General features: G+C 37.7%; 2 protein-coding genes and 2 long non-coding RNA genes across 11 annotated transcripts; all 4 read right to left on the bottom strand.

Moving 5' to 3' along the window:
* Window positions 1–18,228: 18,228 nt before the first annotated feature.
* Window positions 18,229–18,939, bottom strand: LOC140874214 (uncharacterized). Its single transcript, XM_073277498.1, has 2 exons — window positions 18,858–18,939; window positions 18,229–18,701 (listed from the first exon to the last, which is right to left on the bottom strand). Exons 1-2 carry the CDS (start codon window positions 18,937–18,939, stop codon window positions 18,229–18,231), a joined length of 555 nt encoding a protein of 184 aa, XP_073133599.1.
* A 10,586-nt stretch (window positions 18,940–29,525) lies between these two features.
* Window positions 29,526–29,993, bottom strand: LOC140874212 (uncharacterized). The gene has a single exon (XM_073277496.1). The coding sequence runs from the start codon at window positions 29,991–29,993 to the stop codon at window positions 29,526–29,528; it is 468 nt and encodes a 155-aa protein (XP_073133597.1).
* A 12,318-nt stretch (window positions 29,994–42,311) lies between these two features.
* Window positions 42,312–44,097, bottom strand: LOC140876060 (uncharacterized). 2 transcript variants are annotated; one of them, XR_012148654.1, is made up of 5 exons: window positions 43,780–44,097; window positions 43,247–43,321; window positions 43,025–43,140; window positions 42,892–42,926; window positions 42,312–42,555 (listed from the first exon to the last, which is right to left on the bottom strand). It is a non-coding gene; the product is annotated as an uncharacterized lncRNA (long non-coding RNA). The 2 variants fall into 2 exon arrangements; XR_012148653.1 differs by lacking the exon at window positions 43,247–43,321.
* Window positions 44,098–44,146: 49 nt separating this feature from the next.
* Window positions 44,147–46,809, bottom strand: LOC140875494 (uncharacterized). 7 transcript variants are annotated; one of them, XR_012148483.1, is made up of 7 exons: window positions 46,538–46,803; window positions 46,336–46,400; window positions 45,574–45,709; window positions 45,416–45,466; window positions 45,284–45,327; window positions 45,142–45,213; window positions 44,147–44,617 (listed from the first exon to the last, which is right to left on the bottom strand). It is a non-coding gene; the product is annotated as an uncharacterized lncRNA (long non-coding RNA). The 7 variants fall into 7 exon arrangements; XR_012148481.1 differs by lacking the exon at window positions 45,284–45,327 and having other exon boundaries at window positions 44,147–45,213; window positions 46,538–46,627; window positions 46,754–46,809; XR_012148480.1 differs by having other exon boundaries at window positions 45,142–45,327.
* Between the last annotated feature and the right edge of the window lie 25,280 nt (window positions 46,810–72,089).

Here is a 72,089-nt window from a genome sequence, read left to right as displayed (position 1 = left end):
TCATGAGTCTCCGTCAGGGGGACAGGTCTGTTGTGGAGTACGTGAGCCAGTTTGAGAGGGGTTGTCGTTTTGTGCCCATGATTGCTGATAGTCCGCAGGAGAAGCTGCGTCAGTTTGTTGAGGGCCTGAAGGCTGAGATCAGGCATGACGTGCGTATGGCAGACGTCTTTACCTATGAGTCTGCAGTCAGCAGGGCTTTGCGTTCCGAGGAGGGACGGAGAGCGATACAGAGAGAGCAGCAGGGTAAGAGGCAGTTTGTGCAGACAGGGTATCAGCGACCATCTTCGCAGCCACCTGCGAAGAAGCAGTCTACAGGGCCATCTAAGGGCCCGAATCAGCAGAGGCCTCAGGGGAAGCCACAGCAGCAGTCTAGGGGCGGGGCCCCTACTCCAGGGAGATATCCAGTATGTCCGAAGTGCCAGAAGATGCATTCCGGGCAGTGTCTATTGGGAGCAGGAGTCTGCTATCGCTGCAAGGAGCCAGGGCATCAGATTGCCAACTGCCCGCAGAGGCAGAATGTCAGTGGGCGAGTTTATGTGATGCAGGCAGAGGAGGCAGACCCAGATACCTCCTTGATCACCGGTATACCTAACCCCTAGAACTTTTTCAATTCTTTGCTTTTGTTTATTTCGATTTTATCTGAATGCCTGTTACTTGAGTTTAACTATCAGCATGCTAGAATAAGAATTTTGTTTCTTTGTGATTAGAATTAAGGATGTTAGTGTTTTAACCTTGGGAGCATAGTGGTATGAATTGTTGGGAATATTCTGCGTGCAGGGAGAATTCTAGTTGGAGGCAACTCCACGTTTGCGTTGCTAGATTCAGGAGCCACGCATTCGTTTATCTCCCGGGATTTTATCAGACGGATAGGCATTTCACCGGAGGTTGTAGACAGTGGTTACGATGTTACCATGCCATCCGGACAGATTATCACTACTACTAGTGTCATCAGGGATCTGGAATTGGAGCTGCAGGGACACTCCATCCGAGCAGATCTAGTGGTTCTTCCATTGACTGGGTTTGACTTGATTTTGGGTATGGACTGGCTATCAGTTAATGGAGCTTCGATTGATTTCCGACGTAGGACAGTGTCAGTGAAGCCAGCAGGAGGTGAGATGTTTACTTTCTTTGCATCTCAGTCTAGCAGTATTCCTCAGATGATATCACTTGTTCGTGCGAGGAAACTGTTGCGCCATGGATGTCAGGGTTTTCTTGCTAGTGTGGTCAGTACCTCAGATGTTTCTAGCAGATCTTTATCAGACATAGAGGTGGTACGTGACTATCCCGATGTTTTTCCTGACGATGTTGCAGGAGTTCCACCAGTGAGAGAGGTGGAGTTCAGTATTGAGTTGTTGCCGGATACTGTGCCTATCTCTAAGGCACCGTATCGACTTGCTCCTACAGAGATGAGAGAGTTGAAGGAGCAGATTCAGGAGCTGTTGGAGAAGGGTTTTGTTCGTCCTAGCTTTTCTCCATGGGGAGCTCCAGTGTTGTTTGTGAAGAAGAAGGACGGCAGCATGAGATTGTGCATTGACTACCGAGAGCTCAACAGAGTCACAGTGAAGAATAAGTATCCACTACCGAGGATAGAGGATTTATTCGATCAGTTGCAGGGAGCTTCGGTATTCTCCAAGATCGATCTGCGATCTGGTTACCATCAGCTGAGAGTCAGAGATTCAGACGTGTCTAAGACTGCCTTTAGGACACGATATGGGCACTATGAGTTCTTGGTGATGCCCTTTGGGTTGACCAATGCTCCAGCAGTTTTTATGGATCTCATGCATCGTGTTTTCCAGCCGTATCTAGATCAGTTTGTCATTGTATTCATTGATGACATATTGATCTACTCGAGGAGCATTGAGGAGCATACACAGCATTTGCATACAGCCTTGCAGACTTTGAGGGAGCATCGACTGTTTGCAAAGTTCAGTAAGTGTGAGTTTTGGTTGGAGCAGGTGGCGTTTCTAGGCCACATTATTTTTAGGGATGGGATTGCAGTGGATCAGTCCAAGGTGCAGGCAGTGAGGGATTGGGGGATTCCAAAGAATGCTTCGGAGATTCATAGCTTCTTGGGTTTAGCAGGATACTATAGGAAGTTCATCAAGGGTTTTTCCTCTATTGCAGTACCCTTGACTTCCTTAACCAAGAAGAACGCGAAGTATAGTTGGAGTCCAGATTGTCAGAGGAGCTTTGATCAGCTGAAGGATGCACTTACTTCAGCACCTGTGTTAGCTATGACAGTGCCACATGAGGAGTTAGTGGTGTATACCGACGCGTCCAAGCTTGGGTTGGGCGCAGTACTTATGCAGAGTGGCAGAGTTATCGCATATGCGTCGCGACAGTTGAAGATTCATGAGCAGAACTATCCGACGCATGATTTGGAGCTTGCAGCAGTGGTTTTTGCGTTGAAAATCTGGAGGCACTATCTTTACGGCGAGAAGTGCAAGATTTTCACCGATCACAAGAGCCTCAAGTACTTATTCACCCAGAAGGAGTTGAACATGAGGTAGCGCAGATGGCTTGAGCTTGTTAAGGACTATGACTGTGACATTAGCTACCATCCGGGTAAGGCTAATGTAGTGGCAGATGCTTTGAGTCGGAAGTCGTCAGTGGTATCATGTTTGACTGTACAGTTACCACTACAGACCGAGATTCAGAGGTTTGGGTTGGAGTGCTATCCGAGCGGCCATGCACCGAGCTTGTCAGTGTTGACGGTGCAGCCAGTTTTGAGAGATCGGATTAGAGAGGGACAGTCCACTGATGAGGAGCTACAGCGATGGAGACAGAGAGATGAGGCCAGAGGTAGTCTCTTGTATACAGTGGAGGATGGCATCGTTCAGTACCGTGGGAGGATGTGGGTACCGAACGTTGATCAGTTGAGAGCCGAGATTCTAGCAGAGGCTCATGCATCTCCGTACTCCATTCACCCCGGAAGTACGAAGATGTACCGAGACTTACAGTTATCGTATTGGTGGCCCGGGATGAAGAGTGACATCGGGAGAGTGGTGTCAGAGTGCTTGACTTGTCAGCAAGTCAAAGCAGAGCATCAGCGTCCAGCGGGACTTCTTAGACCTCTCCCTATTCCGGAATGGAAGTGGGAGAATATTACGATGGACTTTGTAGTTGGCTTACCGAGGAGTACCAGAGGGTGTACAACGATTTGGGTGATTGTGGATAGACTCACCAAGTCAGCTCATTTCTTGCCGGTAAGGACTACCTACACTTTGACACAGTATGCAGAGCTTTACATCAGAGAGATTGTTAGACTGCATGGCATACCAGTGTCTATCGTGTCAGACAGAGATCCGCGGTTCACCTCAGCATTTTGGAAGAGTCTGCACACAGCTTTGGGGACTAGAATCTTGTTCAGTACAGCTTTTCATCCCCAGACCGATGGTCAGTCCGAGAGAGTGATCCAGGTTCTCGAGGATCTTCTGAGAGCTTGTGTCATCGATTTTCGAGGATCTTGGGAGACTAGACTGCCATTAGTGGAGTTTACCTATAACAACAGCTTTCAGTCGTCTATAGGTATGGCTCCATATGCAGCACTGTATGGGAGGAGATGCAGATCTCCGGTGCATTGGGATGAGGTTGGTGAGCGGATTTTGTTGGGTCCGGAGATTGTGCAGCAGACAGCTGACATAGTGACGCAGATTCGAGACAGGATGAGGACAGCGCAGAGTCGGCAGAAGAGTTATGTAGATGTCAGACGACGCAATTTGGAGTTCGCGGTAGGTGATCACGTATTCTTGAAGGTGTCACCTATGAAGGGAGTAGCGCGGTTTTGGCGGAGAGGCAAGCTTAATCCGAGATATATAGGGCCATTCGAGATCTTGGAGCGAGTTGGCACGTTGGCCTATCGTTTAGCTCTACCTCCAGGGTTAGCGGCAGTGCACAACGTTTTCCATGTATCCATGCTTCGGAGATATGTCTCCAACCCGTCGCATGTGTTGGATTTTGAGCCCTTACAGTTGCCACCAGATCTTGTATACGAGGAGAGACCAGTGCGGATCTTGGCTAGAGAGGAGCGGAGGCTTAGGACACGGGTCATACCGATGGTCAGAGTCCAGTGGCTGAATCACTCGGAGGAGGAAGCTACTTGGGAGACCAAGGAGGATATGAGGACTCGCTACCCGGAGTTGTTCGGGTAAGTACTTTAATTTCGAGGACGAAATTCAATTTAAGGGGGGGAGAATTGTAACACCCGGTATTTTTAATTACATAAATCCGCCTGCATAATTAGGATATTAATTTTTTAAATTTATGATTTATGAGTTAAATAATTATGTGAATTATTTATGCATGATTTAATTAATTTTTAAGCATTTAACCCATAATTAGTGATTTTTATGATTTTTAGTATTTTTATTATTTAATCGCGTAGACGGGACCGTGGACGGACGAGATGACAACTTTCTAGCCAAATTATTTTATGAGCCTTTTTGGAGCCTTAAAATATTATTTTGAGTTTTATTATCTCAAAATTTTAAGTATTTAATTTTATTTAATTTTAGGAGTCATTTTTATCCAAAATTAGTCAAAATATTGACTTTTTAGTATTTTTAAAATTCCCCTAAATTAATAATTCGAGATTTTATTTATGTTATCAGATTTTTAAATGTTCAATTAAGAGTTTAAGTTATATATTAATTATTTAAAACCTTTTTACTTAATTAATTAACCTATATTCTATTTAACACAAAAAAATAAATCAACCCTAATCTACCAAACCCTTCTAGCCGATTGTTTCTTCCTCATCAGCCTTCACCTTCATTCCACCTTCTCCTTCATCGATCTTCAACCCTAGGAACTCCATAGAAGGTCGGTTTCAAGGTTCCAAGCAACCCAAGGTCGTCCCGTCGTCCCGGAGTCCTTCCTACGCGTGTTAAATCCATATTTACGGTGAAAGGCATGATTCTTCATTCTCTTTTCTTCTCCATATTAGTATATGCATGTGTGGTCGTGTATACATCAGATTTTCCAAGAATATTTTTCAGAAAGTTTCAGTTTTGAATGTTGCACCTTGTTCTTGCATTGTTTTGGGTTTCATACTCACGTTTTCTTGCATGGATGGATCATGGCTGCTGCTCCTTAGTTGGAAACATGTATCAAGGTCCCTTGGGTCGAGTCAGGTCGGGGCTGGAGGCTAAGGAAGAAAAAAAACAAAGCCTTTCCTTTCTGAAGCTTCTGTCGCGCAGGTTTAGGGTTCTGGGGAAGAAGGCTGAGATCTTTTTCCTCAGGCCACTATTTAGGGTAAGGTCGGTTGGGTTAGAACCCCCTTTGGGTTTTCTAAGTTTTTGCAGAAGGTTTCATGGGCTTTCGTGGTCGGAGCTTCGAGGACGAACGGTTTTCCCGCAGCTGCTCGGGTCTGCGCGACAGTGCAGAAGGGCCGGGTGGCAGGGCTTCGTTCTCACTCCATAGTCGACGGTTTGGGCTGGTTCTTGGCTTGTTGGAAAGGTCTGGATGTGATCTAAGTCCTAGGGGTGGCCCTTTGGCTGGTGGGTGGTCGGAGCAAGGCGGCCGCCGGGATTTTCGGTGGCTGCTCACTGTGGCCGAACAGTTTTGGGAAGGGGGGATCGGGCTAGGGTTTTTGGGCATGGTCCGGGTCGGGTCAGGGGCTCGGGTCGGGTCAGTAAGTTAGTGGGTCGGGTTAAGTGGGTCCGGGTCTGGGTTTGGTGGGCCGGGCTCGAGTCTTTTTATTTTTAAAATATTTTATGAATTAATGGATTTTTGAGGCAATTTAATTGAAATAAAATTATTTGGACTCCAAAATAATTTTATTTGGACTTTTAAAATTTTAATTAAGTTAGTCCATTAATTTTATGGGCTTTTGGGCCCATAAAAGTTATTGGGCCAGTCTTTGGGTTTTTGGGCCCAATGGGCCAGTTTCAGTGTTATTGGGCTTAGTGTAAATTTAATGGGCTTAATTAATTAAATTGGGCTTAGATTAATTAATTGAGTTTAAAGTTTAAGATATTGGGCTTAAGTATGTTAATGGGCCAGATTTAAGTTAATGGGCTTGAGTGTAGGGCCAGCAGTCCAGAACCATCCATGAAAAAATTGCATGTGTCCTGATTATATATTTAATTATTTTTATGCATTTAAGTTATTTTAATATTTATATGTTAGTAAGAAAAATTAAATTAAATATATATGAAGGACGCACAATTTATTTAAATACATGCATTCATGAAATCAATTTTTATGCTATGATTTAATTTCTATGGTTGAGCAAATAAAATATTTTAGGTGGAAATTGAAGTAGTGTGGCCATTTATGTATGGGCAGTTTCTGTCATTTATGTATGGGCAGTTTTCTGCCATTTATGTATGGGTGGTTCGCCACCAGCCTCGTACGATGGTTTCTTAGACTGATCAGTCGCACTATGGGTCACACTTACGGATAGGACCATTCGATGTTAAGAAAATAAATGCTCAACAACTCAAGTATGTATGTTATGTATTATGTTATTTATGTTTATTTAAGTAAGTTATGGTAAGTAATTTTTAAGCATGCTCATTCATGTATATGTATGTATTAGTATTAAATTGTTTTAAATTATTTTGAACCCTTGTTAGTATGCATGTTGGGCCTCTAGGCTCACTACACTGATATGGTGCAGGTGAGTACGTAGAGGAGCAGGTTACTCCTACCGGTGGTGAGGACGTATGAGCAGCGCTGCAGTAGCCCCGTGACCGTGACAGCTTCTGAGTCACCATGTTTGAGTGTCATGATACATTTTAATATTTTTATTGGTTGAGGTTTATTGGAATATTTTATTAAATATTTTTAGTGCATGCACACATTTTATTATTTTATTTATGCAGTATATTTTTAATTCTAGGGTTGACTCAGATGTTTAATTATTTTAAGGATTGCATTTTTCTTAAGTATTTAATTATTTATTTATTTAGTCATGTATTTATTTTAAATATTTTATTCTGTGCATATATGTATGGGCATATATGTACATATTTTATTTAGTAGTATAAAAAAAAAAAAAAAATTTCCGCATATTTATTTATTATAGAGTTAGGGTCGTTTCAGATACAGCTAGCCGTGGGCTCACAACTCCTTGTGACTCGGAACAACAATTTTTGACTTGCCCATCGAATCATGGTAAGAGCGCCTAGCAAAATCGCCCCATGATTCCCTAGGTATCACTGATAGTGCCTGCAAGAACCAATAGATTTTGGTTAGCGTACAGTACGGTCCCTTCATCCATATATCCCGATCGAATCAACAACCATTGGTAAATCGAGAGTCGTTCGAGATTCGATAACTATGCAATGCATCTTGAAGATCAAATAGTGACATCGCATGTGCTACTAAGAAACCATTTCTTAAAACGCATCATGTACTCTGGCCAGAGATTCGTCACACTAATATCTCCTCAGATTGCATAGGATATCCATACTCGCAAGTATGTGGTGAATCCTTGACAACAAAGCATCGACTCCTATATGTGTCGTAACTGTACCCAATCCCGACACCTGATGACCCCAATAGAGTCGGTAAACGAGTCAAAATACAGTACTAGCATATAGAGTCTCAATGATGTTTCAAGTAGTAAGGACTAATGGTGTACAACCAAAACCGCGAACTTTATCCACTCGATAAGTGATAACCACTTGGAAAGTCCGGATAGGGTAGTTCGATCATTCATCGTATGAATATCCATTTGCATGCTTTGAACATCTCTATGTTCCATACCAATGAAATGTGGTACTCGGCATCGCAAATGCTAGTATCAATCTCGAGCGATCCTTATCCTTATTAACGGACGGCTCAATCGACTAGGAACTATTTAGAATATACAGTGACTATAAGATGTGTTTCATGATAGCCATCCCCATGTGCCACCACATCTTACATACACTATAGTATATTCAAGGTCTTCATCTAAACATCTTATAGTATGTCACAACATAATAATATGATAAAAGATAAAGTAAATGCCATTATAAAAGTGTAAATTATATTAAACAAAAGATTGTTTATACATAGAGTCATAAAAGCCCTTAGCCACAAGTTGGCTCACCGGGCACCCACTTTCAGTTTATATTGAACAACCTGATGGCTTTATTGACCCTTTATTGCCTGATCATGTTTATAGACTAAATAAAGCTTTGTATGGTTTGAAACAAGCTCCTCGAGCTTAGTATGATAAATTGTCTATTTTTCTTGTTTCAAATGTTTGTTCGAGAGGAAAGATTGAAATTATTTTATTTACCAAAAATATTAAAGATGATCTCTTGATTGTGCAAATCTATGTCAATGATATAATTTTTGGTTCTATTAACGAAAATCTTTGCCAAGAATTCTTCGTGCTCATGCAGGATCACTTTGAGATGAGCATGATGGGGGAACTTAATTATTTCCTCGGATTGCAAATCAAACAGTGTAAAGATGGTTTCTTCATAAACCAAGGAAAATATATTAAGGAGATTCTAAATAAGTTTGGGATGGAGAACACAAAATCATCATCCATACCAATGAGCATGTCAATCAGACTCGACAAGGATGAAAATGGTAAAAAAGTAGATCAATCTTATTTTCGTAGTATGATTGACTCCTTACTTTATGCTACTGCTAGTAGACCTGACATTATGTTTAGTGTTTTCTTGTGTGCACGATTTCAATCATGTCCAAAAGAAATCACATTTATTTGCCTTAAAATGCATTTTCAAATATTCTAAATCTCGGCTTGTGGCATACCAAAAATTCTTTCTTTTATTTAAAAGCTTACTGTGATGCCAACTTTGGTGGATATAAGGTAGATAGAAAGAGTACTAGTGGAACATGTTTCTTTTTAGAAAACTGTTTGGTTTCTTGGTTTTCAAAGAAGCAAAATTGTGTTGCGTTGTCAACGACCGAAGCTGAATATATGGCTTCCGGTAGTTGCTGTGCGCAAATTCTTTGGATGAAGCATCAATTGCTCGACTATGTCGTCTCTTGTTCAAAAATTTCTATTTTCTGTGATAACACTAGCGCCATATGTCTTACAAAGAATCCGATTCAACATTCGCGCACCAAACATATTGGCATTCATCTTCATTTTGTTCGTGACCACATCGAACGAAATGAAGTTGAACTTCAATATGTTGACACAAAAAATCAAATTGCTGACATTTTTACAAAACCACTAGATGAAAATACTGTTATTCGTTTGCGTGGTGAACTTGGAATAATTAAGTTGTAATCGCATTTAGACATAAATTAAATTTAATGTCAAATTTAGGGGGAGCTTAATATTAAATTTGAGCAATCTATTTTTTGGATAATGCAAATTAATTGTATTTTTTCAAATTTATAAAGCTCACATTTTATGTGTATTACTTGTTAAGAGTCTTACTATTCATAAAACTAAGAGGAAAAAGCCGAATTTTTTTTCTGTCCGAACGTTGCATCTGGTCCTATAACGTTGCATCCGTTCTCTGCTCAGAACATTGCGTACGTTCATAGAATGTTGCATCCATTCGAAATTTTCCCCGCCTAATTTTAAAATTTTTCATCAAAATTTATCGCAAATATTTCCCGCCAGCCGAGAATGTTGCATACGTTTGGTCAACGTTGCGTACTTTCTCATTCAATCCCGCCTTATTTCAAAATTTCAATTCAAAATTGCCGCAATTTTCTCCCGCCTAGGCAGAACGTTTCATCCGATGGAGCAACGTTGCGTCCGTTCGGGATGCTTCCTATATATATAGGCCGATCCCTTCAGAATTTTCACACCAAAATTTCTCCTTCTTTCTCCCTTTAGTTCAAAAATTTTCTCCCAAATGCCTCCTAGACGTGAAGGCGATCCCGTCAATCCGAGGCGACGTACTCGTGCTCGTACCCAACCCCATATCCATAATCCTAACCTACCTATATCTCGACTTATACCCGCCGACTACCATGATAGGAAAATTCTTCCGGGTCGTATTCTTGATCGCACATATTTAGCACAATCCCATCTTCGTGTGTTGGATTTTATTTATTTCCAACATTGGGGAGAATTTTTCCAGCCTTCTGATCGTGATTTTATTCATACCTCACTTATTCATGAGTTGTATGCCAATTTTGAACTTGAATTGGGCAGCAATGATATTTATGCTGTTACAATTGTTCAAAATCAGTATATTCATTTTTCTTCAGCCGATCTTTCTGCTTGGTTCTCTCCTCCTAAAGATGGACCCAGTCAAGTCTTCTCGCTGAAATGGCCTGAAGACAGTCCTGATTTTAGTCGAGCAGAAGCTCTTTTTGTTTTTCTTGGTCGACCAGCCCATGCTAGTGATGATCGACCAACTCTCAAAATGCTCTGTCCAGATTTTCAAATTATTCAAGAACTTATCACTTCATCTATCGTCCCTCGCGCTAGAGACCACTCCAAGTGCAAATTCCTAGACCTTTATGTTCTTTTTCATATTGTCTCTCAGCTATATTTTAACCTTTCTTGTTTTGTCATCTTTGTTATGCACTGCATTGCAAAGAATTCAAAGAAAGTTAGCCTTCCTTTTTCTTAGTTTATTAACCGAATTTTGACTCGTTTTGACAGTTTTTGATGACTTGGACAGAACACCTATCACCGAGACACATACTCTTGATCATTGACCGGCTAAATCGGTATGATTAAAAATCAAATGGCAAGCGTACCAGGTCAAATTATAGATAGTGAATAAAGCTCGAATGTCGAACCCACAGGGACTGTATAATTATGACTACCAGAATATATTTATTTCTACTTAATCTAGACTAATCAAAAATAGCGATTTCAGATTTTAAACTAATAATTAAAAATCAAAATTAAAATTAAATTAAATAAAACACAGCTGGAAAATTTGGATTAATTCAAATATGGGAAAAATTCGATCAAGGACTCACGTAGGTATCAGAAAATTCATGTAACAAGCAGTCGATCTAAGAGATCAGACTTAATCTTAATTCACGGGAATTTTTCTAATTTGTTCGAAGGACTATTTCTAGAACAATCAAACCTATTCAAATATTGATGAACTAATCATTTGTAATTCTAATCAAATTTGAATGCATGACAAACTGTGAAAATTCAGTAAACACCTCAACTGCATAATGAAACCGAATTCTATTTCTAGTCAGTTTTACATTATGTTGATTATCGAAGCGATCAAAATCGAAACCTCCTCTATCGAATTGGAATCAATTAACATGCAAGCAAATAACTGGCCAGAAAATTCACAAGACAAATATAAATTCGATAAACAATAAAATCAAATCAAGTCTGAAAATCTCAAATTAACAAACGAGTTTCATACATCAATTGTCTGGCCCAATCACGTGGCCTTGATCGAATAAAAACTACTACTCACTAATAAACATAATTAATCAAAACAAAGTCTAAAACCATAAACTAAAGAAATACAAAGAAAAACTGAAGAAATTGTTCAGCAGCCGCCGTAAGCTTCGCGCGTACTCAAAAAGACAAAAATTCTTCAAAAAGATCATAAAATTTTTATTTATAGGTTCCGCGCCAATTAGAATCCTCGTTGACCTATAATTCTTGAACAGTGCAGAGTCCCCAACACGCACGCACGCGCATAGCATAGCTCGCGTGAACGCATCTTAATAAAACAGCTGCTCGTAAACGCCTCGCGTGTGCGCGAGAAAGAAGCTCACGCGCGCGGGGCTTCCCTTAAACTTTCTGTCCATTCCTTCTGCGCCCGCACGGTGTAGGAGCTCTCCCGCGCGAGAGGCGTTTACGAGCCGCTGTTTTATTAAGGTGTGCGCGCGCGAGCTATGCCATGCACGCGCGCTCGTGTTCGGGACTGTGCACTGTTCAAGAATTATAGGTCAACGAGGATTCTAATTGGCGCGGACCCTATAAATAGAAATTTTATTATCTTTCTGAAGACTTTTTGTCTTTTTGAGTACGCGTGAAGCTTACGGTGACTGCTAAACAATTTCTCCAGTTTTTTCTTCTATTCTCGTATTTCTTTAGTTTATGGTTTAGACTTTGTTTTGATTAATTATGTTTATTAGTGAGTAGTAGTTTTTATTCGATCAAGGCCACGTGATTGGGCCAGACAATTGATGTATAAAACTCGTTTATTTATTTGAGATTTTCAGACTTGATTTGATTTTATTATTTATCGAATTTATATTTTTCTTGTGAATTTTTGGTGTTATTTTATATTTATTTCACATGCATTTATTTTATTTTCGTGAGTTTTGTTAGTATTTTATTTTATTTGCATGCATTATACTCTCTTCGTTGGATTTTGTAGATAATGAAGATTTTTGGTGCCAAATATGCGAGGTCTACTCCTCGCGCGTGCGCAGAAGCATTATCCATAATCATTCGAGCCAAGGCGCGCGCGGGCGAGCTTTTACCCCACGCGTGCAGAAGGAATGGACAGAAAGTTAAAGGGAAGCCGCGCGCGTGCGAGCTTCTTCCTCGCGCGCGCGCGAGGTGTTTACGAGCCGCTGTTTAATTAAGGTGCGCGCGCGCATGGCGGCTAAATCGGTATGATTAAAAATCAACTGGCAAGCGTACCAGGTCAAATTATAGATAGTGAATAAAATTTGAATGTCGAACCCACAGGGACTGTATAATTATGACTACAAGAATATATTTATTTCTACTTAGAGGGTGTTTGGCAGAACTTAAAAGCTCTTTCAAACAGCTTATATGCTGTTTTAGTGCTTTTAAGCTCTAAAAATATGTTTGGTAAACTTTTTAAAAACAGCTTATAAGCTTTCCAAATAAGCTGTTTGACAGCTTAAAATCTGTTTTTAAAAAAGTAAGGGGAGAGGTACTTTTTGAAAAAATATCTTATTTTAATATTTTATCTCTCTAAAATATCCTTAAATATTTTAATAAATCTCCATCTTATTTTCCACTCATTATATATTAAATATTATTTTAAAAAAAATTACAAATCACATAAATTTTTTTAAAAGTAAAATATTAAAAAAATTATACTTTTTAATATAGGTTTATTTTAAAACTACTTTCGTATATATATTAACATTTTTGATAATTTTAACAATAAAAAGATCTTATAATACATACCAAACATATCAACATCTTTAAGTTGTTTAAAATAAATTTACCCAAACACTTTAACAGCTTATTTTTAAAATAATTTCTAACAGCTTATAAGCTCGTAAAAGAGCTTTTAAGCTCTAAGAGCTTATAAGCTCTTTTTAATAAGTTTAGTCAAACACCCTCTTAATCTAGACTAATCAAATATAGCGATTTCAGATTTTAAACTAATAATTAAAAATCGTAATTAATATTAAATTAAATAAAACGCAGCTAAAAAATTTGGATTAATTCAAATATGGAAATAACTCGATCAAGGACTCACGTAAGTACCAGACAATTCATGTAACAAGCAGTCGATCTAAAACATCAGACTTAAATTTAATTCATGGGAATTTTCCTAATTTGTTCGAAGGACTATTTCTAGAACAATCAAACCTATTCAAATATTGATGAACTAATCTTTTGTAATTCTAATCAAATTTGAATGCATGACTAACTGTGAAAATTCAGTAAACACCTAAACCGCATAATGAAACCAAATTTTATTTCTAGTCAGTTTTACACTATGTTGATTATCGAAGCGATCAAAATCAAAACCTCCTCTGTCGAATTGGAATCAATTAACATGCAAGTAAATAACTGGCCAGGAAATTCATAAGACAAATATAAATTCGATAAACAATAAAATCAAATCAAGTCTGAAAATCTCAAATAAACAAACTAGTTTTATACATCAATTGTCTGGCCCAATCACGTGGCCTTGATCGAATAAAAACTACTACTCACTAATAAACATAATTAATCAAAAAAAATTCTAAAACCATAAACAAAAGAAATACGAGAATAGAAGAAAAAACTGGAGAAATTGTTCAGCAGCCGCCGTAAGCTTCGCGCGTACTCAAAACGACAAAAATTCTTCAAAAAGATCATAAAATTTCTATTTATAGGGTCCGAGCAAATTAGAATCCTCGTTGACCTATAGTTCTTGAACAGTGCATAGTCCCGAACACGCGCGCGTGCGCATGGCATAACTCGCGCACCTTAATAAAACAGCGGCTCGTAAACGCCTCGCGCGCATGCGGGGTAGGAGCTCGCCCACGCGCCTTGGCTCGAATGATTCTGGAGAATGCTTCTGCGCATGCGCGAGGAGTAGGCCTCGCATATTTGGTTCCAAAAATCTTCATTATCTACAAAATCCAACCAAGAGAGTATAATGCATGCAAATAAAATAAAATACTAATAAAACTCATGAAAATAAAATAAATGCATGCCAAATAAATATAAAATAACACCAAAAATAATGCATACTAAACACACTTATCAACACCCCCATATTTAAACTTTGCTTGCCCTCGAGCAAGACATAAACAAACACAGAAATAAGAATCAAGAAATACTATGGAGCAATGGCCTCAGCAATAATTTTTTTTAAAAAAAAATCACAACAATCACATCAAACCTACTAACACGTAAAAGTTTATAAATAAATTAGTTCATCGCATAAACTTATAATCTCTTCAACTCATGTTTCCAAGTACCTTCATCCAAATTCAATCCACACATTCATATATCATGGATACTTTTTAAGGTAACAAGGGATCAAACAGATGGTATCAACACACTCATAAACAGTTTAATGCAAAGAGAAATAGTGTGTGCGTGTTTTGATTAAAAATTCATACTCATCAATAGTGTCTATCAACAGTCCATATGCTAAATTCTCACAACTCTTCTCCACTAGTATATTGGGCAACTGTGACTCGGTCAAGAGGTCTTAATAAGCTTGTAATGTTAGGCCCGACTTATGGCTACAAATGAAGGATAATAGTTCAAAGAAAGGAGTAAATGATGTCTAACCATTATTATTCACCTCCTTCTTCTTGTTTCATTCCAAATCACCTCATCAAACCATTGATTCACAGATTTTCCTTTTTAACCATTCTATCAATTTTCTTTTTTTCTTTTTCACCACTACTTTTTTTTTCTGCCTTTTTTTTTTCACACCATTCCATTCTTCAAATTCAAACTCAGAGGATATACAATTCACATAATCAACTTACTCCTTTTAAGGTTGGAATGAGTGTTTAAGATATTATTAGGTAGTGAGTGTAGGACCTTGAAAAGATGCCGAATGGGGGTTTATCACACGTTTTCAGGGCTAATTGCATTTACATCCCCTATGAAACGTATAAAAGTCATAAACACCATGTGTAAAATTAATAGCATGTTAGACCCTATGTTTTAAAAAAATTAGCATAAAAACCCCTATGAGAGGGTATAAATGTGCCTGAGTTTGTATAACATAGGGGTGAAATGTGCTAAATTTTAAAAAACTGAGGGATGCATTAGCTTATTAATATTTTTTAGGGGGTTTTATGCCTTTTAGACTTTTCACAGGGGGTGTGGATGCAATTAGCCCCACGTTTACACGCATGCCATTCGATTTCATTAAAGCTCAAATAAGGTACTAGGGATAGAATGTATCAATGGGTAGCTTGAAAGGATCAAACGATTCACGGAAAAATTGCCTAAATCATCCCTAATCACAGTTTTGCCTGTATTGCGCCTCGAAGAGTGTTAGAACTAGTTCTAGACACGTTTCAATTCATCATCAAATCATACAAATTTCAACCAATGCAGAAGCAAACAATCATCAACAGTGAACGATGATTATCAACAATTTTCAGAAAATGTACCTCATGTACTCATATAAGTGTAGGCTCAAAAGAGCAACTAGAGATAATTAATTCAAAGAAAATTAAGCCCAAAAATTCCAAACAACGCCTCAATCATCTCTATGTTTGCATTTTTCAAACTCATATTCTAGCACAAGTCACAGAGTATATCAGATATCATTCATCTAATTGGTTTTAGCAGTAAAAATTGGTCAGACAGGCAGACGGTTATGGATTACAGTTTCAAAACAAAGCAAAGAAAGTCTCATCATTGGCCATGCTATCCAATTCTTTCTTGACTCAACACACAAGAAACAAAATGATATGCTATGAATACAAACTAGATGCAACAAATGAAACAAAATGAATGCAAATAGAATGAACACAAAACACGATAACTAAACAACCAAACACCCCCCATACTTATCTACAGTTTTGCCCTCAATGCTTCAGAATACAAACAAACCACAACAGAAACAAAATGCAAATGAAACTAAAAGTGAATCAAAAATACTCCCCTGGTGACTACTCGTCTTATTCTTCTGTAATGGAGGGATCCTGCGGTCCGACCGGAGCAAACTTAGCCGACATGTCAGATTGGAACGGGAATGGAGGTGGATAGTGAGGTGCCACTCGGAAGCCCGATGTATCAAGCCTTAACTGTGTCGCCATGCTGCGCATCATGTCTTCCACATTCTGGAGATGAGTGGAAGTGACCTGAAAATAATCCATGGAATAGTGGTTGAAAGCGGAGCTCTCAACGGCCATGTCGTGAGCGGTGCGGCGAGGAGGAGAGGGCTGAGGCGGTTGTCGAATGCTAGAGGAGCTCCCAACATGAGGCTGACTACTATAAAATTCTAAATTGCGCTTAGCTTGCTTGGAAGTGGCAAGCTTCTCAACCACAGTCTTGAAAGGCGGGAGCCACTCCTCATCGGGAATAATCTGCACACCCACTTGGCGATAAAGGGCGGTGATGGTGTGGGGAAAGTAGAGGCCCACCGTTGGAGTCCGCATCGAATAAAGAATGGAATCGTGGACAAGAGTGCCCACATCAATCGGCCACCGCTTTGTGATGGCATACACAACAATCGCCCTATCTGCCTGCACGTCAACTGTGTGGAGCACGGGTAAAAGTCGTCGGGCTATGAAAGCATACCACAAAGCCTGCTCGAGTTTCATAAATCGCTCTGGAAAATGAGTGAACCGGAGGGGATTGTGCCACTAAACACCCGCATAACACATCTCTCTCAAAATCAAATTATAGTCCGGATTCGCCTTAAAATTCCTAAATTTACTATCATCCACAGCAGGAGTATCAAACAACCTATTCAAGGTCTGAGCATCAAACGACACAAGTTTTCCACGAACAAAAGCTTTAGAGTCCTCTCGGGCAGGGGTATTAGCATAAAATTCCCAAACCACCGGAACAATGGCGGGTTCGAGCACTTTGCAAAAGACATTCCATTTTCGCTTATTTATCCCCAAAAGCCACAAAATCATTACAGTCCAAAGATAAACCATGCTCAGCAATAGGATTGCGATTGAGTCGAGCATGTTCGTACCTTTCTTGGGCTTCCCGTGAGACAAAACGATTGGAGAGTACAGCGGAGGAGGATGAGCTAGCAGCGGCGGGGCCGGATGAACGGAATCGCTTGGCTGGCATGGTGGTGATCGGTCGGAAAAGAGGTGGTGGGCGGTGGTCGATGGTGGTGAGTGGCGACGTGGCGGTGAGGAGCGCGCAATAGAAGGATTCTGACAGACATTGGTGGACACCCATGTGAATTGCGATGATAAACACCAAAGCTCTTCAAAATACAGGCAAATATGTCAAGAATTTATGGAGGAATTGGAGAGGAAAGAATTGGGGATTTAGGGTTTATGGGAGAGAAGGAGGAAGAATGAAGAAGAGGATGAGAAAAAGAGGAGAAAAGCCCGTTTGTTTTCGGTCTGCGTCTCTCGCGCGCGCGCGCAAGATTGTTTATGTGACTTTCTGTAATGTTTCTCTGCGCACGCGAGAATGAGGCTCGCGCGCGCGGTTTGCTTTGCAATCCTCTGAAATGAAAGCCTGCGCGCGCGCGCGAGAAGGAGTCCTCGCACGCGCGCAGTGCATTAAAACAACAGCTTCCCTGCAAAAATAAAACCAAACAAAATACTTCAATTTTAAAAACGAAAAAACAGAAAAACTAAACTAAAATAAAAACGGCAACTATAAAAATAAATACTGGGTTGTCTCCCAGCCAGCGCTAAATTTATAGTCTATAGCCCGACCTTTCCTCCCTTTAGTGGCAACATTCATGATGGTTTATCCCCCGCCTTGGAAAAAGTCAGATTAGTATTGCATTTGCATGCTACATCACTATAGAACATTTGCAATGGACTAATTCCAGCAGAGATCTAAACCTTCTGACCTTCATCACCTATAGCATGAACCACATCAATAAATTTGACAACAGAGCAAGATTTTAAATTTGGGCCTTCATTAGCCAACTTAAGCATATTAAACACCACTTGCTCATTATTCAGTCTCAATATTAACTCTCCTTTCTAAACATCAACTAACGCCCTACTCATGAATAAAAACCGACGCCCTAAAATCAGAGGCACATCACAATCTGAATTCATGTCAAGAATAACAAAATCAATTGGATAAATAAACTTATCAATCTTGACTAGAACATTCTCAACTACCCCTCTTGGGAATTTACTAGATCCATCAGCAAATTTTAGAGAAATATTTGACGGTTCAGTGTTGCATATACCCAGTTTCTTAGCAAGTGCATGAGACATCAAATTTAAACTCGATCCTAAGTCACACAAAACATTATTGACTGAGAATTTTCCAATATGACAAGGTATGGAGAAATTCCATGGATCGTGAAATTTTTGTGAGAGTTCCTTCTGAAGCAAATTCAAGCATTCCTCATTCAGTGTAACTTGTGTCAGATCATTCAGCTTCTTTTTATTTCTTAGTAAGTCCTTTAGAAATTTGGCGTAGTTCGGGATCTGAGCCAATGCAGCTGCAAAGGGTATGTTAATGTGTAGTTTTTTGAAAATTTCAAGAAACTTTTTAAATTGAGAATCAAATAACAGTTGTTTAGCTCTATGGGGGAAAGGTAGTGTAGAGATATCAACCTTATCATTAAATTCATATTTTGAAGTCTTACCTTTCTTACCTGCCTTTGAGGAATTTTCAGCACGCATATCCTCCTTGGGCTCTGAAATTTTTGGCTCTTCCATCATCTTCTCTTCATCCATTTGCTGCTCCTCAGACTGTGCTCAGGACATGACCATAATAGCATTTACGCCCCTTGGATTTGGTTCAGTGTTGCTAAGCAACGATCCAGTAGGACGAGTCAAGAGTTGGGTTGCTATCTGAGCCATCTGAGTTTCTAACTTCTGCAACATTGCCTCCTGATTTTGTAGACAGGTCTCAGTACCAGTTATATATTTCATCATGATTTCTTCAAAGGAGGTCTTCTTCTCGACTGGCTTCGATGTATTAGCTGTAGGATCTACAGCTTTCCATGAGAAGTTTGGATGGTTCTTCCAGCCAGGATTATAAGTATTGTTGTAGGGATTGTACTGCTGTCTCCCTTGATTCCCCATAAAATTCGCTGCATCAACTTCAAATACTTGTTGTTCGTCTGGCTGTTGAACTTGCACTTGATTGGCTGAAGATGTCTGCATAACTGCCATCTGATGAGTAAGAGCATCGATTTTGGCGTTCAGTGTTGTCAATGCGTCGACTTCTAGTACTCCAGCCTTTTTCTCCATTTTAGCATCTGGCCATCCAATGTTGCTTTCAGCCATATTGCCAATGATTTCCCATGCCTCCGCTGGTGTCTTCCTGAATAGGCTTCCGTTATCAGCAGCATCCAGCATGGATCGAACAGACTGATCTGCCCCTTTGTAGAAGGTATGAGTCTACTGGCTCTGAGTAAGATTATGTTGAGGACACATCCTCAACATCTTCTTGAATCGGGTCCACGCCGCATGTAGAGATTCAGCTTCTTTCTGCCTGAATGAGATGATGTCAGAAAATAATTTAGCCATCTTCGTTGGAGGGAAATACTTATTCAGAAAGGTCTGAACAAGTTGATCCCATGTAGTGATTGAACCAGCAGGCAAATCGTCTAGCCACTCAATAGCTTCTCCTTGTAGAAAGAATGGGAATAAACGCAGTCGCACTGCATCAGATGTTACCCCATTCACCTTGAACGTGTCACAGATCGACAGAAAACGCTCCAGATGAGCGTAGGGGTCTTCAACAGATGTACCTCCCAAATCAAGCTTGCAATTGGATCAGCTAAATAGTAGAGGGTTTCAGCTCGAAATTGTTCGCCTCAACAACGGGGCAAAATATTCTAGATCCATAACCTTCAACTGGCGGCCTAATAATATCCCAAACAATTCGGTTGTCCGCCATCTCAACTTCAGATTCTGACTCTAATTCGAGATTGATATATTTCTTGGCTTTTCGGATCCTACTAAGCGTGCGTTCGATCTCCAAATAAAGTGGTAATAATTTACTTGATCGAATGCTATGTATGCACAACAGAAGGTACCTGAAAATCACCAAGAAATAATAGTCAGAATTTAAGAAAATAAATAAAGTCTAATCTCAAGCGAAATAAAAATTCTAATGTCAAACAGTCCCCGACAACGGTGCCAAAAACTTGACCGGCTATATCGGTATGATTAAAAATCAACGGGCAAGCGTACCAGGTCAAATTATAGATAGTGAAAAAAATTCGAATGTCGAACCCATAGGGACTGTATAATTATGACTACCAGAATATATTTATTTCTACTTAATCTAGACTAATCAAAAATATCGATTTCAGATTTTAAACTAATAATTAAAAATCGCAATTAAAATTAAATTAAATAAAACGCAGCGGGAAAATTCGGATTAATTCAAATATGGGAAAAACTCGATCAAGGACTCACGTAGGTACCAGACAATTCATGTAACAAGCAGTCGATCTAAGACATCAGACTTAATCTTAATTCACGGGAATTTTCCTAATTTGTTCGAAGGACAATTTCTAGAACAATCAAACCTATTCAAATATTGATGAACTAATATTTTGTAATTCTAATCAAATTTGAATGCATGACTAACTGTGAAAATTCTGTAAACACCTAAACCGCATAATGAAACCGAATTCTATTTCTAGTCATTTTTACACTATGTTGATTATCGAAGCGATCAAAATCGAAACCTCCTCTGTTGAATTGGAATCAATTAACATGCAAACAAATAACTGGCCAGGAAATTCACAAGACAAATATAAATTCGATAAATAATAAAATCAAATCAATTCTGAAAATCTCAAATAAACAAACTAGTTTTATACATCAATTGTCTGGCTCAATCACGTGGCCTTGATCAAATAAAAACTACTACTCACTAATAAACATAATTAATCAAAACAAAGTCTAAAACCATAAACTAAATAAATACAAGAATAGAAGAAAAAACTGGAGAAATTGTTCAGCAGCCGCCGTAAGCTTCGCGCGTACTCAAAAAGACAAAAATTCTTCAAAAAGATCATAAATTTTCTATTTATAGGGTCCGCGCCAAATAGAATCCTCGTTGACCTATTATTCTTTAACAGTGCACAGTCCCGAACACGCGCGCGCGTGCACCTTAATAAAACAGTGGCTTGTAAATGCCTCGCGCGCGCGCGAGGAAGAAGCTCGCACGCGCGCGGCTTCCCTTAAACTTTCTGTCCATTCCTTCTGTGCGCACGCGAGGTAGGAGCTCGCCCGCGCGCGCCTTGGCTCGAATGATTCTGCGCACGTGCGAGGAGTAGACCTCGCATATTTGGTTCCAAAAATCTTTATTATCTACAAAATCCAACCAAGAGAGTATAATGCATGCAAATAAAATAAAATACTAACAAAACTCACGAAAATAAAATAAATGCATGCGAAATAAATATAAAATAACACCAAAAATAATGCATACTAAACACACTTATCAATCATACCTCCATTCTTAAAATGGAGTTGTCATGGAATCTTGTATTCTCTAGATGGATGCATGATCCTAGTCAGGCTTTTGTTCGTTTTCATCCTGTTACTCATTTTCATATTCCTTTTTCACCCCTTCCTCCGTCTGTTCAAGAGCAAGGATTTCCTAGTGGTTATACTGACCCAAATATTCCTGCCTCTTCTACTTTTCCTCCATCATCTTCACCTTTGGGTGATTTTGGTGATTTACCTTTTTCTCCACCAATGATGCCTTAGCCTCCGCCTACACCAGCTCCATCTTCCGATTGTCTTTTTGAGTATTTTCAGAGACTAGAACTTAACTTGGATCGCAAATTCTCTGCCATTCAATCTATTCAGACATCTATCGCGAACTTGTCTTTAGAGATGTGAAACTCTTTTGATGATGTCAATGATAGACTCACTATGCTGGAAGATTCCTATTATCAAGACCCTTCGGATGACGCTTCTTAGTTTTATTTCTTTGTTATAATTAAATTGTATTTGAAATTTCTTTATTAATGAAATTTTTCTTAAATTGTGTTGTTTATTTATTGGCTTTTTTATTATCACAAAAAGGGGGAGATTTAATTTGATTAAATGTTTAAGGAAATTACTAAAAGATAAAGGGGGAGAATAAAACTTGATTATGTGATAAACAATTGTTAAAATTGTTATTAACTTGTTTTTAACTTAGGAGAACTTTTATGCGTATTTTAATTTGTTTAAAAATATTGCATATTTATTTCCTATATAACCAAGTTTTGTGATTATCAAAAAAGGGAAATTTTTACGCCTTAAACGCATACAAATCTCATAGACGAGATTAATGTCTTTAATGTGATAACTTATCTTATTTTGATAATAACAAAACTAGATTATTTTTACTAATCATTTACAATGAGACTTTGCAGATTAGATTTTCATTGGCAGATAAAATCTTGGAAGTTATTCTGAAGTCTTGTAATGCTCAAAGAACGGAATCTACGAAGTCTAGATCGGAAGCAACGTTCATGCCTAAAACAAATCACAAGAATCACGGAATTTGTTGCCAAATGGACGCAACGATCTCAGTCAGAAGCATGATCCAAAAATTAAGGAATAAATTCGTCCGACCAAATCTGTAGTACGCCGAACTAATCATTTACAATGAGACTTTGCAGATTAGATTTTCATTGGCAGATAAAATCTTGGAAGTTATTCTGAAGTCTTGTAATGCTCAAAGAACGGAATCTACGAAGTCTAGATCGGAAGCAACGTTCATGCCTAAAACAAATCACAAGAATCACGGAATTTGACGCCGAATGGACGCAACGATCTCAGTCAAAAGCATGATCCAAAAATTAAGGAATAAATTCGTCCGACCAAATCTATAGTACACCGAACGGACGCAACGATCCGCTCAACGGACACTACGATCTCAACCAAATTTGCACTATAAATAGAGGCATTCCGAGGTCATTTGGGATCAAGAAACTCACCTTCGAGCCTCTCATCCTTCAAGCAATATTCAAGCAATCTTTCAAGCATTTGAAGCTTATTTCGAGTCCCTCAAAATATATTTGTATCGAGTTGTAATAAACGCTTGAAAAATGTTGTTTTATTCACTCGAGTGTGAAGCCCGAGTTGTTTCGAGTTGTGAAGCTATCCTTGGAGCCCTTAAGGCCAAGTGTATCGAGTTGTATCGACGCGGTGATCGTGTTGTTGTACGGATATCCTTGGACCCATCAAGGCCAAAACATTTGATGTGCTAGTGGATCCTTGGTTAATCGACCTTAACCAAGAAGAGGAGATGTAGACGATTTATCGTCAAACTTCTATAAACATATCCTATCTCTTTTACTTCTTTATTTACTTTACTCATTTATTTACCGCATTTATCTTGATTTCTTTAAGTCTTCCGCTTGCCTACTTGCATAATCTCTTTAAATTGCTAAAGTTGCCAATAGAACCTAAATCCCACCCAATAGGTTCTAACAAACACCGGGTTGCCTCCCAGTCAGCTCTAAATTTATAGTCTATAGCCCAACTGTATTATCTTCAAATTTTTCGATCACGATGGTTTATCCACAGTCGTGGAATAATTCTTGGCAATTCGGCAGCCTATTGTTGTTTCTCTTTGCTCAAAAAATTTCATAGGCTCGATTCCTTCAGACAGCTTACCCTGCAAACATTCACCAACACTTTCATCCTTTCACATCAATAAAATTCACAGCAGAGCAAGATTTTGAATTTGGGATATCGCTAGACGACATAAGCATATGAAAAACGACTTGCTCTTCATTCATACTTAAAACTAACTCCCCCTTTTCCACATCGATTAAAGACCTACTCATGGCTAAGAATGGACGCTCGTGAATCAGAGAAACCTCAAAATCCTCGTCCATGTCAAGAATAACACAATCAATAGAAAAGATAAACTTATCTATCTTGACTAAGACATTCTCAACTATCCCTCTCGGGTATTTGATTGATCTATCAGCTAATTTAAGAGAGATAGAGGCTGGTTCAATATCTCCTATACCTTATTTTTGAGCAAGCAAATACGACATCAATCTTATACTGGCTCCTAAGTCACACAACACATGCTTAAATGAAAATTTTCCTATTTGACAAGGTATAGAGAAAATCTCTGGATCCTGATATTTTTGTGGGAGCTTATTCTGCAGCACAGCCAAGCATTCTCATTCAGTGTAACTGTAGCCAGATCGTTCAACTTCCTCTTATTTTTCAGTAATTCTTTCATAAATATGGCATAATTCAACATCTGAGCTAAAGCATCTGCAAAAGGCATATTAATATGCAGTTTCTTGAAAATTTCAAGAAACTTTTAAAAATGATGATCAAACAATAATTGCTTAGCTCGATGGGGGAAAGGGAGGTTAAAAATATCAACATCAACATTAACTTCAGAGTTTGAAGTCTTACCTTTTTTACCTGTCGTCGAGGAATTTTCAGCACTTCACGTATCCTCCTTGGATTCTGCAACGTTCGACCTCTCCATATTCTTCACTTTGTCTCTCTTTTCCATCTCCTCCTTTTGTGACCTCTTCACAACCATGATAGCATTAACATCCTGAGGATTTTTCTCAATGTTTCTTGGAAGTGATCTGAGTGCTCTGCTCAAAATTTGGGTTGCTATCTGAGCCATCTGAGTCTCCAACTTTTGCAACATAGCTTCTTGATTCTGCAGCCTTGCTTTGGTCCCATCAACATATTTCATCTTGATTTCTTCAAAACTCAGCTTATTGATCTCTTGCTTGGGTTGATTCTAACAGTTCTGATTGTAGTTGTTGTTGTATGAGTTGTATAACTGCCTTCCTTGATTCCCACAAAATTTGCGGCATCGACTGCAAATATTTGATGTTCCTCTGACATATTCGTTTGTACTTAATTCACTGGTGCTACTTTCATAAATGTCATCTGGTGTGTCAGAGCGTCAATCTTCGCATTCAAAGATGTCAATGCGTTGACCTCTAGAACTCCAGCTTTCTTCTTTTTTTTCAAATCCGGTCACCCAATATTACTTTTTGCCATATTTCCTATGATTTCCCATGCGTATGCAGGAATTTTCCTGAACAAACTTCCATTGGCCGCAGCATCCAACATAGAACACACTGATGGATCGACTCCATTATAGAATGTCTGAGTCTGCTGGTTTTGTGTGAGATTATGTTGAGGACACACCCTCAACATTTTTTTAAATCTGGTCCAGGCAGCATGTAAAGACTCACCATCCATCTGCTTAAACGAGATAATATTAGAGAATAGTTTAGCCATCTTCGTAGGTGGGAAGTAATTGTTCAAAAAAGTTTGAACAAACCCCGTCCAGGTGGTAATAGAGCCAGCAGATAGATCATCCAACCACTCGAGTGCATCTCTCTGTAGAGAAAATGGGAATAACCGCAGTGTCACTGCATCAGATGTTACCCCATTGAATTTGAACGTGCCATAGATCGACATGGATTGCTACAAATGAGCGTAAGGATCCTTTACAGTTGTGCCTCAGAAACGTGCTTGAAGCTGGATCATCTGAATAATATAGGGCTTCAGCTCAAATTTGTTCGCCTCCACAACAAGACGAACAATTCTCGATCCGTAACCTTCAACAGGTGGGAGAATGAGGTCCAGAATTGTGCGATTATCAGCCATATCTTCCTCTGACTTTGACTCAAGCTCTAAATTAAGAGTTCTCTTAACTTTTCGAATATTTCTGAGTGTACGCTCGATTTCCAAGTCTAACGGTAATAGAACTTTGGAGAGTCGAGTGCGGTGCATGCAAACGAGATTGGTACCTAAAAATCATAGACAAGAGAAAGATTCAGAATTCAGCTCAAATAAAAACAAAAAAATAAAAGTCTAATCTCAAGTAAAATAAAAATTTTGATATCAATACCAGTACCCGAAAATGGCGCCAAAAACATGACCGCTAAAATTCGGTTTAAAAATAATACTAGCAAGAGTATTAGGTCAAGTTATAGAAAGTGGAAAAAGAGTCCAGATATCAATCGCATAGGGACTGATTTTTTGATTAACAAAATATGATTATTCTAACTTAATCTAGACTAAGCAATAAAATAGAGCTCTCTATTTTTATAAATTTAAATTAAACCCTCCCTAAAGGATTTTCCAAGTGGTTCTCACTTATCGAGTGGAGAAGTCATAGTTTATAGTTGTACATCATTAGTCCTTGTGACCTGGGACAACATGGAGACTCTATATGCTAGTGCTTCACTTTGACTTGTTTACCGACTCATCTGGGGTCATCAGGTGGCAATGTTGGGTGTTGTGACGAAACATATAGGAGTCAATGCATTGTAGTCGGAAATTCACCTCTTACCTATGGGTATGGATATCCTATGTGATCTCATGCATACGTAGCTTGAAATCTCTGATCAGAATAGGTGGTAATTAAGAAAGGGGTTTCTTGAATTACACCTTCGATGCAACTACGGCATGACACATAGTTATCGATTCAATGACAACTCTCAATAAACCAATGGTTGTCGAATCGGTCGGGATATATGAGTTGAAGTGACCGTACTGTACGCTAACCATAATTGATTTGTTCTTGCAGGCACTATCATTTGATACCTAGGGAGTCACGTAAGCGATGCTGCTAGAAGTTTAACATGACTGGTTGGGTACTATCAGACTTGAGTTTTCTGACGTTTTTATTATCAAGGAGTTGATCAATAAGAATGGAGCTATATGGGGTATGCTCACATAAGGAACTTGTTGATCCTGAATCACATGGAGATGTGAACCCACTGCTAGTTGTATCAGTGAACCATTGAGGGTCACACAAGTACTAGCTTTCTAGATCTCGTTGAGATTAAAATTAGTTCTGTGTGTTGAACAACTTATAAAGGAGTTTATAAGTAAAATAAATTAGAAGTTTGACTTCTAAATTGGAGAATGAATGGAAAAGTAACTTTTAATTTGTGAATGTGTTCCAAGATTAAAAGTTGACTTAAAATAATTAGTTTGTGAAAATGTTGATTTTCTAAACTATTATTTTGAACTTAATTAATTAATTCAAGTGTTGAATTAATTTTACACTAGTAGACTTTGTAATGTACAAATAATTAAATTAATTCAAGTGTTGAATTAATTAAACAATATTGAGTCTAGTAAAGCTCAAATTAATATAATGTTGAATAATTATATACTAGTGGACTTGAATAAGTTCAAGGTAGATTTAATTAATTATTTAAACTTAATTGGGATTAAGTTTAATGTTTAATTAAATAAGTTCATAAAACATATATATATATATATATATATATATATGTATATGCATATATAATATGTGTGTGATGGAATTTGAAGTGTTGGAAGATTGGATGCAATTTTCTATGCAAGTCTTGCACTTTTCTATGCATGGTTTTAATTGTATCTATTTAATCCTTCTCCATTATTATATTATACACACGTATACAATTCTAATTCCAATTGAAGTGGCCGAACACTTTCATGAAATATTCTCCAAGTTTTCTTTCATTTTTGAGGAAGAATAAAAGGAAAATATCAATGCAAAATTCTCTAAATATTCTAGTGCATATTTAGAGCGGATCTAGATCGTCTAGTCGTGGACTTAATTCGAAGGCTTGAAGTGTTGAATTCATTTTGAGCAAGGTGTGCTCTTGGAAGCTTATAGATAGTGTCTACCACTTCAAGAGCCTAGTTGTTTATCAATTTGGTTGGAGCCATAAATCAATCTTTGAGATTGATAGGTAAAACTTCTAAACACCCTATGGTTGTTTGTTTTTGAATGCTACACAAGTGCTCGGATCTCTTTTTTTAAAAATTTTAATATTTCCGATGCGTTTTCGGGCACGAGTTAGCCGATCTCCTACAAACACTCCCTAGTTCGGACCCTCCGATCCCTTACTTTTGACCGTCCAAACATAGGAAAATCCTCGGCTCTTACTCGACGTCTTGAGTTCGATTATCAATTCTATAATCTCGTTTCATTTCAACTTAAATTTATTAATTAATCATGGTTAATCCCTTAATCACCTTATATTGGATACCGGTCAATACATTCTCTCCCACTTAAGAAATTTCTTCCTCGAAATTGAAGTCCCGGGGAAAAACACCGTTAACCAAATCAAATGTTCTTTATTACAACTGAAGTTTTACAAAGTAAAACATCCTTCAAAAGAAAAGTACACAGATCGGAACAACTCTGGATGCTCAAATCGCATCTGGCTCTCTAGCTCCCAAGTTGCTTCCTCTATTCCCCTACGCTGCTACTGCACCATTACTAATGGTATACGTTTGTTGGAAGCACCTTGTCCTTCCTGTCAAGTATCTTGAGAGGTCTTTCCACATAGGACAGATCCTGGTCAAATTGCACCTCAGTCGGATGAAAAATGTGCGACTTGTCTTCCATACTGTTTCAGCAAGAATACGTGGAACACATCATGAATGCCAGAAAGATTGGGAGGCAAATCTAGAAGATAAGCCACGTCCCCAACCTTCTCAAGAATCTCGAATGAACCAATGAATCTCAGTAATAACTTTCCCTTGAGACCGCATCTCATCACCTTTCGGAAAGGTGATACTCTCAAAACCACATGCTCTCCTATCTCAAAGTGCAACGGTCTGTGGTGAGTGTTAGCATAGCTTGCCTGGCGATACTGGGCAGCCTTAATCCTTCTACGGATTAACTCTACTTCATCAGTCATCTGCTGGATCAGCTGTGGACCCTCAACTTGACGCTTTCCATTTTCATCCAAGAACAAAGGCGTACGACAGCGGCGTCCATATAAGGCCTTGAATTGTGCCATGCCAATGCTGCGATGGTAGCTGTTATTATAAGCAAACTCTACCAATGCCAACTGGTCATGCCATGTTGGTCCAAAATTCATCATTATAGCTCGAGTCATATCCATGAGGGTACGAATAGTCCTCTTAGTCTATCTGTCGGTCTCTAGGTGTTAAGCCGTACTAAGACTCAATGTAGTACCAAGAGCTCGCTAGAAGCTACCCCAAAACCTAGAGGTAAACCTAGGATCTCGGTCACTGACAATGCTCAGCAGAATCCCATGCAGACGAACAACATCTTGCACATACAGACGTGCCATACGATCAAAAGTGAAGTCCTGATTATAAGGCAGGAAATGCGCGGACTTAGAAAATCAATCCACAACAACCCATATTGAATCGCAATTCCTGGAAGGCAAGTGGGTGACAAAATCCATCGTCACATTCTCCCACTTCCACTCAGGAATCTCTAAAATCTGGAGCAATCCACCAGGTCGTCATAATTCTTCCTTGACCTGTTGACACACAAGGCATCGAGATTCGAACTGATAAACGCTGTGCTTCATTCCTTTTCACCAAAACCTCGTACATAGATCCTTGTACATTTTCATACTGCCTGGATGAACAAAGAATCTACTACGGTGAGACTGTGTCAGAATCTCCTCTCTTAGTGTGGAATCATCAGGAACCAACACATGTCCGGAAAGAAACAACAGACCATCATTCTGGAAATTAAAACCAGCAGTACTTCCATCTTGAGCCAATCGGGCAAACTTCTGCTTCTTCGGATCAACGGCCTGTGACTCACGTATACGAGTATACAAGGCTAGTTCGGAAAGTATAGATGAAACGCGCACTACCTGTTGTTCCTTCTTTTGACAAAAAGTATACCCCAAGGAACAACACTCCTCTACCACTCGTGCAACTGAGCTGGTACTAAGGGAACTCACATAAACTTTGCGGCTAAAAGCATCTGCAACTGGATTAGAAGAGCCTATATGGTACTTGATTTTGCAATCATAATCCTTAAGCAGATCCATCCATCTTCGCTGTCTCATGTTCAACTCAGCTTGAGTGAACAAATACTTCAGACTCTTGTGGTTAGTGAAGATCTCGAACCTCTCACCGTACAAGTAATGAAGCCATATCTTAAGAGAAAAGGCAATGGCTGCAAGCTCCAAATCATGTACAAGATTGTTCTCCTCGTAAGTCTTCAATATCCTAGAGGCATAGACAATCACATGTGTTGCGTAATTTTGTGCCCGCAAGTGCACAGTGTCAAGTTTTAATATAGAGTAAGTAGAATATCGTTCCCACAAGGATTGAAAATTTATATTCACACTAAATACTGTAATTAAAATAATTTCAACTTTGTTTAGAAAATCAAAGTTTAAAATTTAATAAACTAAAATAAAATAAAGAATCCAGAATTTCAAGGATGGCTTTGGGTACACGATCTGAGACGGGTTCTAGATACAAGATATCACTAGATTTTCATTCATGCAAATAATATCAATTGATTATATCATCTATTCCAATTTATATGCCAAGAACCCTTAATTGTTATTTACTGCCTCTCTCGAGTACCGAGTAAATGTTATTATTCTAATGATAATTTTGATATCCCTATCAGAAATCAAACAAAATAATTTAATCAAGTTCTATGGTTCTCTTTCAATGACCTCAAAAGAACTTGAAAGCCTCTCGAACTCTACAAAAATCCTAGGTTGTGTTTTCCTATGATCCTATTCAAAATCGCCTCTCTCGAGTGCTAGATTTTGAATAAATTTAACATTCAATCTATGTCCAGTAAATTGAAAGGCAATAAAATCAAGAATACACAAATAAATTGTTACAAACAAATAACAGTAGGCAAAATAATATTCAAAACATGAAAATCAAATCAAAATCCGTCAATCTCTAGAAACAACCAATAATTTTATAATGAAATAATTAAACACATAGACATATTCAAAAATCTCATAATAAATCAAGGCAGATAATAAAAATCACAGATTAGAGTTGATTCTCCGTCCCCAGATGAATGTCCTCTGCCTTGTGATTCAATTATCCCTTGTCGCTAGCTCCCACGTCTCAAATCCGTGAGCCAAGCCTACTTGAATGCGTAGTTGTGTGGTTCTGTTGTTTTCCGCTTCTTCTCCTCTAGATTCTCTCCAAAGTGTGCATCTGTGTTATGCTTCAGATTGTGTGGCTCTTCTCTTCTTCTAGGTCCGATTATTCTCTTTTATATGTCCTTGAAGCCCATCGAATAAAGCTCGTGAAATAGAGACTTTTAAGATTTCAAAATTCTGTTGCTTTTTCGTACAGGCGGCGCTGGAGCTCCAATTTCTGGCGCTGGGTGATAAGTGAATTTTGTGTGCATTATTTTATGTCTATTTTGCATGCATATGTTTGGTCTCATATTGTTTTATGTTCTTTTTTTGTGTGATTTATTGCTTATTTGTGCATTTCACTCTCCGGATTAATTTTGTAGAAAAATGGGTTTTTGAAGAATGAATTACGGAGCAGCCTTGGTCAAAAATTCAAATATAATTCTAGATTGCTCTAAATAAAATCTCCAGAGTTTCAATTGTAGTACAAGATGTTTTGAAGTTGCTGTCCAAATTTCAACTCGATCTGACGGCTGAAACTCGAGTTATGAATTTTTAAAGAAAACTGCGCGCTGGGAAGAAAATATGGCGCCTAGGCGCAAGTTTTAAGCGCCTAGGCGTGACCTGGACGAAAAAAAGACATTTGGGACAGAACTTTTCATGCCATGGCACGACACGGAAGGAAAAAAATCAGAATTTTTGAGATTTTAAAAGTCTTGAGTCACGGGCTTTATTTGACGGGCTTTCAAGTACATATAAAAAGGAGATTAGAGGGAGACACAAAGGTGGAGAGAGGCTGCCACCAAGCGAGAACCAAGAGCAAAAGAGGGAGACGGCGTGAAGATCTCAAGAACTGCGCAATACTAGTTTCTTCTTTTCTCTCTTATTTTTGTTGGGATTTAGGGGATCCTACCCCCAAAACATTGTTTTGATTTTTTCTTGAAGATTGAATTTGATTTTTATGCATTCTTGATTATATTACTGTGTTTATTGATTATTTGAAGATTGATCAACTTCAAATTGATTTTATGTGTTATAATTGATACTGAAAGGAGATTTTATAACATGATAGGGTAATATAGTCCATGGATCTACAACTTGCATAGACATATGAGGTTGGATACATGTTGATAGTCATAGTCCAATAGGTCGAAAGCTAGAGGATTCCACAAATCGTAATGCAATTGAAATTGTTAAATAACACAAGGACACTTGGTTATTGAAATTTGTTAATTAGATTAATATAGCTCGACAGAGTAAATTGATAGATTAGGAAATTCCGTCAAAAGCATGACTTGAGAACCGAATTTCAATAATTAGAGAAGAAAAAGGGGTAGGTGAACCGAGATCCTAACAATTGTTTATTTATTTTCTGAATTTAATTTTATTATTTTGCTTTTATTTCATTTTTTATTTTAGTTTATTAATTTATTATCATCTTATCTTAATTAACTAAAGAATAATACTTGAGTAATTTTTTCAGACATCAATCTTTGTGGGATGATACTCGTACTTTGTACACTATATTATTACTTGACTTGTGCACTTGCGATATATTCGAGCTTAATTGATATATATATTTAGGTTGATTTTCAGTGGTAGTATTTGCTCGATCAAGTTTTTGGCGCCGTTGCCGAGGATTGAAATAGACAAATTTTACTTTTTGTTATTTTCTTTAGTTAATTTCTTCTTTTTATTTATTCTATTTTATTCCTGCGTTATCTACCGTTTTCTATTTTATTTTTGCAGGAATTCATCTGGTGTAATACTTTGAGATGTTCCATCGAAAAGTATTCACGAGTTTTACCCAGCAACATGGAGAGCCGTTCTACGCAGCATGGGAGAGATTCAATAATTTGGCGAACACATTTTGGTATCATAATTTCTCCAATTATTATCTTCTTAAATTTTTTCTTAATGGTTTGGATGCAGTGACAAGAAGATGGGTAATTAATGGAGCGTTGCAAACTGGTTGTCCACTATTTTTCCTAGATGATGACAGTGCAATATACATACTAGATGATATGGCGGAATTTGACTACCACATGTATTGGGATCTTACACCACATATTTGGAGCCACCAAGACCCACAAGATACTCGTTACCCATATTTTTCAGACCAACCATTCGAACTTCAAGAGGAGGAGGTAATTTGTTCTCAATTGATCATGCATTCATTAGAGGATATGGTGAGCAAGTACGTGCCCATGAACGAGCGACCTATAGAATATCTAATCAATTCTAGATGTCACCTTGAGGAGAAGGTAGATAATCTCAAAATATCAATTCTACATGAACACCAAGAACATGAAGTGAAGAAAGATACTCAAACAGTGATTCCCCAAATTTGGTTCGATGATGATGACTTAGAGAACCATGATTTGGAATGAGAATCAATTCATGCTGAAGATCAAGAGGTGTTTGAGTCTTCTCTTCCCATTGAACCTCAACCGGAAGAAGTTCTGAAGGAGACAATATATGCAGATACACCGCCAACACAAATTTCACAAGAATTTGTTCTCCGAGAACCTACAGAGATGTTCTCCTCCCATGTTTATCAGCTGATATGGAGTGTTATTGAGGTGACGAGCATAAACTGCTTACATCTGGCCAAGTTTGAGGGCACATGGAACAAACACCCATTGGTGGTGTCATATGACACTTACTTTGGGCGTCAACCGCTCTTTGATGAGTGCTTCTAAGGGTCGAGCCGAAGACTGAAAATCAAGCGCTACTTGGGAGGCAACCCAAGATTTTTACATCATTTTTTTAGTGTTAGTTTTTATCTAGTTGTTGCTTTATATTGAGTTGATCATGTTTAATCCCTCAAAATTTTTGATTTGCAAGGTGAATATTTTGGAACATTGATGGCCTAAGAAATGTGGTGCAGCAGCGGCAGATGGATATACACCACGATGATTGACCAGGGGAGAGTTATTTTGTTTTCATTGTGTTTATTTTTGTTTTGCATTTCTTCGTTTCTTATTTTGTTCATTGTTCTAGAGCATTGAGGGCAATGCTTTGGATAAGTATGGGGGGTGTTATTTAGTTTTGTTTTGTTCGTCATTATGTTTTTCATTCATATGGTTTAGATTATTGCATATAGTTCGTATTCATGAATATCATTATGTTTTGTGTTTGTGTTATGTGAATAAGTAGAATGATGACTGTTAGCCGATGATGATAGAGTTGAAAAAAAAAATTGTTTTTGAAAAAAATGTTTCTTTTGATTGAACATGAGAAGCTGTTGATTGAATCGTGAATCATATTAAGCCCGCATGTTAGATTGGTGTAGTGTAGCGAAGTAATTGATGAAGTTCGTATTTGTTTGACCATTGCATGACAATAGATGTTTGTTGATCATGATAGTGTCTTTGGATTCTTGATGATTGCTAGACATTGCATGTGTGATCTTGGGCGTACCTATAATATTTTTTGAAAAAAAAAATTGTTGAAAATTAAGTTAACTCCATCCGAGTTACGAGTGAGGGATTGAAATCCTAATCCCTTGTTTTTGACCAAGTATGCAGAATCCATAGGGTTAATACAAAAATTTAAACAAATTTTAAAATAACAATTCCATCCGGGCCTGGAAAATGGTTGAAATCCTACTCAATTTTCCATAGCTAAGTTTGCGGGATAAATGGGATTTTAGTTCCATCCGGGCTATAGATGAGGGGATTGAAATTCGAATCCTATCTTAGTTATAGCTAAGTTTGCAGGTAATTATTGGAGATTATAAAAAAACCGGGTGCAAAATCCGGAGGTACGTAATTATTCTCAAGAGAATGCATGTTTTGTTTGGGATTTTTGGGATGAAGAAGTGCTGGATTGTGATACTTGCATTGAATTTTCATAGGTCGCTAAACATTCTTAGGATGGATTCTTTTGAAGTTGCACGAAACTGGAATAACATGGCACACACACACACGTTTACGTTAAACTGACAGTTATTGTGAACAATCAGAAGTTTGTGGTTTTTAATTTTGAATTTGGAAACTTTTCGAAGGCTGTGCACGTTCATGATTCATTCTTACTTTTGTAGTTGTTTGCATATTGTTTTGCATGTCTTGCTCAAGGGCGAGCAAGAATTAAGTATGGGGATGTTGATAAGTGCATTTTTTGTGCATTATTTTATGTCTATTTTGCATGCATATGTTTGGTCTCATATTATTTTATGTATTTTTTTTGTGTGATTTATTTCTTATTTGTGCATTTCACTCTCCGGATTAATTTTGTAGGAAAATGGGTTTTTGAAAACTGAATTACGAAGCAGCCTTGGTCAAAAAATCAAATTTAATTCTAGAATGCTCTAAATCCAATCTCCACTATTCAGATTGTATTTAAAGATGTTTTGAAGCTTCTGTCCAAATTTCAACTCGGTCTGACGGCTGAACCTCAAGTTATGAATTTTTCAAGAAACCTGCGCGCTGGGAAGAAAATATGGCGCCTAGGCGCAAGTTTTGAGTGCCTAGGCGCGACCTGGACGAAAAAAAGACATTTGGGACAGAAATTTTCACGCCATGGCGTGCTTTTTCCTGCGCCATGGCGCGACACGGAAGGAAAAAAATCAGAATTTTTGAGATTTTAAAAGTCTTGAGTCACGGGCTTTATTTGACGGGCTTTCAAGTACATATAAAAAGGAGATCAGAGGGAGATGCAAAGGTGGAGAGAGGCTGCCACCAAGCAAGAACAAAGAGCAAAAGAGGGAGACGGCGTGAAGATCTCAAGAACCGCGCAATACTAGTTTCTTCTTTTCTCTCTTATTTTTGTTGGGATTTAGGGGATCCTACCCCCAAAACATTGTTTTGATTTCTTCTTGAAGATTGAATTTGATTTTTATGCATTCTTGATTATATTACTGTGTTTATTGATTATTTGAAGATATCAACTTCGAATTGATTTTATGTGTCATAATTGATACTAAAAGAAGATTTTATAACATGATAAGGTAATATAGTCCATGGATCTACAACTTGCATAGACATATGAGGTTGGATACCTGTTGATAGTCATAGTCCAATAGGTCGAAAGCTAGAGGATTCCACAAATCGTAATGCAATTGAAATGGTTAAATAACAAAAGAACACTTGGTTATTGCAATTTGTTAATTAGATTAATATCGCTCAACAGAGATAGATTAGGGAATTTCGTCAAAAGCATGACTTGAGAACCAAATTTCAATCATTAGAGAAGAAAAAGGGTAGGTGAACCGAGATCCTAACAATCGTTTATTTATTTTCTGAATTTAATTTTATTATTTTGCTTTCATTTCATTTTTTATTTTAGTTTATTAATTTATTATCAACTTATCTTAATTAACTAAAGAATAATACCTGAGTAATTTTGTCAGACATCAATCTCTGCGGGACGATACTCGTACTTTGTACACTATATTATTACTTGACTCGTGCACTTGTGATATATTCAAACTTAATTGATATATATATTTAGGTTGATTTTTAGTGGTAGTATTTGCTCGATCACTGGGGCGCTGCTCGGCATAAAAAATTCTCGGAAAAAAAGACTTCGGCGCTGAAGCGCTAGTTTTATGGCGTTGGGGCGCCGCAGCTTGTGTCCAGCGCGCAGCATTCTTAAAAAAATCATATCCAAAATTCTAGCCATCGGATCGAGCTGAAAATTTGACAGCGGCTTCAAAACATCCTAAAATTTATTATGAACGTTAGTTCGGATTTGGATGTCTCAAAAATGCTCAGTAAGTTTCTAAAATTGTTGCTTCATAATTCATCATTTCCCTTCTTCTCGCTACTTTTCTTCTAATCCTTGCATCTCACAAAAACAACATCAAATATGCATAAAATCTACTCGAGACATGACAAAATCCAATTCAAATCATATATAAATTAAGTGCATAAATTGCACTTATAAAATTCCCCCAAACTTATACTTTTGCTAGTCCCGAGCAAAACAATAATGAGTAATGTAATCGGCCTCCGAATTTTTACATTTCAAGATTCAATATACATGTCCGCTAATTTTCTCAAGAGTTCTAGTGTGTGTGTATGATTCACCAATCTTGTCTATCCTCCTCTCTTTCGATACACTAATGCAACAAGTTTGTTTCATAGAATCATCAACTCCGCTCTCTAGTTTCAAAACACTCTCCACCAAGTTCAACTTCTACTCACTAAGATCAAAAGGCCTTTTCAAGTTATATCAAAGATTTTTCATAACATCGCTAGATTTTGCACCCAGTTTTATTTTAGCCCCATAAATTACCCGCAAACATAGCTATAACTAAAGATAGGATTCGAATTTCAATCCCCTCGTCTATAGCCCGGATGGATCATCAACCCCATTTTTTCGCAAACTTAGCCATGGATTGGTGATTAGGATTTCAATCCCTTTTCAGGCCCGGATGGAGTTGTATAATTTTTTCATAGATTTAATATTTTTACTTTTCAGAAATTTGCAACCCCATTTTTTTCGCATACTTAGCCAAAGACAACGGAATTAGGATTTCAATTCCTCATCAATGACCTGGATGATGAAGTTGTTATTAAGTTATTGATTAAATCTTTTCTAAGCTCGAAGAAGTCTACCTCAGTTTCAAGAATAAATCACCAAAGTTAAGAATCAAATCATCCATTTCACTCACAAAATCACAAAGTTTCTCTAATCACTAGGATCTAGACAATCAAGGCATAGTGCATATGGGTGAGAACTCAAGATTAAACATAGCTAACATTCACCTTTTAGCACAAAAAATTATTTTTATCATAGTTCAACACACTACCCATCATGTATTCAACTTTTATTCAACTCAAACTAAGTCATGAAAAATTTTCAAAAGTTTAGAAAAATTTTAAACACCCCCCAAACTTAAAATGTGCATTGTCCTCAATGTAAAATAAAAAAATTAAATAGTAGAGGAATACACGTACCTGTGACAACGACCATCAGTAGTCGTCATATTTTTCATCGTCATTTGCAGCGCATTGGGTTATAGTAGGGGTAACACCAACAAACTTCATCTCTACACATCCTAAAAAAAATGACAAGGGACAAAAATTTAAGAAGTAAATACATTAAAATAAATTAAAAAAAAGTTGAATACATGATCGAAGGATCCGAACCAGTTCGGAGGGCCCAAAGCCGAGTTCGGACGGCCCGAACGTTGTCTATAAATAGAGGAACCGAGGTTCATTTGTGACTCGCTCATCTCCTCTCTTCTCTCTCAATTCCCAAGTCTTATAACTTAGATCTAGGGAGATCTAGGCGTCCTACGGGAAATCCGAAAGTGGCTTAGTGATCTAGACGTCGTCGCGAAGCTATGGCCTAGTTTTGAGGCTATCGACAGCAAAGGGCTAACGACGGACGCAGGTATAGCTTTGGCATCCTAAAAATATTTAGGAGTATGCAATAGCTTAGTTAAGGCTTTTAGAGCTTTATTGTTGATGCATGAATATTTGCATGGTAGTAGCAGTAGACTAGACTAGTAGGCTTGGAGTATAGGCCAGTGGAGCTAGGTTTGTCCAGCAGTGTTAGAGGTACGTAGGTACTGACCGAGATAGCCGGCATGATATATTTGCATGTATGTTGCATGAGTATGTGCTATATGCTTTATCATGTTTTAGCATGTTTTATCGTCTTAGCACATATATGATTTTACGTGTGACTGCACCCGGAGAGATGTGAGTCATTGACAGTCTCCATAGGGAACTATGATCTCATTTTGGACTCGAGTCAGGTATGACAGTTTCCATATGGGACTTGTATCCTGTTTTGGATTCGGGTCAGGATGGGGTTGGCTCAGCCCTGATATGGAGTATAAAAGTACCCCGCGGAGTAGCTCTCTAGCCGGTACTGTTTATTCTCGGCACCATGAGCAAGTGTTTTCACTTGAGTTTTAAATCATCTGTGTGCGCATATTTGTATTTATATCATTGATTCGTATTGAGCGTTCTAGCTCACGCCCCTGTGTTTGGGTATTGTGTACCTTGTGGCGGGGCAGGTTTGAGACTGGACGGTCCAGGCGGCTCTCAGCAGGATTGAGCTTTGGAGAGTGCGAGGTTGTAGAGGGTAGGGATTTATTTACCCTGAACCTTCGATTTGGTTGTATAACAGTACTTATACACTTGTGTTGTCGTCGGTTGTATTCTGCCGATTGGATTTGTTGTATTTTAATTATCCACACTTTACGCTTTAAGCTTTTATTGCGTGCACTTTTATTATAACTCTGATTAGGTAGTGGATCCGGGTTGGGTCACTACACTCTAGCCAGTCTTCAGCAACTCCAGGTGCCTCACCTCCTACTAACGGTTTAGGACTCATCTGTAGGAAATGGTGCATAATGAATCTCCTCTGCTTATCGCAGTGTCTGTGACGGTCATGTCTACGATCGTCATTATCGCCCCAACGACCACCACCTCCACTGTCGTGGTTCTCATCGTAGTCTGCCATCTGTCAAATAATAACAGATAAAGTTTTTAATTCGCTTTACTGATTCCCAATTGCAATGCGCTTTGATACCAATAAATGTTGCGACCCTACCCTGATCCACTACCTAATCCGAGTTTAATAAATATAATCTTCAAAACTCTTAACAGATGCAAGGAACTTAATCATGTACACCTACATACATAACTATAAAATCTTGGAATAACTTCATGCATGTCTCAAACACATTACTCTTTAACATATGCACTTAAAACCTCATGAACTTGACAATACCACATAACATGAACATAATCATAAAAACTTAACATTTGGGTGATGAATTATGTGAAATTGTGGCAACCGTCATAATCGGCACATTCATCTTTCCTGTTGATCAACAAGCATATGGCCTTACGACTCATAACATTTGTTCTTTGGAAAGGCTCCTCCGAGGCTCATTCCGGAGGACCGAATCCCGTACATATATCCAACCCATGAGCACATATTTGGAAAGGCTCCTCCATGGCCCAATCCGGAGGACCGAATCCCGTATTTCCACTACAAAGACACATAAGACATCAAAATATTTTCATGCATCATCATATCGTATTATCATGTCTCATCATAACATTCATTAATTCGTGTTTCATCATCTTTCATTTCATCACCATATCATCGTATCATCATAACATATCATTCATTATGAAGAATCATTGAAACATCACAATTTCCATCTTAACTTTCATTTAATGAACATAAATCTTTACTCGATAACTTCATGCATGTCATAAATGATACAAATCATACTTTCATATTGAACATAGGTTTCATGAATGAAACTTATACATGTAAATACATCACATAACGTGATCAATTCACGTGAGTCGTTCTTTTCGTTCTTGACGCTAAAACTTGAAAATTTTTGCATAAGAACTCTTAAATATATTTTAGAAGCATTAAAACATCATAACCATGAAATTAGGACCCTAAAATAACATTAAAAACATGAATTTTGAAGGCCATGCGCGGCCTCGTCACTTCTCAGGTGCGGGCGCGCATGCCCTGCACAGGAAGCCTATTGCAAGCGTTCAAACTATATTTTGAGGCATGAATTTGGAAAAGTGATAAACATGAATGTTGTAGCCCTTTGTCTTAGCTTTAAAATTCCTTGGTTTCACCCTTATTGGATTTTTCAGTAAAACGTTATACTCATTCTACCAAAATGTGTCACTGCCAAAAATACAAAAAACTTGACATAATTTGGGGCGATTTTGGCCAATCTTCAAAATGGATTTGACAAAACTCAAAACATGAAAGTTGTAGATATATGAGCTAGATTTCAAATAAAATTGGCCTCATATCATTTTAATTTTTACACTAGTTTTTATCCTCAAAATTGTAACGAGTGTCGCTAATCCGGTGCCACCGAACACATGTCATATTTCAAAGATTTATCTTGAAAAGTAACTCAACAATTTCAAAATATAAAAACTCATACTTTTTACATTACATAACTTGAATAAACTTTCATCAAACTTCAAGAACACATCAAACCTTCAAAAGATTCAACTTCTCAACCATAATTCAGTAACTCGTAAAGAACGATCTAGTTTTACGATTTCAACAATCCATAACTTCATACTCATGATTCCATGCTTCTTCAAAATCATAAATCCATTAAAACATGCACATCAACATACATTTTTGTATCGAAATAATTATACTCTTGAATGGGTTTCAAAACTTTAAATTACTTGCACTTGCCTTTGATCTTTGAAGAACGGAATCAACATGGAATTGTAGAGATCTAGCCTTACTCAAATGGAATTGAGACATGCCAAAAAGGTATCCGAAGGAAGATCAAATCCAAGAGATTGTTTATCTGTTCCTAATATCAAAATAACACCTTTACATGGTGAGGAGACACCAAAAACCGAAGACAAAATCAAAGAAGAAATGCAGTAGAAAATGTGTGCAAAAACAGCTTACAAGAAGGCTTTGATCTAGGCTGAAACATCCACTAAAAATAGGGATTCATAGCTCAAATTGAAGGTACGGATGTAAGAAAGATAACCCTTTAAATGGATTGAATTTGGAACTTCGGATGAAGGAGATATGAGTCATCTACTGCAGCTGCTCCAAGGAAGGCGAGTTGGAGAGTTGGAGGTTGAGAGGGAAATGGGGAAGAAAGGAACATGATAAAATGGGGAAGGAAAGAGGAGAAGGGAAAATTCATTGATGGAGGGAGACAAGGAGAATATGGGTGGGGCAAAGGAGAAGAAAAATGGTTCGGTGGTTGGAATGACTACATTAATACATAGTCTATCCAACACGCTACAAATCGGACTATTAAAATTTTTTCTCTCGATGAATAAAATAAAACTATAAATATTATACTCAAAATACTTGTATAATCATTTTCTTCGATCTCATTCATAGGCTAGACTCGTTTTCTAAGTCCAGAACCAATTCCACCGAGAAAGCATTAAACTACCTTGCAAGGCATCACTACAACAAAAACGGGATACAACAACGGATATAATCCGTTGTCGTAGGGGTCAAAAAACCATTGTAAATTAAGGTGTTGTCGAAAATATACCCAACGACAACGGATACCGTTGTCGTTGCTTTCAAAAGACAACGGATTTTATCCGTTATCGTTTCAAAATCCGTTGTCTTTTCCTTGTAACGACAACGGTTTTTATCCGTTGTCGTATATAGAACTTTTAACAACACCGAAAATTACAACAGTTTTAAAATGACAAAAACAACATATTTTATCCGTTGTCGTTGCTCAATAACAAAACAAAAAAAAAATTAATATACCAATTTTCAATATTATAAATAAAACAAAATTTAAAATTTCTAAAATAAAATTTAATATACAATTTTTCAATATTACAAATCAATATTCTAATTCTAAATTCTAAATCAATCTACACTAGAAAATATATCGATCGAGTTATGAACAAGTCTATATAAATTAACTCGGAACTTTCCTATACATCGAGTTATGAACTAATCTATATAAATTAACTTGGAACACTCCTTCTAGATTAACATCCACCATTATCCCTTGCATCCCGACTATCTGCACAAGTTGAAAAATTCAAGTAGTAGAAAAAAGTATCAACAACAGTAAACATCAGCATTTCCTTTCTCATCATTCTTATCTTCTTCTACAAAAACACAAGAAATAAATTAAGTCACTACAGATTTTTGTAATTTGAGTATACATGTTTCCACATCTAAGCAGATTTCAAGAACACAAAACACAGCAGTTTCATCAATTTCTTCATTAGAGTAAATTGTTTTCATGAACTGTGAACAAACACATAGATTATATTAGTAAAAAAATCAATAATGAAGAAGCAAAATGATATAAAGACAATTATTTAAGAATACTCTGAAAAAAAAAAAGCAATACCGAATTTCAGAGTCCTTCTGCTCTCGAGGACTAATCTGCAATAACACAAAGCCTATCAGAAAAATGTCAACTGCAAAGCAGGAAAACCTCACAATCACCCTATAAAAAAAAATAAAAATTATCTCAAACTTACCTCACTGGAAAATGCCATTAAATATTTTAATTTTTTTCTAAACGTGCAGTGAAAAAAAATCTGGGAATGCCACCTTTCCCTAGATCTGCAACTGGATTCTTGGAAAGCCTGACATCCTGCATAACAAAGCATTTATCATGTAACACTGGGATGTTATCAATTATATTAAAAATGTTCATTGATACAGTCACTGGTAGCTTCGCATTTCACCAAATAACTTACTTTCAAGAGTTCAATATTCTTCTCCGCAGCTCAACTCATCAAAAGAATCCAACTTATCAATCAAAATTTCAGCATCTAATTGTATTTCATCCAAAAAAGATAAAACAATACAAAACAAGCAAAATCCCCATAAGTGTACTTCCTGCTAGCAAATGTCAAGCCCAACCAAAACAATCCATAAAGCATACAAATTCTAGACGGAGCAATTTTCATAAAAAAATCATAATGCATTCAATCTTGAATCAAATCAAGTGTCGCTAGTTGGATATGCAAGATAACTTGAAGCACCATTTATCTTCACACATATTTATCAAATAAATTCATTCCATGACCCAAATCACAATTGAAACACAAAAGCTAAAAAAATACTACCTTACTGTTCCGTGCTCTAAAATTAAGCAGAATCACAAAAAATGCAACAACATGTTCACAGCATTTAAGCACGAAGAACCAAAAATCTGAGAAGCACAGAAATAGACTTAAGCTGAGAACAACAGAAACAGACATACTACTGCAGTTTAGCTATCATTTACCTTTCAATGCCAAATCCTAGTATTTGGATTCTTCAGCACCCACTAAAATACAGGAACCTCAGCATCACAAATCACTGATAATTCATAGGAGAAACAGAGCAAAAATGCAAGAAATAATCTTGCATGTAAGAGATGTATTAGGTCAAATTAATACCTACACATGAGAATGTCGAGTATTTCCTTATTTGTTAAGTTAAAGTACTGATTTTTGGAGCATTCTTTAGCTACAACAGCCTGCTCCTCGTGGAAACAATCGTGCTTGTACATATATAATTAATGTAGCTAGCATTAATAATCACCAAGCCCACATTCAAGATTCGCAAAATCATATATACTAAGAATTAATTTACCCACCCACCCACCCAATTTTCCTAGCAAACTGGTAAATGCCTGTACAAGCCATTATCCCTTATATAGTGTAAAGCTCCCAGTTTGGCTGCACTCCACAATCACGGTTAAGAAACCAATGATAATTAATAGAACGAGATGCTATTGAGAAACCAAAAAATGTGTTAATTAATTAATTAATTAATAATGGAACACGAATCCATAATCAACAGATGCATGCAGCCCGGGACTTGATTATTAGCTAATCTACCTAGCTAGCGTACAAAAATAACATAATAAAATAAAATTTCTGCCCAGAACTTATAGGAGTAAAACTTCTGCAAAAAGGCGACCATATTAGTCCACTTTTTCGTCACAGCTGCATGCACAAAATCGACTAAATCCGCTCAAAGCTCTGAAATTTTTTTCGAAAGTTGTCGAGTGTTGCTATTTATTCCAAGGAAAAAGCAGAAACTGCTGAGAGATAAAGGATATCGGAGTACACATCCAGCTGAAATTCACAACAATAAAGAATTAAGAAACAGAAAGGAAGATGAAAAACACTATTAAGGGTGGGAGGACCACGTAATTAAGTTTAAATAGCAAAGAAACCCACTTTTCTCCCCGATGGAGTGTTTTTTTAAGGTAGAATTTCCGCTGATTTAAGTTCGAAAATACCAAGCCCAACCTTGTAAATAAATTCCAATATTTATCACAACACAATAAAAAAGGACAACTTAAACTGAATTACACCCCATTTACAACATATATGACCAACTTAAGATCAAACTCATTCAAACAATCAGAAAGTGTGATTCATTTGACGTGCAATTAAAAGAAGACAACTTTCACTACAATATTCATTTTCATAAACAAATCGTGCCAAAGAGGCCAACATATAACAAACATTTTTCACCAGAAACCGATAGAGTAATCTCTCTTCTATATACTCCAGCTTAGTTATCCGACTCTCAAGTGTAGTGAATAATTATTTTGCGAAAACAAAGTATAAACGATTAATGATATACAACCTACCTTCACCAAGCGTGCCAAGGATCACCCCATCTAACTCTTTCCCTTAGCATTCTGTCAAGATCAGGGTCGTCCCTACAAAAAAGTCAAACCAAGAAATAAGTATAGCACATTAAGAAGTCACGAACAAATCATTTCGTTCTACCCCTGCATGAATGGCTTCCTCGTTTCCTTTTCCCACAGTCCCACCTATGGGGAAAAAAAACCAAAAGGGTATCCATGCATAAAACTTGGAATGTAAGAATACTGAATACAGATGAAGCTACAAAATTAGAACCTCCGTATGAACATCATACTCCGTGGCAGTATCAACGTGTCTGTAACCAGCCTGCAGCCAAAATTAAATCAACTCAACATTAATTCACACTTGCAAAATTAATATATAAAGCTTAGTATAGTAAATATATATCATGATTAGCTCTAGAAAGTACGTACGTAGCTCCACTATGGCTGTGTAAATAGATTGGCGAGGGGATTCAGTTCTCCAAGTGCCGAAGCCTACAGCTGGTATTTTGTTGCCACTCCGCAATTTAAATGATTCGACCTATTCTTCATGAGAAACAAATGTTTCCTATGACATGATGATGAAAAGATTTACAGTACTGATAGTTCTGGTCACTCAATTAATTCATTTTTATAGTAAGGATTTGGGCGGACAAGGTTGGGGAAAAGATATCGAATGGCGGGCACGTTAAGTAATTATGTGTCTGTGCCTTAACGCTTGCACATATTCTGTCAAGATCATGCTTTGTGGACACAAGATCATTGTGAGAACATCACCACCTTTAAAAATTAACTCAAAACTCACATAATATATTATATTTTCTAAATATTCTGCACTGTCCAGTCCTACTAACATCAACATGGGCACCAACAAAAATTTCCAACAACCGAGATAAATTTTACCAGCAGCAGTTAATTATATCCATAAAATCAAGTTGTCCCTAGAATAAAACCATAAAACCGTTAATCAACAAGTTCATAACCAAAGTGCTACATTTTTTTAATCATAATTCACTAAGAAGCTCCACTGAGGATGGACAACACCCCACATCAAACTTTACGGCGAGAACCGCATTCCTACTCGCTAAAACAGTCAAAACAACAAATTTATTTAAACACAAAAAAATAAGATAATCTGCACACTCATATACACGTAATAAATTAACATTATTCATGGCTGACAAAGTTTTTTACCTGCAAACAACAGTGAAAACAACAAAACCACGGGCACCCACACTGAATAAATGCCAATCTACAGTCTACATACATATTAACGAAAAAATTTCAAATATCCCATACAAAATATATGGAAATAAAGTTCAAATATATATATAGACACATATAGACACACAGTAAAAAGAATAAGCAACAAAAATAAAAAGGGTCAAAGATTCACCAGCGCTTCAAGAAGTAAGAGGATCTTTCTGCAAATCTTTGAGCTCCTTCAAGATCCGCTTGGAAACCATCTACCCAAAACTTGTCCGATCTAAGTAAAAAATTACGAAGACAAAAGAGAACCAATATTGACATCTATGGTCGAATAGGGGTGACAGCTTCGAAGCTTCAGGTTGCCACTATTGGCATCAAAATGAAGCTTAGGACGATATCTTACCGAATTCTATCTCCAAACACATATTTTCGACGCGGTGGCAGCGAATCGACGGGAAGTTAAAAACCGTTGTCTTTGACATATAAAAGACAATGGTTTTTTAAAAACCGTTGTCTTCTTTCATTAAAATATGGCCAACAACAACGGTTTTTATTAAAACCGTTGTTAAAAGCCAAAAGACAACAGTTTTTTGAAAAAACCGTTGACTTTTAGGTGTTGTTGATACCAATATTTGTTGTAGTGCATAAAAATATATTAGGCATATACCTAACATCAAATAATTTAAATCATAATTTTATAATACATAAATAAATTTTATAAAACCATTAAAATTATTTAACACAGCACATAAAAGTATTTAATTGAGAATAAAATTTAAATCATAAATAATAAAATACAATAACTTAAAATTAATTTAAAAAATTCCTTTAAAATCAAGAATAGATTTATGGATTTTCTGGTTATTACACTTCTCTACTGTAACTGCGGTGGTGACTCTTTGCCAACCTTACTGTGAGTGTTGGTGATGTAGAATATACCAAGTATGGCCGAGTGTTTGAGAAATGTTGTTTGTGTTCAACCCTGCCACAATCAATGCCCTTTATGACACATCCAATGTAGAGGAAGGGATCCACCCTGACATTCATGAAGTTATTGTTGTTCACAACGGTGGTTTACTCAAAAGTTTCCTGGCCGACTGATGTGTTCATATTTGTCTATGTTTATTTGAGTTAATTCGTTATGATCAGTGAATTTGCAGTGATTAAATTGATTTTATAGTTCCTAATCATGGTTTTTAGTTTGATATAGACAAAGAGAAGAGATTGCGCTAAAGAGGAGAAGCAAATAAAAAAAATCAGAATTTTCTGCCCAACCCACTGGACCCCCCACGGGCACGTGGGTACTCGCATGGGTAGGGCAAGACACTGCACTATTTTCAAAACAAGGAGGCACCCCAGAGATGCAATCACGGCGCCCCAGAGCCGATGGAAATAATAGGGCAGCGCCCCTGCGCTTTTGGGCAAGCTCACCCGCGACGTTGGAAAAAATAATTGGTTCCTATGAGCTGCACTTGTGCGAAAAATATGCATAATTTCGGAAGTTTTAAAATTCTTGATTTTTCGGACTTTATTTGACGGGCTTCAAGGACATATAAAAGGGAATACTTGGACCCTAGTAGAAGCAGGAATAGATGCAATACACGCAACAGACGAGAGACGAGAAAACAGAGCAGAAACGGTGGATCAAGTTGGGCAGCTAGGTTTCTCTCCCTTCGATTCTTAGATTATTTTGTTCATCAATTTTTCTAGAGATTTCATGGCCCTTTGAGGATAAGTTTTTATTCTTTATTGAGGAAGACGACACTTTGAAGTTTTATTTTTCTTGTGAGATTTTGATACGTTCATTGTTTGATTTTTTGTTTGAATATCAAGAGTTGTTTGAATTTTATTATCATTCTTGTGCGTTTTATTATTGGCTTGATCACCTAATAATTTTTCTTACAATCTAAAACTAAATTATATATCAAATCCGTAATTATTTGATCTCTTTAATTTATGAAGCAACTGCGATTGATAATTTATTCTTTTGAATTTATTATTTCGTAGGAACATCGCTTGACTAGATTAAATACAAATGCTTGTGTTTGTGTTGATTAGATTCATCAATCTCACTAGTTTTAATGCTACCTTGGATTTTAACCTTTATCGCTTGTATTTTGGTTGATTCATTGGTAAGAGTTAATGTTAGAACTCTAGCTTCTATTTAACTAAAAATTAAGATGAGATAGAAATTGATATTTCAATGATGAATATTCAAATATAAATTAATTATTTTTAGAGAATCGATGATCGAGTTAATAACTTCAAGGGTGTATTCGACTAATACCAAGGCTTGTTTCATTGATTGTTAGTGAATTTAAAATTCAATCTTGCATGCTAGTTATCGTGAATTTTAGAGTTGATATTTATTTATTTTCGTTTTTAGAAGTAAATTCAACAAAAAAAAACTCCCCTTTGTTTACTTTTGGTATTTTTAATTTATAGCACAATAAATTTCAATCTTCCACGTGGGAATGATCCCTACTCTCGCTACTACATATTTATTTAATGATTTGTGTGGGTTAATTTGGGTGTGACATGATTAAGCGCTACCAACGACTCTCTGCTGCATAGCTCACATCCTTTTACGATGTTCTACACAAGACAGTTGTGCGGAATTGGACATCGTTTACAAACTCCACTGTGGTGACTAAGACACAGGCCTTTGTGTTATTGGTGAAGGTCTGTCTGAGCTGCTTGGGGATTTGAAGATCGCAGTTGTTCTTCTTAAAAGGAAAGAAAGAGTTTGATCTTCCCTGGTCATAGACTGCTGTTGCTCCTAATGTTGTGCCCGATGTTGCCAACTCGGGTGAAAACACTTATTAATTCAAGTCCTCATGGCTCATGCTGTAAAGAAGATTACCAAGAGGACTTGGAGCTTTATTGAGCCTTGTTGGCATCTTGTCGTGAAAGACTTGGCATTTCTGGTCAAAAAGGGTGAGATATTATGCACAAACATCGGAATACCAAATTGAATATGATAGCACTAATGATGAAGAAGAAGTATCCAACCGATAGTTATCAGTTTTAGCTTGATTTTAATTTTTGCTTCTTATCTTGCTTTAGTCAGTTTGGTCCTCATTATATATCTCTTCTTGATCTGATCTTTTTGCTTTAGTTTCATTGCTCTAATCGCTCTGATTTTGTTGACATATATGCTCTGATAAGTTTAACTCGTAAGAGTTCTTCTCTTGTTCATACATGCTCTGATATAGATATAATAGGATCCGCATGTGTTCTGGTTCGTTCAGGGGGAGACGTACTTATTTAGGGAGAGAAATGTTTTAACTCAGGGAGAGTTCTGACTTTAACTTGTATGTGTTGGTTTTTTCCAGAAAGGCAAAAAGAAAGATATTGAAAGTAATATTAATTTCTTGTCGATTTTTTCCCTATGTTTGAAGGATTTATATTTAGAGTTTTGCCTTTCTAGACACTACAAGAAATATATAAATCAACAACAGTAAAAAGACAACAGTTTTATGCCAAAATCGTTGTCTTTTACTTTTTAACAACGGTTTTAACAAAAACCGTTGTCCTTTAGCGCTTTTTTGTTATCAAAGACAACGGTTTTTTCAAAATCATTGTCTTTCAAGGGTATAAGACAACGGTTTTTAAAAACCGTTGTCAATGAGCGGTTTTTTATGGAGCTACAACAACGGTTTTTTAAAACGGTTGTCTAATTTGTACAATGATTTATTGTGTTTAAGACCACGGTTCTAATAATACGTTGTCTATTTGCTTCCTTTTTTTATAATATATATATATATATACTCGTGGAACGAGAGAAGGTCTAGGGAGAGAAGATTCATCTCTTAAGATCCATGCCCTCACCCTTTTCCTTTCCATTGCAGACCCAAATCGGCGCCTTGCAATCTCGATCTAAGCCTCCTGCCGGGAAAATTAGGTTCAGGGTTTTGTTCTCACCCTTCTTCCTCTTCGATTCAGAGCCGAATCGACTCCTTGCAAGCCCGATCTAAGCCTCCTGTCAGAAAATTAGTTGGGGGATTTGTTTCTCGCACTGCAAGATCGATCTAGTCCTTGAATCTCGAGTACTCGGAATGTACGAGGGTTTCTCTTTGCTGCTTCAGATCTCGGAGGCACCTGCCATGACGTTGTAGGTTTTGGCTCTCGATTCCCCCATCATTTTCCAGATCTGGAGCTCCGACCTCGAAGCTCTGAGTACTCGCTCATCATGGCGGCCACTAACGCTCCAATTACCATGAAAGAAGCCCTCGCGGTAATTGTTTTAACTGATTGTTCAAATTATTTAATTTTTTTTTATTGTTTAGCTGTTAATTTTGTAATTTTTATTCGATTTTTTTTTATAATTGGTTGATGCGTGTGCCTATAGTTATCGCGACTTGACGTGAATTGGGCAATTGTGCCTTTTTATTTGTATTGTTTAGTTCTATTGTACATCTGTATATCTTGTTATGATTATGAGTTTTTTTGGTGATTTGAGATTGTGGTTTTTGGATTGGATGTTTAGTGTTTTACGGTACATATTCTAGGATTTTGGCATTAAAAGGTAAATGAATTGTACAGAGCGTTCTAATTAATTTAAGTTCATTGTATGTTTTTTTGCGACGAATCTCAATAAAATAAGATAGATAGTTAAATACATGAAAATACATGGTTATCTATTCTGACCCGAGTTTGCATGGATGAGTTACTGCTGGAGCATTCTTTTGGGTCCTTAGCAACACGGCCTCAAGAATTCTATATGCATATAACACCTTTATATATGAAATTAGGTGGATATTTACTGAAATTGTAATTTTTTTACTTGGATCTATTTTTTAATGCATATCACATTTATATCTGCAGTTGATGGGAAACACCAGATGTTTCGAGTTTTCAGCAAGTGCTAGATGAGGTGACCCGTCAGAAAAATAAACTGGAAGAAGAAGGGAGACTTTACGAAGTCAATTGGACAGCTGACCATCGAGGCAAATCAGGTTTGTTTTTATTGTTTATTTTCTTCCATTGTAAGTTTTATATTTGGATGACTAAATATAAAAAATCCTATATATCAAAAAATCCTTTCACGTTTTTAATGAACCTATATTAGGTTTTTAATGTTCTTGACTTAATATAAAAAATCCTTTAACGTTTTACTTTCTTAAAATTTCTTCTGCTCTATATCAGAATGTTTGTTGTATTTCATTTGAGGTCTATGACAGTGATGTAACCGTTTGGTCTACTCATTGATTTGTTAAGTGTTTGGCTTGAAGCATTAGTGGTTACAAAAGGTCTGGCAGAAATGAATTCGCTTTCTGTTATTGTACCTCTTCAGAGTTTTCTACAACACAATTTTGCAAAGCATTAGTGCACTGAAGATAGCAGAAATTGATAGTCATTTTCTCTGTAGCAAGTAAAGAGGCTCGAGATTACACCTAATAAGTGCGGCCTATATTCAGGTTTTGAAGATGGCACTGTAAAGATTTGGGGCTTGAGGTGTCTGAAGTTTTTATATAATATATGTAACTTTCCATATTCAATATTTTCTCTTTTCCCTGCTCATCATCAAGGAGAGACTGTTGGTCTTGAGCTTTTCAGTTAAGAGTAATTCTCATGGATTTACTTTCATTCTGTAGCATATGGCACCAGGTTGCCAGAGGTTGCATAAGAGCTTTTCAGTTAAGAGTTATTCTCATGGAACATCATCATCTGGAAAGTAATCTGGATGACGCACAACCAATCATGGACCTGGCACACCCGAGTTTCTCGTCGCCTCATCCAATGCAATACAATGATTTCCAGGCAGGGGGCTACAATATTCCTGCAGGTGGACAGCTCCATCATCGTCTGCAAGGTAATCCAGGCTTTTCTTGTTCGAATGATATTATGATTTTTAATTCTAATATCTTATCATTTGCATCAGATAAAGACATTTGAAGAGACAAACACAGAATCTGATTGTGTGAATAAAATTATAGGATTGAAATCCAACTAAAATACGTAATTAGTACATGCATAGTTATTGGCGTCAACATTTGATGCCTTTTTCTATGATTAATTAATTCTATTAATTTGGCTCGGCCATTAAAGGGAATCTCGGAGATCTTGTTGGGTAGTGGTTGGCTAAATTCCAAGCACGACACTTTTAAAGAGATGTGGTCTACTAATTGTTTATTTCCCGTCAAAATCAAATTTTTTTTTGTTTTAGCAAAATCAGTCACTTCTAGTTAGTTCTTATAGGTGCATGATATTACCTCTTCGAAATTTGGTGCAAGAGAATGATACAAGATAAAGATAGGCGTACAGTTAGCATTTGTACACCATAGGACATCTTTGTAGAAGCATCCCCTTAAGTTTTTTTTCATTTTTGGCAAGCAAACATAAGAAATGTTTTCCTCTATGGTTTTCTGATTGGTTTTCTGTCATTCTCATATGACATATCCTAATTAATAGTTCTATTTATATATGTCGTGACTTGGAAAATGCAGTCCTATACGCTGGAATTGGAAGCAAAAGTGGCAAAGTTCCGAGAAATGACCCGGAGTTGCAGAAAAACCAAGTACATCTACTTTGAGTACATTCAAACTATGGCTGTAATTGGTATTGATATATATATATATATATATATATATATATATATATATATATATATATATATATATATATATATATATATATATATATAATCCCATTAGACATGACTTTTTTTATCTTCTCAATTCTCTTCCAGCTTCAAGAAATGGTACCCATTGGTGAGGCCGTATGTAATCAAGAATACGAATCCGAATTTCGATATATTTCCTTCCAAATCAAGCCATCTTAATTATTTATGTGATTTTATGATTTTCAGACTGGAGTTGGTTCCTTCTTCGTGTACCCGGAAGAACTACATAAGCTTCTAGTCTACTTCAAGGATACCTACAACGAGCCAAAAATTAATATTACAGAAAATGGTAATCTTTTGTGGCGGTGATTTCGTATTCGTCTTCATTTTATGAAAATTTCTACGTCGAGAATGTTTTATTTTTACATCTCCTCAAGTCATCTTAGCCTTTTATTGTTGCATGCTGATCATTTTAATATCCATGTAATGACTGGAGATTTAGCACAAAATTTGGAATTTATTAAGCATTAGCGGTAGTGTTTTTAATAATTAAGATTCAAGCGATTGCATCAATCTCCTGATGTGGGCATTTATTTTAGTCATGGACTATCATTTCATTCTCATCCCTTAGCTGTGAAACGAAATAATTTTCGAACTGTTATGTGTACAACCAACCTTTAAGTGATGGAACACGTATATTACTGCGGATCACCTCATTATTCTGTGGGATTGACTTATCAAATTGTTCAAATTGACTGAATAATCTAGTTTCTTGATATGTGTCTGATTATTTCAATGCACTTCACTGTTCTTATCTGTAGGTTCTTTGAGGTTAATTCAAGCTGTAGTTCCTCTCATGGAATCTAGGAAAAAGGGGAAGTAAATTTTGGAAGTGTCACTGTTTTGGCCCTACCACCATGGGGAGGTGCATACACTTCATCAAAAGCTTTCATACATGCACTTTCTGACTCTTTGAGGTGTTCTTAATTTTTTCTCAGTTTTTTTTCACATGATATTGGTTGTCCATTTGAGCTTCTTTGTTCTTGGACCTTCTTTTTCTTGTTTCTCCTGCAATTGAAATTTTTTGTTGCTCTTGAATTGTAAACAATTTAATTCTGCTAGGTTGATTTGATTGTTACCCCTTAGTTTGTTATTTAGTTAATTGGTACATATTAAGTACTTATCCAAGTTAATTCTCTACTGTATTCTGGGATATTGCGAGATGCAAAATATATTTCAAAAAAAATTCTTCTTTACAATGACGTTAATTAGTTTCATTGTTTCTAGATTTTCAATACATATGTGGCTAAGCTGACAATTTTTTTTTTGTCTTTTTCTTGGATTTGTGTTGTTCCAGAGATTGAGAACAAGAGGTTTGAAGGCTGTAATGAGGCAAGACGTCGGATACTTCGATTTGCAGTGTGTATTGAATTAGAATTTTAATTTCGAGTGATTTGTAATACTAAAAAAATTGTATATTAAATTTTATTTATGAAATTTTAAATTTTGGATTATTTATAATATTAGAATTTATATAAAAAAATCTATTTTTTTTTTGTTTTTTATATAGAAAACAACAACGGATATAATCTGTTGTTGTAGGGGTCTAAACTCGTTGTAACTGATGGTGTTGTCAAAGCTGCGCCCCTACGACAACGGATTTATCCGTTGTCGTTCTTCTCAAAGACAACGGATAAAATCCGTTGTCGTTGAAAATCCGTTGTCGTATGTGCGCAGTTTTGACAACACCATCAGTTACAATGGTTTTAGACCCCCTACGACAACGGATAAAATCCGTTCTCTTTTATCGTTTTTCTTGTAGTGAGACTTTATATTTTATAGGTTTAAATATTTCAATAATTACCGAGAATATATAAATTGAATATTTACCTAGATTTATTAATATCTTGATATGATATTTTCGAGCATTATGTTTATCAAATATTATCAAGATATGATTTATTGTGCTTAAAAGTGTTTTTTTCCTAATAGACTTTGTATTCTTATTGTGTAGGACTCTATCTAAGGAATCATTTTCACCCTTGGACTCTAATCTATAAATAAGGATTCCTGCGCACAAACGAACGTGTACTTCAGACAAGAATTCACAGAGCTTTCAGAGAAAAATCACGCATAAGAATTTGAAGATTTCTGAATAAATTTTGTTGTCGTCGTTGCTGCTTTCCGCATTTTGCTGTGCATGTTGGAGATATCGGAGACAACACTTAGTACATAATTTGTTCGAAGATCTTTTCTGTCTCTTCAGTTTTGGCATACTGAGTTGCATCTGATTGTGTTTATTATTCTGGTTATTTAGGATACCATTTGATTTCTGAACTTGATGAAAAATATAGTATTTACTGTTTTTCATAAAAATCACTAGTATTGATTTGTAAAACTGATTTACATTTTTTAATAATTATTTGGCCCTAAGGCATCCGCACAAGTATTAGTTACTTGTTTATTATTATCTCTGGTCTTATTAATTTTATTTTTTATTCATGTTTTATTAATTTCGTTGCATGTTGTCTCTAGTGTTTCCAACACCGTAGACAACATGAACTCTACACGAATTTAAGCTAAACTGCGTTTAAACCTTACAAATTTGATAATCATAGTTTAATAAAGATGTAAAAATTAATTAATTAGTTTAATAATTCTATACACTTGATAATAATTATCTTATGTGAGAGTTGTTAGTAGTGTAATCATCCGTTATGGAAGCTGGAAATATAATTATATATCCTAACATGCATGCTTTTCAAAATTTGTCCAACTGTATTTCACATCAAAGTAATAGCAAAATCAATAAATTTATTTATGTAGTAGAATTAAAGACGAGAATACAAATAAAGGATGTCATTAATTAGTTGAATAATAAAGAATAAAAAAAATAAAAGGAAGCCAAACTAAACAGTACGAAAAATTGAAAACAGCAATAAATCTACATGTTACAGCAAGAAATTAAAAGTTGAAGCTTGATCCAAAGTTCCATTAATCTCAAAATCATCCAACACCTCCTCCACCGACACCGCCACCAAAACCACCTCCACCTCCACCTCCACCTCCACCTCCATCACCCCCTCCACCGCCACCTCCACCACCTCCACCTCCATCACCACCTCCCCAGCCACCAAAACCGGTCCCTCCATCATGATTATGACCACCATTATGAGTATGACCACCATCATGACCACCAACTTCAATATCCCCACCACCGTCTCCATCTTCACCACCACCATCACCACCGCCGCCGCCATCTCCACCTCCACCGCCATCGCCATCACCACCACCACAGTTTTTGCCGGCTTTACAAAGAAGACTAAGAAAAACTGAGATAGCGAAAACAGAGCCAAAAACAACCAACACAATAATAACAACTGAATCCATCTTTTCCAAATATTGTATAAAAATTCTTCCGCTGCAAACCCTTTTATATTAACTTTCTTACTTATGATGATATGGAGAAGAATTTCCTGGAAATATATTCCTTCATCAAGAAAATTCTTATAGTTTTGAAATATCCTTGATTGACTTGCATTGCGTGTGTGGAATTGTTATACTTCGCTGACTTTTCATAATCTTTACTAGATACGTAACCTATAATATTATTATTCTCAATTTATCAAATTGTACATATTTTATTTGCATAAATTTGTTTTGTTTTGTTTTTTGAAAAGTTTGTGTTTCAGAGATGATATCTGTCCATTATATTTAAAATTCCGAACTACCTACTTTGGAATGTGATACCCTTAAAAGTATTAGGGTCTGGGTCGACCCAAACCCGTCAACCTATACCCGAGAAAATTGCCTCTAACTCACTAAACCCTATTATTTGGAAAAGGCCAAACCTGGTGAAGGTCCAAAGTAAAACAAGGGGGTGAGTTTGAAGTTAAAGCCTAGGCTACTGAACCCACTCGGCTGAGCCCTGTATGGGTTGGGAAGAAACCCAACCCGAACCTAGCATGGGAAGTCTCTCTAAAGGCGCAACAATATTGGAGACAGTTGGAAATCTTTAAACAATAAAGGAAGATCCTGATAAAATTGGGATTACGATGAGACTATCAGGTCGGCTCAAAGTTCTAACCGCCATGGTAACTGAGTCTTACTAGTTTCAGTCTCCTACCTCGTACAGAGTTGTACTCCAACGAGAATTCTACGCTTTCGAGGTAACGACCCTTCTGCCTCTATAAATACGAGCTAGGTATCTCTTATGGTTTTACACATTCACTTTTATTCACGTATTCACCCAATTATATTCTCTTGCTCTCTCAATTTTATTACGCTCTTCATCTTCGTAATCTGAGCACTGACATAGGCATCGGAACTCTATTTGTCCGACCCGACCCATTGATAAATTGGAAGATCCGTTCTACTAGATAGAACCCGAGATAAAATTTTTGTTACATCAATTGGCGCCGACGTCTGTGAGAATTTGAAGGAAAAGAGCCAAGATGGTAGGATTTGAAGACCCTAACAATGAAAACGGAGGAAATCCGGCTTTCAACCCATCAGAACTCACTGAGTTAATCATCGCCACCGTGGAACGAGTATTGGCGGAGAGGGATAGAGCAAACCGACCCCCTCCCGGCAAGGAAGCCCAGGTGGAGGAAATCAAAAAGATTAGATAGGAGATGGAACCCTTGAAGAGAAAGAAAAGCAGAGATCCAACAGCATTGATCCGGAACATCCATTTCTCTCTCGAGATAATGGCGGCAAAACCACTCAAAAACTTCAAGTTCCCTCATATAGGGGAATATGATGGAAAGAAAGACCCGGAAGAGAACTTGTCTCGTTTCGAGAATTCTGCTCTGCTACATAGGTATTTTGACCAGATCAAGTGTCGGGTTTTCTCACTACCTTGACAGAGCCAGCCCAACAGTGGTTCAACCTACTCCATCCGGGAGACATTCATGAATTCAAGGATTTCAGAAATGCCTTCCTCCACCACTTTGTAAGTAGTAAAAAACACCCTACCACTACCTTTATTCTCTTTACCATTAAACAACGAGAACAATAGGGCTTACGAGCATACATTCGGAGGTTTAACACCTTTGCCCCTGAGGTGCCAGCCACCACGACCTACCTACTCATCAGTGCCTTTATCGAAGGGCATACTACCGAGGATTTCCTCAAATCACTTATCAAAAAATCATCCGTCACTTATGATGAGCTGTTGGCCCGAACCGAGAAATATGTGAATTTAGAGGAAATACTGGCCTCTTGATTGAGAAAGAAGAAAAACCAACCCAAAAGTCCAAGGAGGGCTAGACTCCCCGTCCTGCCCTAGAGGACTGGGCTACCAACCCGACCAGATCTACTAGGACAATTTGCCGCCTATACCCCTTTGAGGATGAGCAGAGGCTGAGAACTTTAGATCTGTGATGATAGACAGCTCGTGCAACGACCCCCAAGGAGTGAACGCAGACCACAAAGGCCGAAGTTGGACAAGTATTGTCACTTCCACAAAGACTACGGGCACGTTACCAATGAATGTCGATAGCTGGAACAAGAGATAGAAAGGATAATTCAACAAGACTCGAGAATGAATGAAATACTAACATGGAAAGGGGGAGGACACCGACCCCACAAAAGGGATCAGGACAGTTCTGAGCACCCCAATCAAAAGAGGAAGAATGATCCACAACGAGGGAAATTTTCGCGCCAAACCAGAATCAGTTTGGGAACAATCAAGGACCGCCTCCTCCTACGAGAGGAGTCATCAAAATAATCTCTGGAGGACTGACAGATGAGGATTCTAATAGAGCGAGAAAAACAAGCAGTCGCAAACTGAAAAATATGGAGATTGGCAACCAAACAACCCGAAAGGACCCGACCATCTTGTTTGGCCCAGATGGCTTGAAAGGCCTATCGACACTTATAATGACGCACTGGTCATCCAGTCCATGGTGGCCAATTATGATGTGGCCTGGATATTCGTAGATTCGAGAAGTTCAATTAACATAATTTTTCAAGAAACAATGGATAAGATGGATTTGGGAGAATACAAAATGGAGCCGGTAGTAACGACATTGTTTGGGTTTACTGGACATGCGATCCATCCCAAAGGCTTGATAAATCTTCAGCTTACCTTGGGGAAAGCGCTCATGTGGAAGACAAGGTTCGTGAGATTTATTATTGTGGACGCACCTTATGCATACAATGTCATACTAGGAAGACCATCCATGGCCACTTTCATGGTCGTGTCCTTTGCCCTGCATCAGAAAAAAATCCGATGTGAGGCGAGGTCAGTGAAGTACAAGGAGATCAAAAGATTTATCGCAAATTATATGTCGAGGAAGTTTGAATATAATGGAAAGTAGTCAATATTGATCACCATGACCGACCAGGGCTCCGTAGCCGAGAGCATGTGAACGTTGTGGAAGAAAATACTGTAGTCACCATAGACGAGGAAAGTGAGGAAATCCTAACATCTACCCCAACAAGGTCCAACAAAGTGGCTCGGACATTAGGAGAACCCCTTAAAGAACAGATGGTAAAATGTCTGCTAGAGAATAAAGATGTCTTTGCATCGCCCGTGTACAACCTCTTGGGTGTGGGGAAGGAAATAATGGAGTAGAAATTGAACATAATAAGAGAGTGTCATCCCATCATTCAAAAGAAGCGACACTTCGGACCAGAGAATGATGCAATTATGAAAGAGAAAGTGGAAGAGCTGCTGAAGGCTGGACACATTCAAGAAATCCACTTTCCATCCTTGCTGTCAAACGTGGTGCTGGTACCCAAGTCCTCGAGAAAATGACGTATGTGCTTGTATTTCTGAGATTTGAACAAGGCATGTCCCAAGAACTACCATCCCCTACCTTGAATTGATCAGCTCATTGACTCCACCACCAGGCATTAACTTCTATGATTTTTGGATGCCTACCAAGGATATCATAAGATTCCCTTGGCCAAGGAAGACCAAAATAAGGTAAGTTTTGTTACCTCCACAGGGACTTACTGTTATGTGGTAATGTTATTCGGACTTAAAAATACTGGTGCTACCTACCAAAGACTGATGGACAAGGTATTCAAAGAAAAGGTAGGGAAGAACATTAAAGTATATGTGAATGACATCTTGGTTAAGACTCTTAGACCGCCGACCACTTCATAGCCGACCTGAACCAAACATTCTGAACCCTACTAGACTACCGATTGAAATTAAATCCGAACAAGTGTACATTCGGGGTGCAAACACAAAAATTCCTGGGCTACATGGTCACAAAAAGAGGAATTGAGTCCAACTTAGAGAAAGTCCAGGCCATCATCTCAATGGGATCCCCCAGGAATGTTCAAGAAGTGCAAAGATTGTCCGAAAGAATCACCGCACTAGCACGGTTCATAGACAAGTCAGCTGATAGGAGTTTTCCTTTCTTCAAGGAACATCGAAAAAAAAGAATTTTGAATGAGATGAACAGAGTGAGCAAGATTTCCAAGAGCTAAAGGCATACCTGAAGGAACTACCAGTGTTGAACAAGTTAATTTTTTTTTTTGGGGGGAGGGGGGGGGGGGGAGGGTGTGTGGGGGGTTTTGGGAAGAGCTTTTTGTCTACTTGTTTGTCATTCCCCGAGCTGCCACCAGCTCGGTCCTAGTCAGGAAAGAAGGAATTAAATAGAAGTCAGTTTACTTTTTTAGCCATGCCTTGAAAGGGGCGGAGCTCAACTACATGACTCAAGAAAACTTGACCTTAGCCTTGGTCCATATGACTATGAAATTTTTGCCTTCTTATCACATCCCATCACGGTTCAGACTAATAGTGCTTTGGAAAAATTACTGCCAAGCCGTACGCCTTGGGAATTCCTGTTAAATGGATAAATGAACTAAGCGAGTACGACATGAAGTTTGAGCCCTGAAAAACCATAAAAGCTCAAGCCCTAGCTGATTTCTTGGCAGAAACTGTCCAGCAGGAACAAGAAGAGTAGTGGAAAATATTAATTTGTAGATGGGTCATCTTGACAAACAGAAAGCGGATTCGGTCCGGTATTGTGATAATCTCGCCTTTTGGTGAAGAAACAAACATCTCAGTTAGGCTGGATTTTCGAGCATTATATTCAATAATGAGGCCAAAAACGAAGTACTGTTGCTAGGACTCAAGGCTGCTCAGAACCTTGGAGTTGCTCGAGCCATCCTCTATTCAGACTCTCAGCTGCACATACAAAAAAAAACAATGGAAAATTTAATATCAAGAACGAAAATTTGATAAGGTACGCGCGGAATCTTGACAAAGCTAAAGACGGATTCACTTAACTCACTATGGTGCTGATCCCGTGTGCTGATAATGAAAAGGCATATCACCTAGCTCGCGTGGCTAGTTCCATGGGGGGACCTCCCGAGCCCGGACTGAAGGGCCAGGAACTTGTCTCCCAGCTTGACCATTTGGACGACATCATAGCAGAAGTGCTAGAAGGAGACTGGAGATACGGTATACATAAGTTTGTGACCCAGGAAGAACTTCCGAGCGATAACATGAAGGCCCGAGAAGTCAAGAGAAGAGCCTTGCGCTTTGTAATGATTGATTGAATCATTTTCAAGAGATCTTTATTCCGACCCCTTTTGAAATACTTTGGGAGGAGACGAAGCAAATTATGTCTTACTGGAAATTTACGATGGGTGCTGCGAAAATCACTTAGGCAATATAGCTCGAGCACGAAAGCCCCCTAGCCGGTTTCTTATGGCCCACCATGCGAAAAGACGAGTCCATCCTAGTTAAATCATGCTTCAATTTTTTAGGTTAGGGATGATATCGTCATTTTGTAATCACACTAAGACATTAAAGTAGTTATCTTACTATTTTATTATTTAATTAAATGACTTCACCATATATTAACTAATTTTCAATTAATTGATGAAATAACCAAATAAATTTACAATATAATACTCATTTTTTATTTTTTTATCTATAAGAAATTTAATATTTATCCGTGATTTCTTGTTATAACTTATTTTTCTATTTTCCTGCAATATCAATTATTTTTTTCAGTATTATATATCTTTATCTATATTTTTAAATTCAATTATTTTTTATCTATATTTTAAAACTTTAAGATTAGATAGTTTATCACTCCTAATATCATCATTTATTTTTGAATCTTCATACTATCTCTATCAATAATTTTAAATTCAATCATATATTTATTTGTATTTTTAAATTTTTAGATTAGATAATTATCATTTTTAAAATTTTGAATATCTAATTTATCTGTGAGTTCAGAAAATAACATAAAAATTAATGAGCATAAAAAAATTAAGTATATGTACGCATCACGGACAAAGAACTCTAATTTTTAATTAATACTAGTATACTGAGTACATGCTTTGCATTTGTACAAAATATATTTCTGTAAATTTGATTTTATTTAAAAAATTTTTTTTAATTACATGGTTGGTATGAGGGAATGAGCTAAGAATAGAATAAATATTTTCATCTCATAATAAATATTTTCATCTCATTGGTTTAGTACATGCCGCCCGCAGGGCACTACCCTGCGGATGACATGTAATCCCATGATTGGTCAAAATTAGTGGGTCCCATGCGAAGTCCACTGATTTTAACCAATCATGCACCGTCACGTCACTCGCAGGGCACTACCCTGCGGGTAGCATCTACTGAAACTTTTTATACTTATGTTTGGTATAAGGGAATGAGATGATAATGGAATTATTATTATTATTATGATTTTAAAAAAACCCTAGCGGGATACCACATCGTCCAACGAAAAAGAAGAGGAATGTGCATAAATAAATTGTACAGAAAAAAAAAAAAACGAAGCAACATTAAATTCAGTCCGCTGGAGAAGGCCAAATTGAAGACTCGTATTTGTGGACCACAAAGTAGTTGGTTTTAATATAGATTATCTTTAAAGACAATGAATTGAAGAAAGCCACGTCATGAGTCTTTGAAGGCACCCTTTACTCTCGAAAGGGACTTGACTTCGGAAAATTAGAGTCCGTTTCATTAAAGAAGTCGAAAGGATAAAAATAATTTAAAAAAAAAACATTTTGCTTAAAATTGTTGTATTTAATTACAAAAATCATTTAAAGAAACAATTAAACAAATTTTTTTTAAAGATAGAATTTTCAGTTTTTCTGGGCTTTTGCTTCTAATTATATTTCAAAATTTAAATATTAATAAAAATTTATTTTTAATATTTATTCTAACACTAAAACCATTTTTTTTTACATAGGACGTTGGGAGACCAAGCACACAGCACTTTGATAATCTATTACACGTCGAAGAATATTCAAGATGTCAGTTTATTTAATTGTATATATGCTACATGGATTTTACACGTATGACAATGATTGGTTCTTCAAATACAAGACAAATTCTTCAAAATAATGGCCGTCAACTTCGAAAATACACGTAAGGCCATGACCGCGTGATTTTTTTTAAAAAACAATTCTTGAACTAATTTGATTTATAATTAGAAAATTGGGGAAGATATTATTTAAATGATCGTACGATAATTTGGAAATTGATAAAGAATAGGTGATCACTGGAAAAATTGTCATATCATTACCTCACGCTTAATATAGTGTTTGGTTTAGGTGATAAAGTTAAAATTCATAAGTTTGACCTATGTTTGGTTCGATTTTTCATAAACCCATTAATTTTTTTCAAAAAAAAGACAGACTTGTATTAAATATGTAATTAAACCCACAAAAAGACATTCTTGATCCTATTTGTTAGTCCGTTTGGTCATATAAAATTTTTTTAATCATGTTTTATTAATTTTAAACATGTTTAACTCACTTAATCTTGTAAAATAGAACTGGGCTACTGCATTCTCCCCCACTTAAGAGATTTTGTCATCGAAATCAAGCTTAAGTAAACTCAATACAGATTAAAAACATTCTTGATTATAACTAAACATTTTACAAGATGAAGCACGAAACCAAAAAGTACAATCAAAATAATTCTGGATGCTCTGCTCCCATACGACTTCCTGATTTCCAAGTGGATTCCTCATTGTCTCGGTACTGCCGCCGAATTAGAATGAAAGGAATATCTTTTTCAAGACCATTCTATCAACATAAAAATCTAAATCTGTATCTCTGACGAAGTTCGACGATAACTAATTGTTTTTTATACTAAATCTGGTATCAAACTATTTCTCTACAAGAGAATCCGACTGTCAAATAACTAACACTTCTGTGACTGTTGCCAAACCACTAGACTAAGGTAGCCTCCCCCGAACACACCCTCCCCCTGAAACACGAAAAGTTTCCAGAGTAATATTTGCATAGGGCCGCGCTTCTTCTCTGTCTAGTTATCAATTCTCACAGCCCACGTTACTTGGTATAATCCATTATTGTGCCCCAATGAAACTGAACATCTCTGGCACAAATCTTAAATTCAATAACTTACTGGAACATACTAGGGTAAACACCCAAAATTAATCATTCGGCAACACTCATAACTCTAATCAAATTATACAACAAGTAACTGCAGTTGAATACCAATCAAACAAACATTGGAATCAAATAAATTGATCCATTTCTGGATTCTTTTTAACCCCAAAACCAAAGTCAGTACAACTTATTACAGTCATAAAATAACAAAACAGAACAACCAAATACAATTAGATAAACTCATACAGACTCATCCATCGAAATAACCGGGGGTATCTTGATCCATCCTAGACTGAGTCTGAGCTCCCTACAAAGCATACATCTGACCCTGCATCCGAGACTGCTACCACGATGCATGCACTAGCTCCTCTATTGTACTGACGCCTAAAACGGTCTACTAACCTGAGATTCCATCCTAGATGCTTTACCACTCTATCCACCGCGTTTGGGACAATCCCTCTTGAAGTGATCCACAATTCCACAATAAAACAAGCTCCATAAGCGGCTCGACAATGCTCAGTGAGATGATCTCTTCCACAATTGTAGTGACCCGTACACAAATTAAGTGATTAAGCGTTAATCACTAAGACATTATCAAGTAAATGGGATTAAGGAAGTTTCAGATGAGTCTACAAATAACAAAAACGAACTCAAAATGATCAGAAATTGCCCGGAGGGTTGGGTGGAACGGAAGCAACGTTCGTGGAACGGACGCAACGTTTTGGCCTACTGATGTCATCCGTGACGTCATTTCTTACGCACGTGATGGGACATCAGACGCAACGATGGGAGAATGGATGCAACGATCGGGAACGGACGCAACGATGAAGGAACGAACATTCCGTTCTGTGTCAATTTATAGAGGGTCCGAGAGCTCATTTCACTCGCACCTTTTCCCTTCTCTCTCTCGATTCCTAGGCCTTCTAACTTAGATGTAGGAATTTCTACACTTCCTATTGGGATTCCGGAAGTGGCATAGCGATTCCGGCGTCGCAGCGAAGTTGTGGCCTAGTTTCGAGGCTATCAACAGCAAAAGGCTGATGACAGACACAGGTATAACTTTGGCTTCCTAAAAATATTTAGAAGTATTCAATAGCTTAGTTAAGGATTTTAGAGATTAATTAATAATGCATGGATATTTGCATTGTAGTGGCAGTATACTGAACTAATAGGCTTGAAGTCTAGACCAGTGGTGCTAGGAATTGCCTGCAGTTGTTAGAGGTACGTAAGTACTGACCGAGATAGCCGACATGATATATGTATGCTTATATGTTGCATTTGCATGTGCATGGTTTCATATGTTTTACTGCTTTAGCACATGCATGACTTTAACGTTAGACTGCATCCAGTACGATGTGAGTCTAGATCATTTTCATCGGTGATGAGTTACTCCTTATGGATTCGTGTTTGGGGACGCTCAGCCCCTGGTTTTGCTATCACTAGGAGCAACCACGATGGTGGAGTAGACGCTATAGTGGATAGGAGAATATATGATTACCCCGTGGAGTCGCTCTCTTAGAACGGTATTGTGTATTCATGACGCCCTAAGAAATTGTATTACTATGCTTTAAATACATTTGCGTGTTTCATATTAGTTTATATATATCATTGCTTATGTATTGAGCATAGTTCGCACACGCCCCTGTGTTTGGGTATTGTGGTGTACCTTATGGCGGGGCAGGTTTGAGGCTGGACGGTCCAGGCGTCTCTCAGCAGGGTTGAGGATCCGAGAGAGTGAGGTGTAGAGGGTAGGGAATTATTTACCCTGAACCTTTTATTTTGTTGTATGAGAGTATTTATTGCACTTTTGTTATCGTCGGTTGTATTCTGCCGATTGGATTTGTTGTATTTTAAATTATCCGCTCCTTATGCTTTAAGTATTTATTGCATGCGCTTTATTAAACTCTGGTTTGGTAGTGGATCCGGGTAGGGTCGCTACACTTTTTGGTATCAGAGCGCGTTGAACTGGGAATTTCGTAAAGCAGATTAAGTTATTATCTGTTATTATGTAATAGATGGCAGATTTCGATGAGAGCCACGATAGTGGAGGCGGCGGTCGATGGGGTGATCCGAATGATCGTAGACTTCGTCGAGGTCATCATGAGAAGCGCAGACGAGGGAGCATGCGCAGGTTTAAGGAGGTGAGCCCGAAGCCCGAAGCCCTTGATAGGAGGTGAGACGCCTGAGGAGGTTGAGGATTGGCTCGAGAGGATGGAGCAGTGTTTCCAGGAGTTCCGTTGCACGAACGATGAAAAGATAGAGATTCTTGCCTTCATGCTTGAGGGGCGAGCGAGAAAGTGGTGGAGATATACTTCCACACCATTCATCGCAGCGAGAGGAGCGACTACGTGGGTCGAGTTCCATACTGCTTATTAGAGACTGTATTTTCCTCCAGCTCTACGACAGGCAAAAGCCAGTGAGTTACTCAGTCTATGACAGGGTACGATGACGATTGAGGAGTACTAGCAGAAGTTTCTTTGATCTGGTACCTTATTGTCCTCACATTGTTGATAGTTCTATGGCAAAGTACGACCATTTCCTTCAGGGCCTGAACCCTGAGATTCATCGGATGGTTGCTGTGGGCAGTGATATGACCTACGAGGGCTTGGTGGACCGTTGTCGCCAGGCAGAGGATAGTTTCTAGAGGAACAGGGGACTCTTCTCTTCTTCTTCTAGGCCGGCGAGTTCTAGTACTTTGGGTCCGAAGGGCCAGTCTTTCAAGAAGTCGGGAGGTAATTCTTCTTCTTCATCTGGATCTGGCGGAGTGCATCATTTTGGCGGCCAAAAACCGAGCCGATGTCGCCAGTGTAGATGCAAGCATCCTGCAGGCCCATGTCCCTCTTTGAGTGGAGCATGTTTTCAGTGCGGCCAATAGGGTTACATGAAGAGGGATTGTCTGATGATGATTGGGAAAACGGGTGTTTCCAGAGGTTCTCAGGCATCTGTTCAGCCACCTCAGTACCAACAGCCACCTTATCAGCAACAGTATTCTCAGTAGCCGCAGCAGTCTCAGCGGCAGCCTAATCAGACTCCTTCCCGAGGTCATTCTTCTTTGCGGCCACGTGCTCAGGGGCAGGTCTTTGCACTGAACCAGGAGCAGGCAGAGGCTGAGAGTGATCGGATGATCGTAGGTACCTGTAGTTTGTGTGGTTTTCCTGCGTATGTTTTGATTGATATTGGTGCATCGCATTCTTTCATCTCAACACGTTTTGCTAAGAAGTATAAGTTGCCATTCATTCCTTTAGACGTGTTGATAGTGGTTTCTACTCCTATGGGTAGCGAGGTTTTAGCCAAGCTTCTAGTAATGGGTTGTGTTTCCGACTTCGAGGGGCATCAGCTTAGTGCTAACCAGATGATTCTAGCTATGGAGGATTTCTATTGCATTATTGGGATAGATCTTTTGACTGCCTATCGAGCGATAGTGGATTGCTATCAGAGGTTCGTTCAGTTCCTTCCGAAGAATGGAGAGTCTTGGTATTTCTATGGTGAGGGAGCGCGACCCCCGATGCCAGTGGTTTCTACTCTGAAAGCCCGACGTGCTTTAGAGTCTGATGGGGACGGCTACCTTAACTACGCCATTGATGCATCCTTAGGAGAACCATATATCCGGGAGATACCAGTGGTTCGTGATTTTCCAGATGTGTTTCCGGAGGAAATTTCAGGTTTTCCGCGAGCGCGGGAGATTGAGTTTGGCATTGAGTTACTGCCAGGGACTGCACCGATTTCCAGAGCTCCTTACCATTTGGCACCATAAGAGATGAAAGAGCTGCAGAAGCAATTGCAAGATCTTCTTGATAAGGGCTATATTTGACCCAGTGTTTCTCCATGGGGAGGCCTAGTGCTGTTTGTCAAGAAGAAAGACGGGTCGATGCGGCTGTGTATCGATTACCGACAGTTGAACCAAGTGACCGTGAAGAATAAGTATCCTCTTCTGTGGATAGATGATCTCTTTGATCAGCAATAGGGTACTTCAGTTTACTCGAAGATTGATCTTCGGTCTGGATATCATCAGTTGCGAGTTCGGCTGGAGGATGTTCCTAAGACAGCATTTCGTACAAGGTATGGACACTACGAGTTTTTAGTGATGCCGTTTGGTCTGACAAATGCTCCAGCTGTCTTTATGGATCTGATGAACAGGGTGTTCCGTGACTTTTTGGATATGTTTGTGGTGGTGTTCATAGATGATATCTTGGTTTATTCTTGCAGCATAGATGAACATGCTGAAAGAGTAGGTGCCCGGTGAGCCAACTTGTGGCTAAGGGCTTTGATGACTCTTTGTATAAACAATCTTTTGTTTAATATAATTTACACTTTTATTAATGGCAATGACTTTATCTTTCTTCATATTGTTATATTGTGATATACTATTGTTGTTTTGATAAAGACCTTGAATATACTATAGTGTATGTAAGATGTGGTAAAACATGGAGATGTCTATCATGAAACACATCTTATAGTCACTGTATATTCTAAACTGTTCCTAGTCGATTGAGCCGTCCGATAATAAGGATAAGGATCGCTCGAGTTTGAGACTAGCATTTGCGATGCAGAGTACCACGTTTCATTGGTAAGGAACATAGAGATGTTCGAAGCATGCAAATGGATATTCATATGATGAATGATTGAACTACCCTATCCGGACTTTCCAAGTGGTTATCACTTATCGAGTGGATAAAGTCCGCGGTTTTGGTTGTACACCATTAGTCCTTATTACTTGAAACATCATTGAGACTCTATATGCTAGTACTGTGCTTTGACTCGTTTACCGACTCTATTGGGGTCATCAGGTGTCGGGATTGGGTACAGTTACAACACATATAGGAGTCGATGCTTTGTTGTCAAGGATTCACCACATACTTGCGAGTGTGGATATCCTATGCGATCTGAGGAGATATTATTGTGACGAATCTCTGGCCAGAGTACATGATGTGATTTAAGAAATGGTTTCTTAGTAGCACATGCGATGTCACTATTTGATCTTCAAGATGTATTGCATAGTTATCGAATCTCGAGCGACTCTCGATATACCAATGGTTGTTGATTTGATCGGGATATTTGGATGAAGGGACCGTACTGTACGCTAAACAAAATCTATTGGTTCTTGTAGGCACTATCAGTGATACCTAGGGAATCATGGGGCGATGTTGCTAGGCGCTCTACCATGATTCGATGGGCAAGTCGGAAATTGTTGTTCCGAGTCACAAGGAGTTGTGAGCCCACGGCTAGCTGTATCCCTGAACCATTGAGGGTCACACAGTGTAATGGATTTTTAATCCCCGTTGAGATAGTTAAATTTAAAGAGTTAAATTTAATGAACAAAGAAGTTGGACTTCTTAATTAAGAGTAAGGGAGTAAGATTTCCTAAAATGACATAGGGATGGACATTTTTGGAAACCACTGAATTCGAATTCAGGAAAATTTATCTTGACTTTAAAAGGTGCATAAATGTTTTCTGTGCGCATTGGTAAAATCGGTTTATCAATCGGAGTCACGATGAATTTTATATTAATTTATGAACATACGGGCTTTTCTTGTCGGGCCTGAACTTATGACTAATGGGCCCTAAGCTGTTAGTGGCCTGCATATAAATAAGTTATTGCAGTACAGAAATTATACACAACAGGTCACAATTGAGTCAGGATTTTTCGAAAACCCTAGCCTTTTCTCTCATTGTGGCCGCCGCCCCCTCTCCCTCTGCTTGAGAAAATCCAGCCTGTGATTTTGAATTACAGTCTGGTTTAAACGGATCAAATTCGTTATTTTCATCGTAGAAACTTCTGATAGATTTTCTAGTGCAATCTATCAGAGGGATTAAACCTCTATTCGTGGACCTGATTGAAGAACAGTTCGTCCATCGGTTCCAGGGATATACAACAAGAGCAGAGAAATCTGTTGGTGTCCAAAATCTCGATTCGAGATTAAAGGTAAAAATTTATAATCGTTATTTAAATTTTTACACACACATAATTTAATCGCAAGGTTGATACCCATTATGGAATCGTTCCATATAAAAAAAATTTTAAACTTCCGCTGCACCGGGTATCAATCCTGATTGATCTGAACGCCGAGTTTTCCAACAGAGGTATCAGAGCCAGGTTGCTCAGATCAAGCGATTAAATTAATCGATTGTACAAAAATTTTTGAGTCTCGGTTTTTGAAACAAAAAAAATATTTTAAAAACAAAAAAAATTTTTTTCCGGGCAATACCCGGGCAGCGCACGGCGCTGCACAGTGCAGCGCTGGGCGCTGCCCAAGGCGGCGCACGGCGCCGCCCAGCGCAGCGCTGGGCGCTGCGCAGGGCAGCGCTCGGCGCTGCCCAGGGGCAGCGATGTGATCGCTGCCTAGGGCAGCGCACGGCGCCGCCCAGGGCAGCGATCGTCGCTGCCCGGCCCGACCCCACGGGGCGCGGGCGGCCCGGGAATGTCCCGGGCGGCCCGTGGGAAAAATTATTTTTAATTTTTAAAAATTAAATTTTAATATGTTAAAATTCTATTTTTGGTCCGATCGAAAATTGTTTTTGATTGGTTCACGAGGCATCGGATCGAATTGTTCGAGTCCGAAAATTTTAAAATTGATTTTTGGATAAATTTGAATTTTTGGAAAATTTTAATATTTTATCCTTCAATTGAATTTTGAAATTAATTATTTTTGGTACAATTGATAATAAGATATGATCTTATGGTTATATTAAATAAAATATGATTTTATGTATAAAATTGGATTTTATAGATAAAATATGATTTTATTTGATAAAAAGATAAAATATGATTTTGTATGTAAAATAAGATTTTATGTATAAAATATGATTTTATCCTTTTAAATTTAAATTGCCATTGCATGTTATCCAATAAATTAATTTTGAATTAAATGTTATTGGATAAGGATGATCGATTGCCATGACCAATTTTGTAGGTGTATGTTAGGAATTTACATTTGTTTTTATTGTTGTTGGTTTTATTAATGAGCCTGGTTTATGGCCCAATATGAATGTCATATGTAATAAAAGTGGGCTTGGTTTATGGCCCGTTTCCACCCCTTAAAAATGTATCCCCTACTTGTCATTGTTATTTATTGTAAATACATTAGATTTAGTGGGAGATCAAGATTTGAAGATGGAGGTGGGCCCAGCAGACAATAAAGACAGAAGAAATGTAAATTGGAAGCTAATGTAATAGGATTGCATTGCATACTGCATATTACCTAGGATTGGACTAAGACTCGTGATTGGCAACCACGGGTCGATTAGAAATGGAATCGATCATTCTATATAATATATGATATTATGATTGTATGCATGTTTTAGACATAATTGTGTGAATCCGGCAAGCATACACAATTTTAAAAAATGATGAGACAAATTTTTATAATTAAAAATCCCTCATTTTAAATATGATTTAAAATTGATATCAAGATAAATAAAAAAAATTTAAATTTGTTTAAATGTTCCTACCTTCCATCAACGATCAATGTATGAGATGCTACCCGCGGATACGGTCCGGCTCATATTATTGGGGGGGCCCGTTCGTCGGAAAGCTGTACATTGGATCGACACATGTTGTAAGTTGGGTGGAACTCCCATGGGATCGGCTCATATTATTGGGGGATCCACATGGCGACCGTCCATCACAACTTAATATTGATGGGTCATCTTGACATGTCACAATAAACGGCGTCATGTTATTGGGCCCTTATTGGACATGAGGTAAAAACATGGAGGTTGCTTTGGAAGCAATTGGGCTCTACCTTTTGAAAATTATGGTTGGCTGATATTATTCGGGACCATAAGTTTGTCAATTGGACTCCATGTTCTCACTAAGGA

Source organism: Henckelia pumila, chromosome 1, assembly GCF_033568475.1.
Source record: "Henckelia pumila isolate YLH828 chromosome 1, ASM3356847v2, whole genome shotgun sequence".
Classification (NCBI taxonomy): Eukaryota; Viridiplantae; Streptophyta; class Magnoliopsida; order Lamiales; family Gesneriaceae; genus Henckelia; species Henckelia pumila.
Note: the sequence above shows the minus strand (reverse complement) of the source record. Positions and strands in the feature narration are given on the sequence as shown.

Excerpts from the sequence above, each read along its gene's own strand:
- LOC140874214 (XM_073277498.1), bottom strand. The coding sequence starts at position 18,939 with ATGGATGAAGAGAAGATGATGGAAGAGCCAAAAATTTCAGAGCCCAAG. Across the intron at positions 18,702-18,857 it reads TGAAAATTCCTCAAAGGCAG|CTGCATTGGCTCAGATCCCG; the intron begins GTAAGAAAGGTA and ends TACCCTTTGCAG.
- LOC140874212 (XM_073277496.1), bottom strand. The coding sequence starts at position 29,993 with ATGGATCTGCTTAAGGATTATGATTGCAAAATCAAGTACCATATAGGC.